The sequence below is a fragment of the Hyperolius riggenbachi genome, chromosome 8 (genome assembly GCF_040937935.1).
Source record: "Hyperolius riggenbachi isolate aHypRig1 chromosome 8, aHypRig1.pri, whole genome shotgun sequence".
NCBI lineage: Eukaryota > Metazoa > Chordata > Amphibia > Anura > Hyperoliidae > Hyperolius > Hyperolius riggenbachi.
In genome coordinates this window covers 51,940,840-52,012,928 of record NC_090653.1, presented here as the reverse complement: position 1 = coordinate 52,012,928, position 72,089 = coordinate 51,940,840, and the positions used below count along the sequence as shown (strand labels likewise).

At 46.4% G+C, this 72,089-nt stretch overlaps 1 protein-coding gene and 1 non-coding gene across 2 annotated transcripts; one reads left to right on the top strand and one right to left on the bottom strand.

Moving 5' to 3' along the window:
• Positions 1–28,237: 28,237 nt before the first annotated feature.
• NRM (nurim) lies at positions 28,238–53,382 on the bottom strand. Its single transcript, XM_068250412.1, has 4 exons — positions 53,118–53,382; positions 42,244–42,443; positions 38,074–38,250; positions 28,238–31,905 (listed from the first exon to the last, which is right to left on the bottom strand). Exons 1-4 carry the CDS (start codon positions 53,290–53,292, stop codon positions 31,603–31,605), a joined length of 855 nt encoding a protein of 284 aa, XP_068106513.1. The 5' UTR covers positions 53,293–53,382; the 3' UTR covers positions 28,238–31,602.
• A 185-nt stretch (positions 53,383–53,567) lies between these two features.
• TRNAK-CUU (transfer RNA lysine (anticodon CUU)) lies at positions 53,568–53,640 on the top strand. Its single transcript has one exon. It is a non-coding gene; the product is annotated as a tRNA-Lys (tRNA).
• The last annotated feature ends 18,449 nt before the right edge of the window (positions 53,641–72,089 follow it).

Sequence of the window (72,089 nt, the reverse complement as noted above, 5' to 3'; positions counted from 1 at the left end):
TGCAATTGGGCTCCCATTTTAGGGAGGTGTGGGTCGCTGTCCTGCCCTCCCGGGGATGTTTAGCCTAGGCCATTTAGCTATGTGGAATTATCCCAGAGTATTCTGGGAGACCAGATTCATTTAATACTGGCTTTGGCATTTTCAGTAAACAAACATTCTGCAGAGCTGCACCTGACAGGACTAAAGATGTCACCACCATTGATAAATGTCAGAATGTAATTCAGAGAGGAAATATTTTACAATGGGCAAACACTGACTAAATAATTTATAAAGTAATATTGTAAAAAATTAGCAATTTTATTTATTGCTATATTTACAGTACAGTTCCTCTTTAAAGGGGTTCTTTAGGGGGGAAAGGGTTGAAGATAAAAACAGACACTTACCTGCGGCTTCTATCAGCCCCCTGTAGCAGTAATGTCCCACGCCGTCGTCCTCTGATCAGCCGTTCACCGCCGCCCGTACCAGGCAAGTATTCGTCTAATAGGACGAATAATGCGCGCTCCCGGTAGCGTCATAGGAAGCTTACTGCGCAGGCACAGTATGAAGTTTTCTTGTACTGCGCCTGCGCAGTAAGCTTCCGATAACGCGTGCAGGAGCGAGCAGGCGCACGCCCATGGCCGCGCAGCTGGATGGCATGCTGCACTAGACCGGGGCCGGAGAACGGCAGATCGGAGGAGGACGGTGCGGGACATTACTGCCACATGGGGCTGATAGAAGCCCCAGGTAAGTGCCTGTTTTTATCTTCAACACCCGCCCCCCCTCCCCCCATAGAACCCCTTTAAAGGATACCAGAGCCCAACTACTCTGCTTAAAAAACTTGTTGCGCTGGTGAGAGGGAGTCAGTGTTCACTTAATGCTCCCTCTGTTAGTTTCTGTGTGCCTCCGTTCTCCCGGTTTCTGCCGACCCCACCGTCCAGTATTGAAATTCTCCCCTGTGAACGCGCAGGGAGCAGTAAGTGGACAATGACTCCCTCTAACCAGCACAACAAGTTTTTTTTTAAAGCAGAGTAGTTTGGCTCTGGTATCCTTTAAGGCCCCCCAACTTCCAGCCACGAGCGCTTTTCAGGTGCAGTTCAGATGCTGTCATAAGGCAGTGTTTCTACCCCCATAAGGGTATAAGAGGCGCCCTGGTGTAATAAAAGCATCTAAAAGCAGTTTAAAAACGGAAAATAAATTTGAGGTAGCTTACCTCAATGACGAAAAAATCTTTGTATTTTACGAAGGTTTTTATGAGTAGCACAGGCAACGCGTTTCACAGGTCAGAGCCCGCTTCCTCAGGCCAATAACAGTGCCTACATCAGTAAAAAAAAGGCTCCTTAGGCAATGTTTTTAAACTGCTTTTAGATGCTTTTATTACATTAGGGCGCCTCTTATACCCTTATTGTGCAATCATACCCCCTTACCTCACCCGTCTGAGGGGTGGGTACAGACCACACGTGGCTTCGACCACGGCGGATATCTGTCCCCTTTCTTTTACCAAGGAGAGCGACCGCATCCAGGTCCCTAGGGACCACCCCGAGTGGAGTCGGGTTTGTTGTCTCCACCTGCTTCCTGTGGTCGGTTGCCCCCCTGCAACCCACCTTTGTGAGTAGTGTCTTACTTTTATTACGTTCCATTGTTTTTGACATACACTATTGGGCTCCCACTTTTGTCTCCTGTATCTTTTCACTAGAGGGTGTTTTTGACACCCACATCCCACTATTTCTACCCCCATGCTTGTCATCTGATCGAGATAAAAAGGAGCAAATGTGCAAGTGATCACTACTTCCAAATCCATCTATAACCATTTCTTTACCACAGGCTTTTTTCCCCTTCAAAACCAGTGCAATTTACACATCACGCTCCTCCCCTTTATTCGCCAATAACTTTACCTCTACTTCACCAACCAAAATGATCTACAGTATAGATCGTTTTTTTCATCAGTAATAAAACTTTTGTTGGTTGGTACTTTTTGCGAAAAATTATTTTATTTTATATGTATTTTACAAAGGAAAAAAAAAAAAAAAAAAAAAAAAAAAAAAAAAAAAGAAGCGGAGCAACTTTGGGTCGGGAAAGTCGGGAAAAAAATGCACCGACTCCGACTCCTAAAGAATTTAAACTGTAATTAAAATAGAAAATATGATAACATTTTCTATTTCTCAGATAATAGTCATCATAAATAATTTATTTATATAGTAATAGCTGTGCTTAGTCCACAAAAATGAAATAAACCAATCAAAATTAGTTACTTGTGCTACTTCAATAAAGCAGTTCCCGTATTTTTAAAGTCAGATATACACATCTGATTGTGACTGTACAGTATATATGATGTGTACACAGGAATCTCTTATATATACTAAATAACATCTATGCTGTAAGAATAAAGCCTGATGTGTAGCTGTGTCACTAATAGAGATGGTCAATGAGATGGAAATAATTCTGCGTTGATGCTGATTTATGCAAATGTATGCACTCTCTTTGCTCATGAAATCAAATAATTTGATATGTTGTTAAAATTTGGTTTGGTGACTATGAATTAAAGGGTACCTGAGACGGATGAAAAGAAAAGTTTTATACATGCCTGGGCCTTCCTCCAGCCCCCTTCAGACCAATCAGTCCCTCGCTATCCAACTCCGCCACCTGGATCTTCTGCTACGAGTCCCGGTAATTCAGCCAGTCAGTGCTGTCCAGCCACGTGCCGCTCCTACAGCCAGGCTCATTCTGCAGCTGCACAATAGTGCTGCACAGGTGTAGTACGCTCCCGGCGGCGGAGTGTGTGCATGAGCACTACGCCAGACTGGCTCAAGTACCTGGACTCAGAGCAGAAGATCCAGGTGGCGGAGGAGGACAGCGAGGGACTGATTAGCCTGAAGGGGGTGGGTATGTATAAAATTTTAATTTCATCTGTCTTAGGTTTACTTTGTTACACAGTAGTACTATACTCTACATATGCACTCTCCATAGAGCTGCAGGGAATCCACTGAGAATGTTGTGCACATTGAACACAAAGGTGTTGTCTATGGGCCCGTTTCCACTAGAGCGAATCTGCATGCGTTTCCTGCATGCAGATTTGCATAAACAATACAAGTGGATGGGACTGTTTTCACTTCTGAGCGTTTTTCTGTGCAGAAAAAAATCTGCACGGCAGAGCCATCAGAATTCGCATACCGCTATGCGATTCGCATACAATGTATTTAATAGGAAATTCGCATGCGGTTTTGGTATGCAAATTTGAATACAATTTCGCATAAAAACAATGGAAAAGTACACAGGCACTGCCATCGTTAAATTCGCATACATAGTCATCCATGCAGAATTGTATGCAAATTTGCATGAAAATTTGCATACAACCGCATGCGAAATTCACATCTGCATGCAAATTTTTTCCGAGGCGATTCCCACCACACAAGTGGAAACGGGCCCTATCACCCATAAACCTGGTTCAGACTGTGCATGAAGAATGTGTAATAAAGGAAGAATTGCCTCATTCTCCTGCACGTCACTCTTACATGTACCCAGAGTCACTTTGCCTATATGGCAGCCTCCATATCCTTCTCACTTCAGTTGTCTTTTAAAATTCTTAAGCGTTGGCAGTAAAGAGACGAATTTCATGTTACATACTTTCAATCAACAAGATTGTAATATGCAAATTAGAGGAGTCGGAGTCGAGGAGTCGGGGTAATCCTAACCTGAGAAGTCGGTGGATTTTTGTACCGACTCCACAGCCCTGCATTTTATTACCCATTTGTCCCGATTATTACAACATTTAAAGTGTATCTGAGATGGTACACTGGGCTTTATTTATAGTTTCTTTTCCCACCGACGGTAACTACGCAGCTGGGAGTGTCCTACACATGCGCAGTACAAGATTCCTGTGTAATGCGCATGTGCAGAACGCTCCCAGTAACGGAAGCATGATCAAGGACGCCTGTGGCCAGAGCCACGCAGGTGCAGTTGCAATTGACTGGCCAGTCGCTGGAGAGAAAAAACTTAGCTGCTGCGGGAGACCAGAGGATCGTTCCAGGATGGCGTGAGCACAGGGCGGCTGCAGGGGGCTGGTAGAAGCCCCAGGTAAGTGAAACTTGTTTTTTAACTTTGATTTAGGTTCCATTTAAGAAGGCAGATTTATATATAGTAATATGTATTAATTATTCATAGTATACATAGGTGGAGGTTGTGGCTGGAGTATGATGGGGCATGAGGGTATTTTAAATTTTTATGCACTGCAAGAACACACTCTCTCACCTGGTAGTGTTACAAGGTACAGTATGATACAAAATACCAGCAATGGTACCAGTCGTATCCTATGGAATACTGTGGCACAGACTACCTATAGAAACGTGGGCTTACAGGCTAATAAACATAAGGAAATGATTGCATTAGAAGACAGTTATTCTTACTAAATGAAGCTGCAGGGATGGAAATGTCAAATGCTTAGCAAAAGCCACTTGCTGACTCACTGCTGAGTTATTCTATTACTGAGGCTATCCACAGATCAGGCCTAAAAGGCCGTTCATCTTCAGGAACAAATTTGTACATGCTCAGTCTCAACCACAGTGGTTTACTTAAATATTCCACTACCTCAAACATTTTTGTAAAAAACTTCAAGTGCTTTAAGTGAACCATCAAGTTTCTCAGCATTCAGAGACTTAAACTGGAGTTTAAACAAGTACAAGTATGTACATTCAATTTATGAGTTTTTATAATCATGTGGTCCAAAAAAAAGTTAGTTGATCCAGATAGGCTGCACTGTTACAGCTAGTTTTTACATCTTGAAGCGGGATTGTGACCATAAACATCTAATTTCAACAGCAACTGGTCTGAGTGTATTAAGTGATAAAGATGCTAATCCTGCATTCAAAACTTTTTCTGCTGTTATGGTTTGGAGTTATCACATACCTTATGAGTACTGGCCCTTTAATTGCCATTGCCAAACAGCTGCATGCTGGGGGGGGTCTTTATATCTATAATATATTCCTACTCTTCCCTTTATTTCCCCCCTCCTAATGACATAAGACAGAGCACTTCCTAGTATAGACCTCAGTGGGAGTGTCTGAAGACTCTGGGAGGAGGGCAGGTAACGAATACAGAATAAGCAAGAGGAGAAAAAAAGAGCGAGGGAGGAAATGATGTCAGGAAGTCAAAGGTGACCAAGATGGAAACTGTCTAGAATAGGATTTTCCTTTATAAAATATGCTCTTCCTTTATAAAATTCAAAGGGATTATAACGTGGACAGTGCAATACATCCGTTATGTAAGTAGAAGTAGTATTTATCTACTTATGTGGTTTTTATTTCTAGGTTATCATGGGTGTCACTTGTTCTTTAAAGAGACTCCGAGCAGAAGAATAAAATTAAAATCTGAACTAACCCTGGGGCTCTCTTCAGACTCCTGTAGCACGTGGGGTCCCGTTGGCATCCTCTGGGTCCCTCTGTGGTCCCGCAGGTGCACGATTTCTGCTGAAGTCATGTGCAACTGTGCATGTGCAGTCCGTCCACACACCCGGGACGATCACACACCCGTCGCCGTAAGCATCCTGCGCAGTTCAGTCTTTCAAGAACCACGCTTGCACAGGAATGCCTACGGCAAAAGTCGCAAGGTGACTGGCTGTATGCTTGTAATGAAAATTTATTACACTCCAATTCCGCTCTGCATATAGGAGTGGGCCCCCTGGATACCACAATGGAGAGTAACTACATTTTGTGACTTTGGAGTTGGGGGACAGATCTCTGCTGGGTGGTCCAGCACAATGTAGTTGCGCCTTGGGGTGGGGGGACAGATCTCTGCTGGGGGGTCCGGCACAATGTAGTTGCGCCCTGAGGTGTGGGGACAGATCTCTGCTGGGGGGTCTGGCACAATGTAGTTGCGCCCCGAGGTGGGGGGACAGATCTCTGCTGGGGGTCCAGCACAATGTAGTTATGCCCAGGGGTGGGGGGGTACAGATCTCTGCTGGTGGTCCGGCACAATGTAGTTGCGCTCCGAGGTGGGGGGACAGATCTCTGCTGGGGGTCCGGCACAATGTAGTTGCGCCCCAAGGTTGGGGGACAGATCTCTGCTGGGAGTCCGGCAAAATGTAGTTGCGCCCTGAGGTGGGGGGACAGATCTCTGCTGGGGGGTCCGGCACAATGTAGTTGCGCCCAGAGGTGGGGGGACAGATCTCTGCTGGGGGTCCGGCACAATGTAGTTGCGCCCCAAGGTTGGGGGACAGATCTCTGCTGGGAGTCCGGCACAATGTAGTTGCGCCCTGAGGTGGGGGGACAGATCTCTGCTGGGGGGTCCGGCACAATGTAGTTGCGCCCAGAGGTGGGGGGACAGATCTCTGCTGGGGGGCCCGGCACAATGTATTTATGCCCAGGGGTGGTGGGGGACAGATCTCTGCTGGGGGTCCGGCGCAATGTAGTTGTGCCCCGAGGTGGGGGGACAGATCTCTGCTGGGGGTCTGGCGCAATGTAGTTGTGCCCCGAGGTGGAGGGGCAGATCTCTGCAGGGGGTCCGGCACAATGTAGTTGCGCCCCGAGGTGGGGGGGACAGATCTCTGCTGGAGGGTCCGGCACAATGCAGTTGCGCCCCGAGGTGGGGGGGACAGATCTCTGCTGGAGGGTCCGGCACAATGCAGTTGCGCCCCGAGGTGGGGGGACAGATCTCTGCTGGGGGTCCGGCACAATGTAGTTACGCCCCGAGGTGGGGGGACAGATCTCTGCTGGAGGGTCCGGCACAATGCAGTTGTGCCCCGAGGTGGGGGGACAGATCTCTGCTGGGGGTCCGGCACAATGTAGTTACGCCCCGAGGTGGGGGGACAGATCTCTGCTGGAGGGTCCGGCACAATGCAGTTGCGCCCCGAGGTGGGGGGACAGATCTCTGCTGGGGGTCCGGCACAATGTAGTTACGCCCCGAGGTGGGGGGACAGATCTCTGCTGGGGGTCCGGCGCAATGTAGTTGTGCCCCGAGGTGGGGGGGACAGATCTCTGCTGGGGTCCGGCACAATGTAGTTGCGCCCCGAGGTAGGGGGACAGATCTCTGCTGGGGGTCCGGCACAATGTAGTTGCGCCCCGAGGTGAGGGGACAGATCTCTGCTGGAGGGTCCGGCACAATGCAGTTGCGCCCCGAGGTGGGGGGACAGATCTCTGCTGAGGGTCCGGCACAATGTAGTTACGCCCCGAGGTTGGGGGACAGATCTCTGCCGGGGGTCGGGCACAATGTAGTTACGCCCCGATGTGGGGGGACAGATCTCTGCTGGGTGGTCCGGCACAATGTAGTTGCGTCCAGGGGTGAGGGGACAGATCTCTGCTGGAGGGTTCAGTACAATGTAGTTGCGCCCAGGGGTGAGGGGACAGATCTCTGCTGGAGGGTTCAGTACAATGTAGTTGCGCCCAGGGGTGAGGGGACAGATCTCTGCTGGAGGGTTCAGTACAATGTAGTTGCGCCCAGGGGTGAGGGGACAGATCTCTGCTGGGGAGTCCGGCACAATGTAGTTACGCCCTGGGCAAGATCTCTGCTTGAATTGCAATGTGATGCCATTCTAGCTGAATCACAACACACACTACAGCAATTTTGGCATGATTCAGTTAAATTGAATGGAACTGAATCACACCAAAAACCACAGAGTATGTTTAATACATAAAGCTGGTGTTCATCATCTCTCTTTCTTGATCTCATCTGCTTTTATCTTGTTGAGGCAGCAAAATTGTGGATCTAATTCTTTTAGGACAATTGTGGACTTCCCCCCACCCTTTAATTTGGGCACAGTGTTCATTATTTACCTTTCCTATTGGTCAGAACAGCCCCAGTTAGGGGCAGTGGGGAGTGTTACTGAGATGGTAAGAATCCCACCTCCAAATTCCGTACCAAGGGTGAGCTGGAGGACTGCCAAAAGTGTTTCAATCACCCCAATGAGGAGCCACTTGAAATGGGTACTTTGCAAATATTTCACAGGAATTGCCGGTTTGCATACCGGAATGTATTTGAAGTGAAAACGGGCAGTGTAGCTTGTTCAATAAGTCAGTAAGTACAAAAATGAATGCCCTACTTGTTCCCCTGGATTCCCACAACTGAACTCTGCAATCTACGGCAGGCAGGCTAGACCAAAAGGTCTAACTAGATTTGTAATCAAATGTAAGGCTCTTCAGAATGGACCTCAGTGTTAATTTCATGAAAAAAACGTCAGCCATTTTTTGATGAGGAAAGGCCAAAAGTCAGGTTTACTCAAAATGTGGTTCTAAATTAATTTGTTCAGGTTGCTCGGGTAATGACCATTTCTCAAACCACATTCCTGGAAATGTTCCACTTCAGGGCCCCTTGTACACATGCGTGCTGCATTGTCCCGCGTTACTCTTCCCCGTCGCTAAGGTTATGCAAGTCTATGGAGACTTGAAAACTTCCTAAGATGCAGTGTGGTGCACTGGAGGTATCAAAGTCACTGCATTCCCAACGCCTTCCGCATGGATTTTGTAGCAATGCAAGTCAATGGGCGATGCAGCAAGTGTGATGGGAGCGCAGTGAACTGTGGCACGCATGCACAGACAGGAACCCCAGTGACTTACTTCCTGACCAGCAGGGAGTACGCCACTAACCGAGGGGCGGTGCTATGCATATGACCCTGTGTATGACAGAAATGCGTCACTTGGCGTCATGGGCCAACTGCCCCTGTCTGAAGTGCAGTGCTTGCACCACAATTAAAAAGGTGTGCTACTGGTCTCATACTTTTTATGGCCAGTGTTTTTTTTTTAGAAACCGTTTTGCAGACCCAAACTGTATCCTTATTGCTGATTTACTGAAGATCTGATTAGGCATACCTTTAAAAATATAATTTAACCACTACCCGCCACGTGCCGTTTTAAAACGCCCTGTTGGTCACCCCCTGCCTCCGCTGCTGTTCGCAATCGTGCGCCCCCACCGCGCTTACCTTCGGAACCCGCAGAGCCTTGATTGGGGAAAGGGAAGAAGTCTTCTCTAAACCAATCAAAGTGCCCGTGAGCAAACATCATGGATTCAACAAGAAGCCAGTGAGCTTTGCTCTTATAACACCCTCCGTGTCTCATTTTACACTTATTAAGTAAAAATAAATTAATACCTCCTTCCCCCATCCCCATAGTTACACCCCCCCCCCCCCCAAAAAAAAAGGATTGCATTAAATAAACAAAAAACACAAAATTGTTAGGTTGGAGACTCCACTTTTCTTATGAGAGGGTATATTTCGCATGAGAGGGTATATTACTGTTATGATGGCATATATGGGTTTGTAATTAGCGACAGACACTAAACTGCAAAAATGCACCTTTATTTCTAAATAAAAAATACTGTCGCCATACATTGTACTAGGGACATACTTAATGTTGTAATAACCGGGACAAATTGGCAAAAAAAATGTGGGTTTTATTCACAGTTCCATGTTTAATTTTAAAACTAATGGCCGAAAACTGAGAAATATTTTTTTTTCCTTTTCTTCCCCCTTATTACAGTTAAAATGCATTTAGAATAAAACAATTCTTAGTATAATGTACCACCCACAGAAAGCCTAATTGGTGGTGAAAAAAAAAACCAAGGTAACAAGGTAGGTTTTGTTGTGAAAAGTAGTGATAAAGTTATTGGTGAATAAGGTAGGAGAGCTGAAAGGTGAAAATTGCTCTGGTCTGTTAGGGTAAAAACCCATTGGGGGTGAAGTGGTTAAACAGATCAATAGTTTAGATGTCCAGTCCTGTCCTGCCTAATGCTGGGAATACAGGATGCGTTTTTTTCGGTCGATTTTCCGTCCGATCGATTTTCAATTTGTTTTTTTTTTACGCTTAATTCTCTTATTTCTTATCTATTTCCATTCACTTCTATGAGAAATTGATCAGAAAAACTATCGAAAATAAGATCCGACATGTCGGAAATTATCTATCGAACCTTCTATCTGCTGCAAAAACGTTTGGCGGTTTCCCAGCCTAAGGCCTCTTTGCCGCAAACAGCTGAATGGCATGCTTTTTGTCTGGCCAGCTGTATGTCACAAGTGCTGTTCAGGTGCAATTACATGCAGTTGAATGGAAGCATTTGGCAATACCTTGTGTATGAATTTTGACACATGGCGGTGTTACCCCACGACAAAAAAAATCTTATGTCATGTTTGAGCACGGCAACTACTGTGCTCAGATACAACTCCGGGGGGGCTGGGCATGGGCATGAGCTTGAAGCATGAGCTTGAAGACAATTTTAACAGATTATCTGTTAGTTTTATATTATACACGCAGGACTCCACAGAAAATTTCTGGTGAAATGCAAATTAATATCAAATGGGGTGCACTCAACAAGGTGGTAAACAATCACCAGAAATACGCATTGATTAGTACCTAGGTCGTACTTCTCAGAGGTACTTTAGCTGGGATCAGGGGTACTTGAATTTGTCATCCGTAAAATGAACCTCCGGACTAAAAATCTACTCAGCAGAACTGAAAAGGCTTGGTGTTTCTTTAACAGTTTCACAGCACCAGAACTTTGTTTTTCTTACCAAAGCATCATTTTTAGCTGCATTTTTAGCTAAGCTCCGCCCCTTCAAAGAAAACTGCCCGGGCTTTTTTCCCTTGGTGCTGTGCAAAGCATGATGGGATTTCCTATGTTGTTATTCACGTTGCCTAGCAACTAGGAGGGGTGATCAGCACACAGGACAGTTGGAACTGTCTCATGCTCCTTGTCACCATTTAAAAAGATGGCTGCCCTCATGAAATCAAACATTTTCCTGTTCTTTTAAAACAGGGTAGGTAAGAGATTATATCACCTATCTATTTTAATTAACATAACTAATGTAACTTAATGACAGTATGTTTGTTTAGGCTGAAGTTCCTCTTTAATCAAATTTTGAGGGTTTTTTTTTCAAAAGATAAATCAGATTTGTTTCATTTCAATGCAAATTATTGATGCCAAAGACTTATAATCTAATCTTTCCTTTGTCAGCTTTGTCAGGAATGTGCTGCTCTGCTTGTGATAGGCAGAAGTTATACACACCCTCTCCACACCCCTTGCAGGCTCTGTATGAGTCGCAGACTGAGCTTTTCTCAGCCTATCAAATGCTGGTTAGCAGCCATGTATTTTGTTTGTAAACACTGCCTAAAAAAGGCAATTACAAGCCAGGATTGCAGCAGGGAGTGGCAGAAACAGCAAAGAGGGGCCCAGGAGAACATAATGAATAAAATGGTACGCTTTTTATTGTAAGAATTTTAGAGTACAGGTTCTCTTTAACTTAAATTTTATTTCAGTTTACGCCGCGCCAAAATTATCGCGCAATGTTTTGAAATGTATGCACCTGAGATGACGTTACTCACAACAGGGGTGCTTGGCAAAACTCAGTTATTAGTAAAGGGGTACATGCTGAGAAACACTGGTTTAGTACATCTCAATAGTTTAGGTCCAGCTTTAACCACAAGTGTATACAAATTAGGAAGTAAACGTCACGCATGCCTCCACCCTTCCAGTGTCAGTAGTTTTATAGCGATGACTCACTCATTGCACTAGGCAGGAGCATGCAAGTCTGCGGATATAAAGAGCATATATTTTAGCTTGTTTAATGCTGGGAAAATATTGTACACTTTTTAATAGATTATGTGGTAAGATAAGTGCACATGTGAGAATTGTCACCTGTCTGGGATCGGGAAACGATCCCTTGGGGAACAATTCGGGGGCTGATGCTGTACAGACACATCGCTATCCTTCAGGCTAACTATGCATTCTATTTGTATGGGGGGGGGAGGAGTGGAGGGACAACAATTGGCAAACAACAGAGAGGTGGAAAGAGCAGAAATAACATTGCAATCTGTCTTGCTTGCGCACAGTTAAAGGACAACTGAAGTGAGAGGGATATGGAGGCTACTGTTTGTATTTCTTTTTTAAGCAATACCAGTTGTCTGGCAGTCCTGCTGATCCTCTGTCTCAAAGTCTTAGCCATAGCCCCTGAACAAGCATGTAGCAGATCGGGTGTTTGACATTATTGTCAGATCTGACAAGATTGCCTGTATGCTTGTTTCTGGTGTTAGACACTACTGCAGCCAAATAGATCATTAGGGCTACCAGGCAACTGGTATCGTTTAGAAGGAAATCAATATGGCAACCTCCATATTCTTCTCACTTCAGTTGTCCTTTAAAGGGATCCAATCAGCTTTTTTCCTGCAGTTTGTCCTCATTTCTAATAGCTCCCCTTATTTATCCAGGGGAAGGTGTAAAGGTAATCAAGTGTGACTTTTCTAAATTGTTTGAAGAACAGTGTCATCTTTCCACACACCCTGCTAATGAACGCTTTTGTTTGCTCATTGCTATTGCTAATTGTTAGCATGCATTTTAATGTGCTATTGAGATACCCTTGGGGTTAAAAATCCTACTCGGTTCACTTTAAGGATCCGGCAGGACGGATCCTCAGAACAATCTTTGACTGAAACTTTTGTTATGGCCATTTTCGGCCGATGGTTATTGCCTGTGTGTACATAACTTTAAATTTCAGAGGTTTTTTTGGGTTTTTTTTTATCAAAAATCTTCTAAAAATTGTGGCCACCCCATTGTTCATTCATCTAAACATTGATCAGGAAAAGGAATTCTGTGTGAGACTGGACCGACTGAAGCGCAAGGTGGGGAGAGAGGTTTTACAGACAGGAAGGACATGAGTGAGGCTCATAAGTTCTGCACTGCAGTTAGTGCAACGCTTGCAGGTTGGATTGAGATATAAGATGTGATGTTTAGCGGGCAACAGGCAAGTTGGTTAAAGATCAATATTAAGTGCATACTGATCCAATACCACATCTATAGAGCTATGTACCTAACATCTTCCACTCTCCACTTCCAACGACAATGAAGTTATTGCCACACCACACATCAGAGCAGTCACAGGTGCGTTTCTGTAACACAATAAGATACAATTCTTAAAATGCATTTAGACTATTATTATTAGTGTATTGATTTATAAAGCGCTGTGCAGAGTAAGAAATAAACACGGGGTACATAATGGTATACACAAAATATACACTGGTACATAATACAGGATTGGTACAGTGACAAATGTAATGCTTGGTACACACCATGACATTTTCCATCACATAGACGGGTCAAATTGATTTATTTCCAACAGGTCCGATCTGATTTACGATCGTTTGTCCGATTTTCTGATCACTAGTATAGAAAACTGATCAGGAACAGAATTGGAAATCAGACCAGACCTGTTGGAAATAATCAATTCCACCCATCTGACAGGAAAGTGCATGGTGTGTACCTAGCTACAGTGATCTGGAAACTTGGCTCTCCAGCTGTTAAAGTCCCACAATGCATTGCGTGAGTCTGACAGCCACAGTCATGATTCATAAAGGCAAATGCATTGTGGGACTTGTAGTACCTTAACTGCTGGAGAGCCAATTTTGCCAGATCACTGTAACATGATGAACACAATGTGCTTCAGTCGTGTCAGACAGCTGCTCTGCGCGAGCCCTGCGATAGGAGCACGATGGGGCTGCGCATGTGCAGAGCGGCCCCACAGGCACGACTGAAGCCCAATTACCGGGCAGGATTACAGAGCAACGGAGCCAGCGGGAAGGATGGTGAGGAAGGCTTCAGAGGTCATGGGGCTGGAGGAGGACACAGGTAAGTATCAATTCTTTTATTTATACCATCTCAGGTACACTTTAAAGATTTCAAAAGTTGGAGAGTGTCAGATGTGTGGTGAAATTACAGAGAAGGGGTGAGGCACATGAGAAATCTTGTATACATGCATGCGAGATGGTGATTCTAGAGGTGGACAGCTCATGGTCCTTTACAGATATGTGAGATTGTGGTTGGGTTGGTATCTGGAAACTAGTGAGGAGTTGTACAGGGGAGAGAGATTGTGGAGAGCTTTGTAGGTTAGGGTTAGGACTTTTTTTTTTTTTATCACATGGAGAGAGTGTAGTTATAATTTAAGGGTTCCATTGATAAAGTTCCAAATGTGAATTGCAAATTTGCATTTTAGACACTAAAAATGCTGATTTCAGCATCTGAAAAGTAGTGATTCATTTCTGTGGGGCTGCAGGGGAGCATGTGACCGGAAACCCCTTCCACCGGCCCGTGGTGAACTCTCAGCTAGTGGTGCTCGTCACGACCTCGTAACTCATGATCACAAGGTCGTAATCGGCAATCGTGATCGGCTCTTGATCGCAAATGCACTCGATTGCACTCATTACCAGACTTGTCATCACTAGTCTGTATTTGTGATTAGAAACTCGCCGACTTTATCGGTTAATAGCAAAGCTTTTTTCAAAAAGACCTTATAGTTTTTGATTAAATCGATTTTAACGTTTCAAAGGAAAAAAGTGTACATTTAAATGCGGTAAATGAATGTATTTACCGCATTTAAATGGATACTTTTTTCCTATGAAACTTTAAAATAGATTTTCTCAAAAATGATCAGGTCTTTTTGAAAAAAAATGTTTTTCCTCTGAATAGAACAATGCCTAATTGCTAGGCAGATAGATAATTTCAGATATGTTGGAAATTATCTATCTGGCAGGTAAATCTTACAGAAAATGGTATGGTGTGCACTAGGCATTAGGGCCAGGGTACATGCAGGTCAATCAGACAGAGACAAAAGCACTACAATCGCGCTGCATTTATACCCCAGTTGTAGTGCAGCTGCAGTTTTCTGAACATGCATTTGGTAAAAAAAAATCCAAAGCAACACCACCCTGGGTCAAACTTGTGTACATTAGCTCGAGTTATATAAATAATCTCCTGGAACGGGAGAATTTTTTTTTTTAAAGGGATACCTGTCTTAAGAAAAAAAAAAAAAGTTTAACTTATCTGGGGCTTCTACCGGCCCCCTGCAGACGTCCTGTGCCTACACTGGTTCAAAACGATCCTCCGATCCCCCGCTGTGGTTCACTTTCAATTACTCGGTCAGCGGGCCACTGCGCCTGTGTAGCCCTGGTCGTGCGCGTCCTCGCTCCTAACTCTGGTAGCGCCCTGTGCAGGCACAGTACGCTTCCGGCAATGTGAGCGGGAGCTAGGACGTGCGCCGTCAGCGGTAACAAAAGTGAGCCGCGGTGGGGGACCGGAGGATTGCTTTGTCCCGTCGTGGGCACAGGATGTCTGCAGGTGGCCGGTAGAAGCCCCAGGCAAGTACAATTTTCCTTTCAAAAGACAATACATGTGTCCTTTAAAGCGGTCTAACACCCAGCAGTACAACTTTGCTTTAAAAGATTGCTTACAGCTTAGAAACTATTATGCTAGATTTCTTTTAAAGCAGAAATTCACTGAATGGGTTAAACATTACATTTTAGTTTTGCATTTAGCTAGAAATCCCCATCCGTGCTGAGGTTTAGTTACAAATGTATCTTTGTTTGGAATGCAAATAGACCTCTGAAAAGCCTGTCTGGGAAGCCCTCTGTGCTCTCTGAGAAGAGTTTGTTTATTTACATTGTAAACAGATACATTTGTATCTAATAACCTCAGCACGGAGGAGGATTTCTAGCTAAATGCAACACTACAATGTCATGTTTAATCCATTCAGTGAATTTCTGTTAAAAAAAAAATCTGGCATAATAGTTTCTAAGCTGTAAGCAATCTTTTAAAGCAAAGTTGAAATGCTGGGTGTTAGACCACTTTAACCTATTTTGGTTCCTGGATGTAGTTTCTACGTCCAGGAACCATGCGCGCTACCGCGGCCGATCGCGCGTGCACTCCCGGCCGCGGATTCGGTAGCCACGGAATCAATGTATCGGGCTATGGTGCCCGATCACTGACTCCTCTCCCCCGCTGAAAAAGCGACAGCTTCTCTCGGAAGCTGTGCTTTTTCTGGCTGTCTCCTCCCCGATGCGTCACTCTAAGTGTGTGCTACGCTTAGAGTGACGTCATGTAAACAAACTCATGGCCGCCATCTTGTGGCCAAAAAGTAATACTACACCTGAAAAAAAAAAAATTAACACACATTTACATTATAAATCTATTGTTTACCTCCCTCCCTCCCAAAACTACCCAAATAAAATGTTTACTATAAAAAAAAAAAAACCATTACAATAAAAAAAAACATGTAAATATTTACCTAAGGGTCTAAACTTTTTAAATATCAATGTAAAGATGAAATATTTCTATATTTTTTTTATTTTAAACCTGTAAATAGTGATAGATGCAAAATGGAAAAAATGCACCTTTATTTCCAAATAAAATATTGTCGCCATACATTGTGATAGGGACATAATTTTAACGGTGTAATAACCGGGACATATGGGCAAATAGAATACGTGAGTTTTAATTATGGAGGCATGTATTATTTTAAAACTATAATGGCTGAAAACTGAGAAATAATGAATTTTTCCATTTTTTTCTTATTCTTCCTGTTAAAATGCATTTACAGTAAAGTGGCTCTTAGCAAAATGTACCCCCCAAAGAAAGCCTAATTGGTGGTGGAAAAAAAAGATATAGATCAGTGCATTGTGATAAGTAGTGATAAAGTTATAGGCTAATGAATGGGAGGTGAACATTTCTCACGTGAAAACGACGGAACGCGAATGGGTTAAGTAGCCCGTGTACTGAATGAAGCCGTGCCCTCCCAATGAGGTTTATCCTAGGCTGAATAGCTATGTGGATTTCTCCTCCTCCTCCGGGCATTCTGGGAGTCCAGGTATAGTTTGTAGAGGCTTCAGAACTCTCAGTGAAAAAAAAAAACACCTAACAGGGCTGCACCTGACAGAATTAAAGATGTCGCCACCTGTAGTACATGTCAGAATGTAAATTGGGGTGAGGAAAGTTTTTACAGAGGACAAACACTGGCTAAATAACATATAAATGGATATTATAAGAAGTAAGTAATTCTATTGTACAGCCTTCCCTGGCATCATTTCACAATCAATCTCTGTCCAATCGTTAAACAATGAGCAACATATAAAGCCCAGTTGAGCCAACCACTGCTCATTCGTGTGCAGACCCATCCTCCACTCTAACTCTTGCCCGCCCCTTAATGATTGAGTAACGATCATTATAGGTGACAAATCCAGTGTGTGTATGGGGTTTAATGCCTAATACACACGGTGCGATTTTCCGTGCGATAGATGGATCCGGTTGATAAAAATCCTTCATGTCCGATATTGCTTTCGATTGTTTCAACACTCGATTTGTCATAGCAATGAATGGAAAAAAGATAATAAAAATGAATGAAGATAAGAGACTCGAGCGCAGAATCGAGTGCAGGATCGTGTGGGAAAAACGATCGGGTTGGAAAATCGCATGGAAAATTTTACCATGTGTGCTCAGCATTAGACTCCAAGCACTTTTGGGCAGGGTACACTATAAATGACAGAAAAATACATCTAATCATATTCAAGATACTGTGTCTGGTCTACAAAACCTGCCCAACCTACATTTCCGATCTTACTCAGGTACACACCTAGCCGCTCATTTCGCTCCTCCAATGAACTTTGCCTGACTGCCCCCCGCATCACCCAATCCCATGCACGGCTCCAGGACTTATGAAGAGCTGCTCCAACACTATGGAACTCCCTATCTCCCCCCATTAGGGGTTCCCCTTCCTTCAACATCTTCAAGAAGGCCCTAAAAACTCACCTTTTCACTTTGGCCTGCCTACCCCCTCCCCCCCACCACACACTGGTGCTCTAAACCCTCAGCTGAACTCGGGTCCCCTACCTCTCCCTCTAGACTGTAAGCCTTCAGGCAGGGTCCTCCTATTGTCTCCTACCTGTTCATGCACCTCCATTACTGCACACCCATCCTATGGATTTGAGTGAACCTAACTTGCCTAATCTCCATGCTCCCATCCAGTGACGGACTACGCATTACCTTGTACTCATACTGTGCTGCGTGATCTGGTTTGCATGTATTCCTGTATTGTCTTATTGCTGTATGTCACTCCTAAATATTGTCTGTAACCTTAACTAACGTCCAGAGCTGCGTAATATGTTGGCGCATTATAAATACAACAAATAAAATAATAGATAACATTTGGCTAAGACCGTCATCTGGATCTTTTTCAGGTTAGAAATCTAGCTGGTGTACAGCCTTCCCTGGCATCATTTCACCATCAATCTCTGTCCAATCGTTAAACAATGAGCAACATATAAAGCCCAGTTGAGCTAGAGTTTAACTAACCACTGCTCATTCGTATGCAGACCCATCCTCCACCCTCCACTGTAAAACTCTTGCCCCCCCCCCCCCCCCCCCCCAACAATGGCATAATGATTGAGTAATGATTATTATGGGTGACAAATCCAGCGTGTGTATGGGGTTTTAGATTTCAAGCACTTTTGGGAAGGGTACTCTATAAATGACAGAAAAATGTATCTAATCTATCACCAAATTTTATACATCTAATTTGCACAAAGGGCAGCCTTTGTAGACACGTTGATATACTAAAAAAAACAGAAAAAAAAAACAGGACAGATGGGTCCTCCACTGGCTCAGCAGATAGAACATCTGAGGACACCTCTGTTTACGTCTCATTGGTTTTGCTATAAACTTTAATGGAACAGAAAATCCAAACAACGGACCACGGATAGCTATAAAAGCTTGTCCTGTCAAACAGGTCACTTTCTGCCCTCTGCAGGTGAGATGTAAAACTACTGCTCAGAGAAAATTTGTAACAAAACATCCCTTTGTATAATACTGTATAAGGCCCTGTTCACACTTTGGAATGCAAAATCACTTTTAAATTTTGCATTGCGCTATTCCACAATTTTTCATTTATTGTGATTAGTAATTTTCATTCCAGTGAATGAGAATAGTTACGCAATAGCAGGAACAATGCTGCATGTAGTGCGTTTGCCAATAATTGCAAATGCAGTCCAACAAATTCTGGAGCTTAATCTTCCTAAATCGGTTCAAAGAATCAAAAATCTTCCAAAAACCACAAGATCTGCAATAATGGCAATACCTCCACCTCACCCCACACAGGTGCAGACTCACCGGATAAAAAGACAGATACGACTGTCATCAAATGCATGTAGGGTGCTGTGGCTGGATGGTGTAATGGTTAAGGGCTCTGCCTCTGACGCAGGAGACCAGGGTTCGAATCTCGGCTCTGCCTGTTCAGTAAGCCAGCACCTATGCAGCAGGAGACCTTAGGCCAGTCTCCCTAACACTGCTACTGCCTATAGAGCGCGCCCTAGTGGCTGCAGTTCTGGCGCTTTTGAGTCTGCCAGGTGAAAAGCGTGATATGTTATTTGTCTTGTCTTGTGTAGTCATCTGGTCTAAATGGCTAGTTGCAACTCTGTCCACCAAAGGATGCAGGTTTTCCCAATGCATGTAAAAAAAGGCCTCAAATAGTGTGATACAGCTTTAAAAACATCAATTTATTCTACAAAAAGCAATAGCAGCAACACTCAGCTTTTAAATAGGTATGTCCAATCAAGGAGCACACAAAAAGAGCATATGTTTTGTGAAGCACACTTGCCGTTCCCTGCGCGCACAGGGAAATGTCAGCTGCGTCCTCTCTCCCTCATACTCTCCCATCCATCTCATTTGTCAGCTTTCGATACCGCCACCTAGCGGTGACCCCCCTGTCGGCGCTGGAATGGGGGAGTTGAAAAAGGACAGGTGAAACCTCTTTAGGACCCAGAGGCTTCCTTTTCCCGAGCCAAGTACCCCATAAGGCAATTTTTTTCTTAAACAGGTTCACAAGGTAAAATTGTGCTTTTTAGTATGAGGGCTTTTTGGCTTTCCAAGGACATGATTTTGGTCGCTTTTCCGAGCAAAAATATAGCTGCGTTACGTTCACACACACGTGATAACTGCTGTATGAATGATGTGGTAAAGGAGGTGGTGGTAAAAGGCTGGGTGAATATCTGTGTGAATGGGCCTAATAAACAGATTACAAGAACAATAACACACTTCGGAGCTTTCTTGTGTAACATTACAAGTCTATGACTGATTTTCTTGGCGGTTTGGCATTTTTGTGTAATCACGACTTCATCACGCTTGTCCACTTCCTCTTCCCTGCCCCACAGTCTGTCGGCTGCCCACATAGTTGGAAATCAGCAGGAAGCTGGTCTGGTTCCCTTTTAAAGAACTGCTTACAATGAAATAATTTTTTTCCACGCCTTCCTGGGTCACACAGCAAGCATTTAGTGGAAATAAAGCAAAAATATAAAACAGCCCCACTTAAATAGAGGCGGAGGTGGGCTCATACAATAAAAAAACCTAGGCTACCTGATCCAGGGTGCTGGGCAGATCAGGTAGCAGACATCCCCGCCGCTTGGTTGGCCTGCCAGGCCCCACTTTCATGACCTCTGGGTCACGACGCTGGAAGGAGATCTCTCTCCCTCCCTCCCAGTGTGCAGGTAGGCGGGGGAGTGGCCAGAGACCGAGAGCTGCCCAATGGCAGCTCTGGAAAGCCCGCAGGAATGCCCCTAGTGGGCGTTTAAGCAGGGAATCCCTCTCCTCCTATTACCCTCCAAGATAGTGACAAATATTGTCAGCAATTTCGGCATTTTTAGATTTTAGTATGCAAGAAGAGAGACCTCTTTTTTTCAGTAAGGAATGCGGCCAACTTGGGCAGCTACACAGGTCGCTAGATGGCAAGGCACACTATCGATAAGGCTGTTAATGGTTGTCTGAGGTAATCCTTGTCCAGCATCCACTGCGGTATGCACCAGTGGTCCTCTGCGCACATGAGGCCTGATCCAGGTAGTGACTGGCTAGTATACTGGTTAAGGGTTCTGCCTCTGACACAGGGGACCTTGTTTCAGATCTCTGCTCTTCCTATTCAGTAAGCCAGCACCTATTTAGTAAGTCGCCCTTGGGCTAGACTCCCTAACACTGCTACTGCCTATAGAGCTGCCCTAGTGGCTGCAGATCTAGCGCTTTGAGTCTACTAGGAGAAAAGTACAACATACCGTAAATGTTGTCTTGATGAGCCTCCATCACATGTACCGATACGCTGACAAGAGTACATGCAATATGCACCAAAGATTTCTGATCGTACATACCGCCCCAAACCATGATATCCTGGATAGTGGCTGGATAGTGTAATGGTTAAGGGCTCTGCCTCTGACACAGGAGACCAGGGTTCGAATCTTGGCTCTGCCTGTTCAGTAAGCCAGCACCTATTCAGTAAGAGACCTTGGGCAATACTCTCCAACACTGCTACTGCCTATAGAGCGCACCCTAGTGGCTGCAGCTCTGGCGCTTTGAGTCTGCCAGGAGAAAAGCGCGATATAAATGTTCTGTGTTTGTTTGTTTGTCCTGTCTGGGACAATGTCGGCAACACCATGCCAGATGTGCAGTCCTGTGTCAGGGCTTAAAGGCACAAGAGACGCTGGCCACTGTGCACAGAGCTGTACATCTTACAGCTTGTTGCAAATGGTTTGGCTGCACACAGATGCAACAGTTCATGGTGGCAGGATGTTTTGGATGTCATTTGTCACAGCAAACAGGTCTCGACTAGCCATCTGGACTTGTCTGTGCGCTGTCACGCTCCTGTTCACACCACTCCCTCTTTGGCGTGGTCTCTGATGTTCCTGCATCCATCATGTCGCGCATTGCTGGGTCGTACCCAACATAAATGACTATTGCACGCATGGACAAATTCAGATCAAGGCTTTGCTCACATCTAAAATCAAAATCGCAAACGCCTGTGTTTTGCCATTTTGTGAAACCCCCCCCCCTTCCCTGCACGCTACGATTTTGTGTACAGCGCTTTTCAACGAGCTTTTGCAGAGCTATTCCGTTTTGTCACTTCCTGGCATCAGTCAAGAAGTGAACTCTTTGACCCGGAAAAGAATAAAATGTATTTATTCTTTAAAGCAATTGCCGCACAAAGCGATTTTGTGAGCGTTTTGCTTTTACCTATACCTTCCATTGTAGCAAAAAGGCCATATAAATGGTACATGCAGCACTTTGCTGAGCAGAAAGCAGACATAACGCACTGATATTAACTATCCCATAAGGATTCATTGCACTAGCGATTTTAGGGAGTTTTTTTTTTTTTTTTAAATCGCCAGCGCTCAAAAAAAAAAAAAAAAAAAAAAAAAAAGTTAAATTAAATTTAAAAAACGCCATAGGTGTGAACATGCCCTTATGGGGCGAGTCATCTGCTTGTCTATCGCCCAAGACTGGTTGCCCCCTGACATGAAAAAGTAGCTGGGTGGGGCAAGATGAGAGAATACAGGGCCGGTGTTTCTGTGCACAAGTCTGCTTACAGCAGAGGAGGTGAGCGGATAACAGCCGGGTTCTCACCAAAACTAGCCGGGTGGAGCACCCGGCCAAAAGAGCCAGGGGAGAACACTGATGCGGCACTTCATGATGATACCATTTCACTTGTGAGAAGTGTGCATCAGTTATGCGAAGACTTCTTTATAACTCCTGCAATTCGCTCTGGCATGCTGGATACGAGCTTTTCTGTTAAATCCTGCCTGAGGGTGATCCAATCTTGCTTTGTTGATTGCAATTTGTTTTTTGTCCACTAGCTTTTCAAGAACTGACCACAGGTTGTCAATGGGATTAAAATGTGAAAACAGGACATTTGGCACAAGCGGCCATAGAACACAATCATAAATGCAGCGATTAGCAGCAGTGTGTGAAAATTTGGGCGCCCAAGATAGCGATTAGAGGCAATGATGGGCGCTCGAAGGTCACGAATAGCAGCAATCAAAAGAAACCCTTTGTTAATTTGCCCTGCACACCAGGGGGATTTCAGTAATGCTTTAGAAATCTTAGTTGTCTGACATGATTTAAATGTGAGCTGTACATTTCTGCCGTCCAGCAGCAAACCATTTCGTAATTTGTATCAAAATAAAAAAAACTAAAAAAAAAAAAAAAACACACTTAGCAAACTTTTCAATATTTTCCAGACCGTCTTTAGTTATTCTAATGCCTGGGAATTTTATATAGATGGTCAATGAGATGCCAATAATTCCAAGCTTATGCAAATTTATTCAGATTGGAAATGGACTAATCAAATGCAGGAGTTGTTAAAGAACGAGGGCCAGCCATTCTATCCCAGGAAAAAGAACAAAACACATATGTAGATAAATACTTGTTCTACTTACATAACATAGGAATTGTACTGTCCACATTTTTATTTCAGTGAATCTTATACAGTAAATAAAGAGAAAACTGTTCCAGGCATTATCCATCTTTACTGCCTGTGACAAAGCAGTAGGATCAGCCATACTATGCCAGGGAAAAAACACATATACAAGTAGATAAATACTTGATCTACTTATATAACACATGTATTGTACTGTCCATGTTTTGATTTCAGTGAATGTTATATAGTAAATGAAGAGAATTCTGTTCCAGGTGGGGGCCATGTCTTTTGCCCACAGTTTGAAGCTAAATACTGATTCCATTTCTTCCCTTAACTTTTTTCCCTTTTAACTAAAAGGATAATGGTCCCTGCTAAAACGCCGCTAATCCGCAGCAGAACAAAGGTTTTTTACTCCCCAAATCCTAGGACAAAAATCCATTATTTTATTGGTCGTGGATTTTGCTGCCCAGGGCGGCAGAGCTTAGGGCTTTAGCTCTGCCTCTCGTCGCATCAATCCCCGCGGATCTCCGCCTCTCCCTGTCCATCTCAGTGAAAGAAGACTGAGAGGGGCGGGGAGAGGCGGCGATCGGCGGAGATTGATGTGACGAGAGGCAGAGCTACAGCCCTAAGCTCTGCCTCAATCAGAAGCGCTCATTGGTATTTGCCCCGGGGATTGGGGGGAGGGGGGGGGAAATAGACCCTTGTTTGGCTGCAGGAATGCGGCATTTTAGCAGTCACCATTCTTCTGCAGCAGAATAAAAGGTAAAAACTATTTTTAAACTGGCTTTAGATTCTCTTTAAAGGGCCAGTGCTCCTAAGGTATGTGATAACTCAAAACTATAACAGCAGAAAGAATGCAGGATTAGCATCTTTATCACTTAATAAACTCAGACCAGTTCCTGTTTAAATTTGATTTTTATGGTGACAATCCCGGTTTAAGACAATCCTGATCTAATTTCCTCCCTTACTCCTTTGCCTGAAATGGTTTATGCAGAACTGCACTGTCACATCTAGTTTGCTTTGTAAACACGTTAGCAGAACACAAATCGGATTTCAGCAGCTTCTGCAGAGCGGTGAGGTGATCTATTTCCCTTATCAGCCTCGTCACACTGAACTACCCTCCGCAAATCCGCAAGGAGCAGAAATGTGGGAGGGTAAGAAGGGAAGATGAGGCTTTTTTTAAGCTTCCTGCTCCCTGGCAATGTACGAGAATAGAGCCAGGCTGACCAAGATTAGATTCATTACAGCACACAGATTGATTATATTGGAATGCTAGCAATGCAGGGTCAGGATGTACATTACATAATAAACAAAGCAGCAGGTAATAGGAATGTAATTTTATGGCCGACAATCCCGCTTTAATCTCAGGCCTTCAGGCAAACATTTTATGGGCAGAAAAAAAAAAAAAGCAGTTTTAAAGGCTAACTGGATCTAAAGTTTCCTTGATTTCTGCATCAGTACGATCACAGTGGCTACTCACGGCTGTGATTGCCTGGCGATGTAAAGTGTAGGACTGCAGTTATCCTTCTGGAGCCTCATAAATCAGGTTCAACGAGTGGAGTAACCTACTAGGAGGGGGCGAAAAATAAATAAAATGAATACAATAAAATATTGAAAAGACAGCAATACAATTAAAAACAAAAGGTTTAAAACTGAAACATAAGTTGGCCACACTATGGCCTCAATTCACTAAGCTTTATCAAACACTTTATCGAACGTTTGAGAATTTACCTCATGAGTAAAATCCAATTTTGAATTCACTAAAGTGTTATAGATTTATTGAACATTTTATCGATAAAACAATAGATAAATCTATAACACCTTAGTGAATTCAAAATTAGATTTTACGCATGAGGTAAATTATCAAACGTTCGATAAAGTGTTCAATAAAGCTTAGTGAATTGAGGCCAAGGTTTTTGATTTTTTTTTCTCTGAAGAAAAGTTTGTTTGGTTTTCTATTATGTTACCACAAAATTGATTGAAATCTACAGATTGAAATAAGAGTTTTATACTATTTTCTAAACAATCGAGCATTGTATTAAAAAGACCTAAAAATAAGAGTGATTTTAGTTGTAGCCTATGAGCCCACCTTACTAGTGATAGAAGTTAGATTTAAAAAAAAAAAAAAAAAAAAAAAAAAGTAACCAAGAAGAAAAAAATTAGGAAAATAAAGTATAAAAATGAATGAATAAACTGGTAAAGTAGAGATATATTTGAAAGTATCTGAACTATCACTTTAACATCCTATAAATCGTGACCCTCGTGTCTTACCATTTGTAATGACATTTTTTTAAAGGACACCTGAAGCGAAAATAAACGTTTGCATCTATCTTCCTTCTCCTAAAAATGACTAAGATATTCCAGTTTTGTTACATGTTTAAATCTACTTTTTAAGTTTTTACTGTTTCGTTTTTGCTCAATGACACATTCATTGAAGTATGCCAGAGCTAAAATCTATGAACTATTGACACTTTATCTCTTTCCTACTCGCAGAATCCATTTTCTGCTAGGAAAGGGTTTTATAGTTGGAATTTCTTATCAGTGAGGGTCACCCTGTAGTCACTTCCTGTCTGAGTCCGTTCACGTGACAGCGACTTACATACCTGATATTTAACACTTTCAGGCAGAGAAAGAAAAAAAAGGAACACAGCATAGTTATTTGTGTGCTTGGCACTGTACATACACATGTCTATCTCATGTCACATCGGGTATCCTTTAACCTTTTTGCCCTTTTTCACATAATAAAGAGCATGATTTGAAGCGGTTAATAAAAGGCTGCATCGAGTCTACTCTTCTTCCTGGCCGCCGCACGTTCTATGCTTGCAGACTGCAGACTCCCAATACATGTCATGTAACCTGGAGCTGGGTATGCAGCATAGAGCAAGTGGCTGCTGGGAAGGAGAGGAGACTGTATGCAGGGTTGGAGCAGGTAAATGTTACACCGCTCTGCTGTGCTCACACTGGAAGGTGGGTAGAGAACATAGGAAACAGGTGCCTTATTGTTTCGATCTCACACCAAGTGACTTTTTCTTGTTCCCAGTAATGAAAACATATCTATGTGGAAGAATGGTTTAACCTCCCTAGCGTTCTGGAAGAGCTGAGCTCGTCCAGAGACGCTGAAGGGTGCCGCTCAGGCCCCGCTGGGCCGATTTTAATAATTTTTTTTTAAAACACGCAGCAAGCACTTTGCTTGCTGCGTGTTGGAGACGATCGCCGCCGCTCGCCGCTATCCGTCGCGTAACGAGCGCCCCCCCAGACCCCGTGCGCTGCCTGGCCAATCAGTGCCAGGCAGCGCTGAGGGGTGAATCGGGTCTCCCTGTGACGTCACGACGTGCGTCGCCATGGCGACGGGGGAAGCCCTCCAGGAAATCCCGTTCAGAACGGGATTTCCGGACGGGCCATTGCGCCGGCAGCGATCGGAGGGGAGGGAGGGATGCCGCACAGTGGGGACAATCATGTAGCTAGCGCTAGGCTAGCTACATGAAAGATAAAAAAAAAAAAAAAAAAGAAGAAGTGCAAAAAACTTTCGGCCGCGGGAATCAGAACGCCAGGCAGGTTAAGCATCATATGAGGAGCTCACAAGGCTGGGCAAATACACAGAGCAAAATTTAAAGAAACCGGGGCCCATATGCAATTAAGTTTTCCTCCTGAGTTTTCTCCTAGGTGATTATTTTCATATTCTCTTTAAAATAACTTTCACCCATTTTACAATTGAAAAAGTACCCAAAAGTTTGTGAAAAAGTACAATCAAAATTATTTTGAGTATTTTCTTGCTTTCTGGTGATTTAAAGGAAACGTTTTTCTCCTAGGTGATATTTTCACACCTTATCAGTAAAATGCCTTTCAAGCCACCAGCCAGCAAGAAAATACTTCTGAAAGTACTTATTCACCAACTTTTGGCATTTTTTCAATAGCAAAGTGCTGCAAAGCTAAACAGAAGATTAAAAATGATCTCCTAGTAGAAAACTTGAGTGAAAAAGTGAATTGCATATGGGGCCCTGGGCTCAAAACTCACAGATGGTTGGTGCCACATATCCAACAGGCATGTGTGCCAACCTTCCTGGTGGTAATACCGAGCTACGCTCGGCCTAGCCGCCGGGATCTCTACGCAGAGTATAGTGCACAGCAGGCGTTTTTACTCACCTCCCGGGGATACAGATGTCAGTAGCAGTTCTCCTTCCTGTCCTCCGAGGCTCTGAATCCCTCTGGTGAGATTGCCGTCATTGATCTCACTACAGAGTTACAGTGCCACCAGGAGGACGGAAGTAAAATTGCAGCGCTGGAGCCCAGGGAGGTGAGTGAAAGAAGGGGCTGCTTCTGGCGTTCTGGTGGCACAATTATTTTCCTGATTTTAGGGTCCAGAAACCTTTTAAAAAGACCCTAAAATCCAGGGGGAAAAAAATCATACCGCCAGGGGGGGGAGGGGCTAACCCCTTCTGCCGCCATCAAGGCTAATCTCCTAGAGGGGTCCCTACTAGGGATGATCAATGAAATTCAAATAATTTGAATTGATACAGGACTGCACAAATTTTGTATGCAAATGTATGCAGCTTGAAAATGGACCAATCGAATTTTACCTCAGCAGAATTTGGTTCATTTTCAAGCGGCATATATTTGCATATAAAATTTGCAAAATGATGCATTAACTCAAAATTATTTGCATCTCATAGATCATCCCTAGTCCCCACACTAACAGTGGATGCATCCACATCCAACACATACAATGTGCGCATCTACAAGAATCCCTGTTAAAGAGACTAACAAATTTTCAGCCTTAGTTCTTGTATCCTATAAGTTCCTTTGCCTGTTCTAATGTGCTCTCGCTTACTGCAGCTTTTCCTAATTGCACAGAGGCTGTGTTATCTCTGTTAAATGATCTAATCTGTTTTCTTCTGTCAGCACAGTTGGGCTAAGGCTGGAATGTGTGGAATGTGCAGGGCTGCTTGTGATTGGATAGAAGCGATACACACACCCTCCAGGCCCCCTGCAGGCTCTGTATGACTCACACACTCTGCTTATGTGAGCCTATCACAAGCTGGTTAGTTTGTTTGTAAACACTGCCTAAAACTGGCAATTAAAAGCCAGGTTTGCAGCAGAGAGTGGCAGAAACAGCACAGAGGGGCCCAGGAGAACATAATGAATAGAATAGTATGCTTTCTGCTGTAAACATTTTAGAGTACAGATTCTCTTTAAGTAGCAATAGAAAATGTTATATTTTTGTACAAAGGTATTAAGTGAATACTGTTAATAGTGTAGTGTGAAAAAAAAAAAAAAAAAAAAAAAAAAAAAAACTCAAAATAGTTAACACAAACACTTTTTTTTAATAAAATACAGAATTTCTGCAGAATATAAAAAGCACTTAAAAAAGTGTAAAATAGCCAGCCATTTTCTATACTTTGTTTTAAGTGCATACGTACAGTATAACACCATAAAGAATAAGACTTCATAAAGTAATAATATACCACCCTAAAAAACAAACCAGTTTAGCATGGCACCGATGGGTCTGAATACTATAGCATGACAGAAGACACTCATTTTATGCAAGTATTGGATTTCTGAACACTCACCTTCACCAGATAGTGAACTGTAGGAGCCAGGTAGCTAATGTATTTGAAGGGCAACTGAAATGAGAGGAATATGGAGGCTGCCAAATGTATTTCCTTATAGACAATACCAGTTGCTTGGCTATCCGGCTGATGCTCTGCTTCTAATACCTTTAGCCATAGATCCTGAACAGGCATATACAGCGTATCTGTTCCTGACAATACTGTCAGATCTGACAAGATTACTGTATACACTCGAGTATAAGTCTAGAAATGTAGGTCTGATTCACTTCATAAAAGTATAGGGGTCGACTTAAACACAAGTCACGGGCAACAACTGAGCACACTGAGTAATGTGCGTACTATTAGTGACATTCCCATTTGCAGCAATTTCCCCAGTTGTAAGTTATACTTTGAGGAAAGGAAATGCCAAGAAAACACAGGTCTGAAAGTCCTGGCCACAACTATTAACAAGGAAAGGGGTGGGGAGAAATCCTGGGCTGCATAAAAGGGAGCGAATAATTGCAGCACTTGAGGGCCTGGAGGGAGGAGGTATTGGCAGCACTTAAGGGACAGGAGGGGCTAATTGCTGCAATACTCTATGCTGTGCAGTCATTAACCCCTCCTCGGCCCAAAGTGAAGCCATTAACTTATACTTGAGTCAAAAAATTTCAGCTTAAAGAGACTCTGAAGCGAAAATAAATCTCGCTTCAGAGCTCATAGTTAGCAGGGGCATACGTGCCCCTGCTAAAACGCCGCTATCCCGCGGCTAAATGGGGGTCCCTTCACCCCCAAACCCACCCCCGCAAGCCGTGGTCGTAGACTTGGTCGTTCCTGGAGGCAGGGCTAACGGCTGCAGCCCTGCCTCCAGTCGCGTCTATCAGTGCCGCCTCTCCCCCGCCCCTCTCAGTGAAGGAAGACTGAGAGGGGCGGGGGAGAGGCGGAGATACGCGCTGACAGACGCGCGTGGGGCAGGGCTGCAGCGGTTAGCCCTGCCCCAACCAGGAAGAGGGGATGCGCTGCACGGAGGGGGATTTGGGGGTGAAGGGACCCCCGTTTAGCGGCGCGATAGCGGCGGTTTAGCAGGGGCACGCATGCCCCTGCTATCTATGAGGTCTGAAGCGAGATTTATTCTCGCTTCAGACTCTTTAAGGTTTGAATATTGGAGTTGAGTTATATACAAGGTCGACTTGTATTCGACTATATACGGTAGATGAATGCTTGCTCCAGGTGTGATTCAGATTAAAAAAAAAAAAAAAAAAAAAAAAATGACCAGGGCTGCCAGGCAACTAGATTTTTTTTTTTAAAATATATAAATATGACAGGCTCCATATTCTCACCTCAGATGTCCTTTAAAAAAAAAAATCTATGACAAAAGCTGGGGATCAGCTGCAATTTTTTTTTTTTTAAATCTTAGGTCAGGAGTGCTTACAACCTTGTAAAGTATGCATAGAGCTACATTTTTACTTGAAATATCACGTAGGCTACTTCCACACTATGCATAAAGAATTGCAGTACAACAGTGATGAAAAGTCACATGCCACTATAGACGTGTGGTAAATCCACAGCATGCTGAACATTATTCCAGCAGTAAACACTGAACCGCTGATGTAGCACAACAGAGTAAAATCGGGCCTCACCCTAAGGCAAGGATGTCAAACTCCACCTCCTCAAGGGCCGAGGTCCTCACACATTTTTGTTACAGCTCACATTAAAGGGAACCAGAGATGTTGGGGGGGGGGGGGGGGGAAGCTTTTATGCATACCTGGGGCTTCCTCCAGCCCCATACGCACGGATCGCTCCCACGCCGCCGTCCTTTGCTGCCTGGATCCGCCGGTACCGGGTCCCGTCATTGCCGCGAGTCGGCCAGTCGGCCGGCAGACGCGGCCAATTGTCCGCATCACACGGGGCTCCCTCCATATAAGTACGCGTGAGGCTGCATACTGCGGAAGTGACGGGACCCAGTACCGCCGATACAGGAAGCGGAGGATGGCGGCGTGGGAGCGATCCAGGCTTATGGGACTGGAAGAAGCCCCAGGTATGTAAAAAGCTTGTTCTATTTTTTTTTTAACAAGGTTCCTCTCTGGTTCCCTTTAATCAATGGGACTGAATCAGCGTGTTAATCAAGTAGAACACGTCTCCATTTCTCAGTCCATCCCAAACACTGGCATGGACATGGCCCTCCAGGCCTGGAGTCAGCGAGCAGCAGTAAAAGCTTTGAACACCATGCACATGATTTTCAATCCACTTCAGGTTTGCTTTCCATTTTTCTGCTGGCTCCCACATCTCAGATGTTCTGGGTTAATATGCCAATACTTTGCAGCAAATATCACATTCTCTGGTCTCCTCCTCTGGTCTCATTTTAAAATCCAGAGTTATTGCCAGTGCACACCAAAAGCGCTAGCGTAATCGCAAACGCTCAGTGCTTTTTAAAGTGATTTTTTAAGGCGATTCTAGGCATAGTCTAATCAGCTCTAGCAATTTTTGGAGCGCTTGATGTAGCGTTTTTTGTTACAGTAGAGCTGGAACTGAACAACTTCTGCAACAAAAACGCTTGGAAAATCGCTCTGTTCAAAGATTTTCCACTTTCCTATACTTAACAGTGAGGATGAATCGCCTCAGAAATCAGAAAAAATGCTGCAGGACCCGCGTTTGCGTTTGGGAGAAAATCACATCGCTCTGGTGTGATCCATCCCATTCAAATAAATTAGCCAATAACTTTTTAAAGCGCTAGCATTTTTAAAAGCTCTCAGAAGCGCTCTTGGTGCGCACCAGCCCTTAGCGAACCCCACTAAATCTGGAGGAAATCCCCTTACAGTGGGGAAATTCACTCTATAATCAAAGCTAAGCTGCGATCCTCAGAAGTGCAATAAAACAAAATTATATCGCAGGATGCTGGCAAAGTGCAAATTCACCAAAAAAACAAAACAAATTTTTTTTTTAAAAAACACTTAAAAACTGCACCAAATTCCAATGTCAATATTCTGCTGAGGCACTTGTACACAGTCACCTAACTTGCTCCTGTTAGCCATTGCCCTGAATATTTCCTACGCGTCCGCTTATTGTTACTTCATTCTTGTTTCTCAAACACGGTTACAATAATTTAGTTCTCCGAGCCATTCCTTAGTCCTTTTTCCACCAGTCTCGATTCTCGATATTGGCTTCCTCTCGGGAGAAAAGGGCAAACTTCTTCTCAAGCTGAGAGCGGAGATAATTGTAGTCCTGAACATCCAGCCGATGGACCAGAGAAAGGTACAAGGTGAGGCAGGAGGCCAGGAGCAAGCGATCAGGAGGAAGGGAGGGCACCACCCATAGGATTACAAGCAATTCCAGATAGACGGGATGCCTAAGGTGGGCATACAGACGGGCGGCACGGGGAGACTTATGAGACAAGGGGTCGCCCATTCCAAGGCAGTGGTAATACACCTAAAAAGAAGAGTCAAGAGTGTTTAGGACTTTGCCAAAGTTACTGCAGTCACAGCAAATCCCTGCAGCTATCTGTACAAAGTGCAGCTTTCATTACACACTGGTTTCTGCAGGCATTTAAAGAATGAAGACCTGTATAATGCTGACATGGATTTACTACAGTTAAAATAATAAAACAGCCCTATAGTCCAGACTTTCTCAACCTTTCTACCCTGGAGGAACCCTGCAAATACCTTTTGATCTCGAGGAACCCCTGCATTTATTTTGCAGGAGGCGTGGTCTTTAAAAGTATGTGTGGCTGTTTATTTCAGGGCTGTGGAGTCGGAGTCGTGGAGTCGGGCAATTTTGGGTGCCTGGAGTCGGAGTCGGGAAAAAAATGCACCGACTCTGACTCCTAATGAATTTGTAACTGTAATTAAAATAGAAAATATGATAAAATGTTCTATTTCTCAGATAATAGTCATTAAAAATAATGTATATATACAGTAATAGCTGTGCTTAGTCCACAAAAATGAAATAAACCAATCAAAATTAGTTACTTGTGCTGCTTCAATAAAGCAGTCCCCGTATTTTTAAGGTCAGATATACATATCTGATTGTGACTGTATATATGATGTGTACAGAGGAATCTCTTATATATACTAAATAACATCTATGCTGTAAGAATAAGGCCTGATGTGTAGCTGTGTCACTAATAGAGATGGTCAATGAGATGGAAATAATTCTGCATTGATGCTGATTTATGCAAATGTACGCACTCTCTTTGCTGATGAAATCAAATAATTTGATATGTTGTTAAAATTTGGTTTGGTGACTACAAATTAAAGGGTAACTGAGACGGATGAAAAGTAAAGTTTTATACATACCTGGGGCTTCCTCCAGCCCCCTTCAGGCTAATCAGTCCCTCGCTGTCCTCCACCACCCGGATCTTCTGCTATGAGTCCTGGTAATTCAGCCAGTCAGCGCTGTCCGGCCGCATGCCGCTCCCACAGCCAGGAACATTCTGCACCTGCGCAATAGTGCTGCACAGGTGTAGTATGCTCCTGGCGGCGGAGTGTGTGCATGCGCACTACACCCGACTGGTTCAAGTACCTGGATTCATAGCAGAAGATCCAGGTGGTGGAGGAAGACAACGAAGGACTGATTATCCTGAAGGCGGCTGGAGGAAGCCCCAGGTATGTATAAAACTTTAATTTCATCTGTCTCAGGTTTACTTTGTTACACAGTAGTACTATACTCTACATATGCACTCCCCACAGAGCTGCAGGGAATCCACTGAGAATGCTGTGCACATTGAACACAGAGGTGTTGTCTGTTTACAATCTCCTCATTCCCCTGCAGAGTACCTGCACATCATTCTTACATGTACCCACACTTACATTGCCTAGGGCCTGATAGATGTTCTTTGTTCCGGTTTGTACCTTTTACAAGTACTCTTACCAAGGACTAGTTTTAGTCTAAAGGGAATAAATATAGTAGTCTACATATCCTTCTCACTTCAGTTGTCTTGTAAAATTCCTAAGCGTTGGCAGTTAAGAGACGAATTTCATGTTACATACTTTTAATCAACAAAATTGTAATATGCAAATTAGAGGAGTCGGAGTCGAGGAGTCGGTGGAATCCTAAACTGAGGAGTCGGAGTCGGTGGATTTTTGGACCGACTCCACAGCCCTGGTTTATTTCACTACCTCCTATTACACTGCCACTCATACGGTCTCCTGACCCCCAAATTAGTGCTTCTTGCTACAGTACCACGTATTATAATGTGCTCTATTACAGTGTTTCTCAACTTTTTTAAACCAAGTACCCCCTATTGCTTCTCCATCTCGGCAATGTACCCCCCGCAAATGTGTGCGCAAGCGCACATGCTTGGGTGAATGAAGGTGCTGGCTGAGGGTGCTGGATGTGGAGAGGTAGATGTGGGTGCTAGGTGGGGAGAACCTGGTGAGGGTGCTGGCTGAGGGTGATGGGTGGTGAGAGACAGGTGAGGGTGCTGGCAGAGTGTGGTGGGCAGTGACTGACAGGTGAGGATGCTAGCTGAGGCTGGCAGAGGGTGATGGGTGGTGCGGGACAGGCAAGGGTGCTGGCTGAGACTGGCAGAGTGAGCACACACAAAGTCAACACACACAGCGCACACACACACAGACAGACAGAGCGCGCGCGCACACACGCGCACACACACACACACACACACACACACACACACACACACACACACACACACACACACACACACACACACACACACACACACACACAGTACAGCACAAAAGAGCAGTACAAACAGTCAGCAAACATTACACAGTCAGCACACATAAGCAGAACACACACACACACACACACACACAAGCAATACATACAGTCATAAAGCATTACACACACAGCACACACAAGCAGTACACACACAGTCAGCACACACAAGCAATACATACAGTCATAAAACATTACACAGTCAGCACACATAAGCAGTACACACACAGTCAGCCCACACACACACACACAGTCAGCACACACACACACACACACACACACACAGTCAGCCCACACACACACACACACACACTACAAAAGAGCAGTACAAACAGTCAGCAAACATTACACAGTCAGCACACATAAGCAGAACACACACACACAGTCAGCACACACAAGCAATACATACAGTCATAAAACATTACACAGTCAGCACACATAAGCAGTACACACACACACAAACAAACACACACACACACACACACACACACACACACACACACGCAGAACACACACACACAAATAAGCAGCAGCTTCAACTCACGCTGCTCTGTCACTCTGTCTCCGTTATTGCAGCACGTGGTAATGTGCATCTCTCTCCTCTTCTCCTCCTCCACATTCCTGAGGTGGCGGCACTGGTGGACGAGCTCATTCTGCCTGGCAGGGTTTCTGCTATAGTTCCTCTCTCCTCTGATTGATTGAACTTTATGTTATCTAATCACTAAAGTATAGCACTGGACATTGCACAGAGCTGGAGGGGAGCTGTAAAAAGCAGCGCTGAGCAGGAGAAGATAAATAGATTTTTTGGCATGGGTAACAAGCCACTGTGCGTACCCCCTGCAGTGGTCTGGCATACCCCCAGGGGTACACGTACCGCATGTTGAGAAACCCTGCTCTATTATACTTCCCCCACAATCGGGGAAAATGCCAGAGAACCCCTGTAATATGCACTCAAGGAACCCTGGGGTTCCAGGGAACCCTGGTTAAGAAAGCCTGCTATAGACCAATGTCTCCACTATAAGGTGGATCATATATGAGGGGAGACTTATTAACCAAAAGAAAAGCCACAGAAAAAATTAATAACTCACTCAAAATCCAGGAGAACATTCAAACTCCATGCAGATAGGTCACTGGTTGCGATGCAAACCTAGGACTGTAGCGCTGCAATACACTATTATGTATATATATTATAATATAAGCTAGATCAGGGTTGTCAAACTCAAATACAAAATGGGCTGCAATTGAACACTGGGATCAAGTCGTGGGCCAACCTCAATGTCTAGATGCCCCCTCCCTCCTCTATATAGTTTCCTGGTGTCTAATGCATCCTCCCCTATACCACAGTTCCCTAACCCTATCCTCAAGGCCCACCAACAGTACATGTTTTGCAGAAAACCATAAACATGCACAGGTGGGGTAATTAGTGTTTCAGCAGAGCTGATTAACTACCTCTGTGGATTTCCACAAAACATGCACTGTTGGTGGGCCTTGAGGACAGGGTTGGGGAACACTGCCCTATACTGTTTCCCTGGTGTCTAGTGACCCTCCCTCCCCTATACAGCCCCCAGGTGACTAATGTCTCCTCCCTCCCCTATACAGTCCCCTGGTGTCTAGGACCCTCCATCCTTCCCTTAAGTCCCCTGGTGTCTAGTGACCCAGACCATCCCCCATACAGTTCCCTGGTGTCTAGCAGCCCCCCTCTCTTGCTTCCCTGGTGGTGTAGAGTGTGAGCCAGATTTGGCCCACGGGCAAGAGTCTGACATGTATGAGCTAGATGAAACAATTATCGGATCACAGTGATCGGATCGGCTGTGAAATCGCCGCGCACACCGCTGACAGAACGATCGATTTCCGACCGAAATCGATCGTTCCCGCCAATTTCCGTCGAGACGTCCGTGCGGAAGATTGTTCTCGGTCGCCGGCGGGTAGGGAGTGCATTGATAGCGGCGTTCGAATGCCCGACGACCGACGCTAGCGGCAATACATTACCTGCTCCGGCCGGCGCGACTCACCCTCTGTCCCCGCAGATTCTTCTCCCCGCTGGGTTCCGGACCGGCTGCTGCATTGAACTTCCGGTCCCGGCAGGAAGTTTAAACAGTAGAGCACCCTCTACTGTTTAAACTTCCCCCGGACGGGAAGTTCAGTGAAGACAACCCAGCCGGACCGGAGACCAGCGCGGAAAAGAAGCTGCGGGGACAGAGGGTGAGTCGCGCCAGCCGGAGCAGGTAATGTATGCGGGCGGGTGGGGGCAGCGGCAGCACCACCACCACAGATTGTGAACGGTTTCAGGCTGAAATCGATTCACAATCTGTTTGCAGTAAAGGCAGCCATACGATCCCTCTCTGATCAGATTCGATCAGAGAGGGATCTATCTGTTGGTCGAATCTGATGGCAAATCGACCAGTGTATGGCCACCTTTAACTTTAGGTTTGCCCGAGGTAAAATGTTTCCTTAACACTACATGCCTCATCACCATGGTGATAACTCCAGAAACGTTATTAAAGACAGGAGATAAGCTTAGTGAATTGAGGCCAATGTCTTATGAAAAAATCTGGCTGAATTCCTGGAAGAGGTTTTCGTGGGAAAATGCAAATCTCTGACTTACTCGTATCTAGCACTCATGCGCTCCCCAAAACTACATGCAGACTGCAGCTTTTTAAACAATCTGCAGTCAGGAAATGTTCAAAAAGGGAAAACCAGTAGTAGGCGTACCAATGTTTCACAACTGCAGTGCCTGCTCTGTGAGAATCAAAACAGTCCTGGGAAGACTAGAGCATAACAACCTAAAATCCAGGTTATTTCAAAAAGGTCCATCGTACATTACAAATGTAAATGTCAAACAGACTCCCAATCCCATGACAGCAGAGAAGAGAGTCCAGAGGTTGACAGCTGTGAACACAGATTCAGTCTGCCGGCACATCCACTCTCTGCAATTCCCCGCACGCATAAATAATCTGCATTCAAAGATGATCTGAATTCCAGCTTTAATCTGTTATCAAGATTTTACTTTACCAGTCCGGGGGTTAAAATGATCTTAAACGGAAAAAAAAAAGCCCTTTTACTTACCTGGATCTTCTTCAAGCCCCTCTGAAGTCTTCCTGGTCCCTTGCTGTAATCCAGGACTTTGCCGCTCCACCGGTGTCCCCCTCCAAAGCTGGTTGCGCGGACCCGTTTCCTGGAATGTTCTCCTGTAGCTGCGCATGTGCAGAACGCTCCCGACAGTTGGAGTGGGATAAAGAACATGTGCAGCGGGCAGCCGGATTATGGAGGGGGACAGAGGAGGAATGGCCCTGCACCCTCCGTCATCGATCGGACCACTATGTTCTACCTTCACTAAGAGCATGTTTATTGTTACGAGCTGTGACCCACATGCATGCACAATCAGCAGTGCTGACTCTTCTCTTTGCTCCTTACTCCATAGACTACCAACTACGGTCAGAGCATGCCGAGTCTGCTACATAGGTACCAAGAAGATGCACGCTACTCCCCCACCACTCATGCTGTACTAAACACTGTAGTGCCAACACAGCATACCATTTCATTCAGCAATTGTATCAATGAAAAAAAAAAAAAAAAAAAAAAAAGCTGCTACGCCAATTAACCAGTTCTTTAAAGTAAACCCGAGATATGAGAAAACGTTCTATTTTACTTACTTGGGGCTTCTTCCAGCCCCCCCATGGACTTACAGGTCCCTCATTTCCCTTCTGGGCTGTAAAATATAGCTCGTATCCCCGGTCTCATATTTACTTTAAGGAAACAAATCAATAATGCGAATGTTTAAAAATCCTTTTCGGCCAACCAGTTTTCACACAATAAGATCTAAATAATCAAAGAACTATAATCATTCAATAAAAATGGTGCGCTAATGGGCACATTCACACAGGGGACCATGTAACACACTTTCAGCTGTGCACACACCTGTTTAATGCCCATGAGTTCTGCGTAGTCAAAGATGAGAAGAACGCTGAATATCAGCAGCCATGATACGGTGTGGAGGAGAGCACAGATCACGGGGAACAGAGCACTCCATGGAGCAGTGGGCACATTCCACAGGTAGGGCCCCTGGGGGAAGGACTGCCAGTATCTCATAAGGATCTATACCGGAAATGGGAAAAAAAAATGTAAGTTAGATATATTAAATCCATCAGCCATCTGCATACAGCGCACACTACAGGGCTCATAAACGTTTCATCACAGAATTATATTGTGCCTAGCAAATATATTAAACTTTAAGCCAATTGTTTTGAGACCTTATTAAGAAAAGTTAATTTTGCCAGAAGGATAAAGGACAACTAAAGCGAGAGGGATAGGAAGGCTGCCATATTTATTTCATTTTAAGCAATACCAGTTGCCTGGCTGTCATGCTGACCCTCTGCCTCTAATACCTTTAGCCACAGACCCTGAACAAGCATGCAGCAGATCAGGTGTTTCTGACATTGTCAGATCTGACAAGATTAGCTGCATGCTTGTTTCTTGTGTTATTCAGACACTCCTGCAGCCACATAGATCAGCAGGGCTGCCGGGCAACTAGTATTGTTGTTTAAAAGGAAATAAATATGGCAGCCTCCATATTATCCTCACAACAGTTGTCCTATAAGTAGTTTAAGGTTTTTTTTTCAGATTTTTTGGGGTTAAATAAAATGCACACACTGTTCAGAATTGCATGGCACGGCTTGTTGGAACTTCTGGCTGAAGACATTTAAGTGGAGGATCCTGTCGATTACAAAGAGGACGGGGAACCCTAAAGACAAAAGGCACAGTCGGGGCACACTGGGAAAGGTAATCTAGTCCACCATGGGCTGGTTTCATTTTTTTTGTCCCCGGTTCAGGGTACTTTAAAGGGATGCTGTAGATGCTGTAGGGGGGGGGGCCTCGGGGGAAAATGAGTTGAAGTTACCCGGGGCTTCTAATGGCCCCCCACAGACATCCTGTGCCCGCGCAGCCACTCACCGATGCTCCGGCCCCACCTCCAGTTCACTTCTGGAATTTTCGACTTTAAAGTCAGAAAACCACTGCGCCTGCATTGCCGTGTCCTCGCTCCCGCTGATAGCACCAGGAGCATACTGCGCAGACCAAAGACCATACTGGGCTTGTGCAATACTCTCCTGGTGACATCAGCGGGAGCGAGGATGCAGCTGCGCAGGCGCAGTGGTTTTCAGACTTTAAAGTCTGAAATTCCAGAAGTGAACCGGAGGCGGGGCCGGAGCATCGGTGAGTGGCTCCGTGGGTACAGGATGTCTGCGGGGGGCCATTAGAAGCCCTGGGTAAGTTCAACTAATTTTCCCCCGACCCCCCTACAGGATCCCTTTAAATAGGTACCAATTTTTAACCTTATATCTACATATTGCTGTAAGTATGCATGTAAACTCCTCCTCCCAGTGAGGTTTAGCCTAGGCCACAGGTGTCGAGCTCCAGGCCTGGAGGGCCAGATTCATGCCAGAGTTTAGGATGGACTGAGAAAGAAAAGAATGTGGTCTACCTGAGGGACCACACCTTTCCTGATTCACCCCTTCAATTCATTTGAGCTGTATCAAAAATGTGTGAAGATCTCAGCCCTCGTAGGACCGGTTTCACATCCCTGGCCTAGGCTGTGATGTCACACAGCCTTCTGCTGCAATGCATTCTGAGAGATCAACTGATGTTGCTGCTAACTACACTAAACACCAATGATTCATCCGTAAGGATGCCAGCACTGCTGATAAATTCGATAATGTAAATCAAGGTAAGGTAAGATTTTACAATGGGCGAACAGTGACAAAGGCTGGAGAAACACAGGAGAGCGTTTTTCGGGTCGTTTTTTTAAAAAAATGCTCCCATTGACTTGCATTTTGAAGAAACCGCAATTGTGGCTATTTTGCCACAATTTTAAAGCAAGTCAATGGAAGCGTTCTTTAAATGAAGTTCCAAGATAAAAAAAAAAAAAAAAAAAAAAAAAAAAAGCTCGACTTACTCACGGATTCCTCCAGCCCCTGGCAGCTGATACGTCCCTCACCGCAGCTCCGCTCCCAGCCGGTGTCCCAGGGTCTTCTATGTTGCAGATGCTGATCTCATCAGGTCGGCTTCTACTGTGCCAGTGATCGCGCTCACTTGGTCTGGATCGCTCTGTGCAGGCACAGTACTTCTGCGACTGCACAGGACACCCCAAGGCATGTGAGCACGATCGCATGCAGCCTGAAGTTACCGTCCTGGCGAGGTCGGCATCTGCAACGAAGGGGATCCTGGGCTACCGGATCTGCGGCCAGGAATACAATACCATTTCTATAGCGCTTTTCTCCCATAGGACTCAAAGCGCTTAGGCTCTCTCAAATTCAGTAATTAGTAGGATGAAGTATTCACACAACAAAAGTTATATTTCTGCAAATGCCAGACTGAACAGGTGGGTTTTCAGTCTGGATTTAAACACGTCCAGGGATGGGGCTGTCCTGATCTGTTGAGGTAAGGAGTTCCAAAACGTAGGGGCAGCATGACAGAAGGCTCTGGGACCAAAAGTTTCCAAGTGGACTCTGGGTATGACTAGATTATTAGAACCTGTGGATCTGAGAATGCGGTGATTGCTACGCAGCTGTAACATATCTTTCATGTATCCAGGGCCTAGATTATTCAGGGATTTAAATGTCAGTAGGCCGATCTTGAATAGGACCCTCCATTCTATAGGTAGCCAGTGAAGGGAATGCAGGACTGGCGTTATGTGGCAGTGACGGGGTTGGTTGGTTAGCAGTCTGGCAGCAGTATTCTGTATCAGCTGTAGGCGGTACAAGACCTTTTTTGGAAGGCCAGTGTAGAGAGCATTGCAGTAGTCCAGTCGGGATGTGATGAAGGCGTGGACTAAGGTTGGCAGATCTTCTGGGGGTATGAGGTGCTTGATTTTTGCAATGTTCTTCAGGTGAAAATAGGATGATTTCACCACAGCAGAGATTTGAGTTCTGAAGTTTAAATCCCCATCAATTAGAACTCCCAGGCTACGCACATGATCAGAGCTGCGTAGATCCGTGCCTCCTATTCCCAGTGATGAAGACTGCAAGTTAAGTTATTTTGTTATCATGCTCTGCCCTCCAATCAGAAGGACTTCAGTTTTGTCTGCATTTAGTTTCAGCCAGTTGTCATTCATCCATTGCTGTAGTTCACGTAAGCAGGCGTTTATAGTTAGAGTTGGGTCTGTCACACCAGGCTTGAAGGAAAGATATAGTTGGGTGTCGTCTGCATAGCAGTGGTATGTCAGGCCATGTTTTTGGATTAGTTTTCCCAACGGTAGCATGTAAATCGTGAAAAGCAGGGGAGAGAGGATTGAGCCCTGAGGCACCCCATACTTAAGTGTTACAGGGGTGGACAGGAAGGGCCCCATAGACACTTTGTGGGTTCTGCCACTCAAGAAGGATTGGAACCACTGAAGTACTATGCCATCAATGCCGCAGTATTGATTGGCAGAATAGATCGGCTGCCAGGGGCTAGAGGAAGCCCCGGGTAAGTAGAACTTTTTTTTTTTTTTTTTTTTTTTTAACCTTGGATCTTCCCTTTAAAAAATGAAAATGACTCAAAAGACGCTTTCCGGTGCGACAGGGTCCTATATTTATAAATGAACATCATGAAACATAAGCAATGTTATTCATTAATTGCTCTAAACCCACAACGGAACTCTGGTCCCTACCTTTCGTGTCTCTACCTCTCCTTCTAGATTGTAAGCCTTTGGGCAGGGTCCTCCTCCTTTTGTGTCCTACCTGATCATGCACCTCCATTACTGTGCACCCATGCTATGCATCTGAGTGAACCTAACTTGCCTAATCTCCATGCTCCCATCCAGTGACTGACTAAGCATTACCTTGTACTCATACTGTGCTGTGTGATCTGATTTTCTTGTATTCCTGTATTGTCGTATTGCTGTATGTCACCCCTAAATATTGTCTGTAACCTAAATTAATGTCCAGCGCTGCGTAATATGTTGGCGCTTTACAAATACATTAAATAAAAAATAATAATAATAATTAAGTTATATTCAGTAGTTTCTCTTTAAAGTAGAAATAAACATTTACAATGCATGCCCAATTTTAGAATTAAAGTAATGATTTACAATTGTAGAAAGCGATACAATACCTGGAGGGAGACTGCAGTGCACAATATATAAAGGGATCGCTGAAGAACGCCAAACACGCGATGTACCCCATCCTTGAAAGGTGGCCAGGCCATGAGGCTGTGCTGGATAACAAACAGAAGAAGCAGGGCGAGATCTATCCCGAGAGAACGAAGAAACTGGGGATCGCCAATAACATCTCGCCAGAGCAGAGGAGATTCAACTGCAAAACACAGGGGCCAGGGGTTAGCAATTTACCATTGTTACAGAATTAGGCTCAGAATTGTTTTTTATGCAGCTCTATAGCCGTAAAAGTGTGGGCAGCCCTGCAGTTGAATCTTGTTATAGTAAACCTCTGGATATAATAAAACATAGTCCTCCGGTCCCAGAAAACGTGTCTGTATAAATATCAAATGTATGACCAATTCTGATATACTACTTTTCCTGGTCCCTTGGAGTGTACTTTAACGAGATTATATTGTATACACACACAGAGCAACTGCAAAGTTTATCAGTCAGAACTACAGGATAATACTGTACGGTCGACATTTTAAGGAGCATTAGGGCCTGTACACACTGCATAATTAAATCGCAAGGCCTTTTGAAAATTCTTAAAAGCAATGTGTTTTTAGAAAAACAAAGCGCAGTGGTTGCTGCGCTTCTTAAAGAGTAACTCCAGTGAAAATAATGTAATAAAAAAGTGCTTAATTTTTACAATTATGTATAAATGATATAGTCAGTGTTTGCTCATTGTAAAAGCTTTCCTCTCCCTGATTTACATTCTGACATTTATTACATGGTGACATTGTTACTGTGGGCAGGTTATGTAGCTGCTCCTAGCTGTTTTGGCTGTTAGAGACAGCTGTAAACAGCTAATTCCTGTCTGTGAACATTGTAACAAACTGCCAAAAGTACCGCGGTCCCAGAGGTTCTTGTGGGAGGGGTTTCAGCACAAAATCAGTCATACAGCGCTCCCTGATGGTCTGTTTGTGAAAAGCAATATATTTCTCATGTAAAAGGGAGTATCAGCTACTGATTGGGATAAAGTTCAATTCTTGGTTGGAGTTTCTCTTTAAGCGCAGGAAACAAATGCAACGCATGCGATTTTCATTGCGTTTTTAGGTAAACAATCAGGAAACCAGGAAAAGATAGCCTTAGCACAATCACATCACAAATGCACAAACATTGCAAGTAGGATTTTCATTAAAAACCACAATCGCATTGCACTGCGTTTGCGCTTGGCGATTTTAAGTGTGTACAGGCCCTGGAAACCACCAGAAGCCAAGTCCGAGTACTGGACATCTCTTGTGAACTGTTACCTCAGGAGAAACTACAAGTGGTAGCGCAGGCAATGTTCAGGAGACTGTATATTTTTGTGTTTTCCTTTCGCATTAAATGTTTTGTCTATGCTTACCATGCTAAAGTCTAGACCAGGCATGGGCAAACTTGGCCCTCCAGCTGTTAAAGAGAACCCGAGGTGGGTTTGAAGAATATTATCTGCATACAGAGGCTGGATCTGCCTATACAGCCCAGCCTCTGTTGCTATCCCAAACCCCCCTAAGGTCCCCCTGCACTCTGCAATCCCTCATAAATCACAGCCACGCTGCTGACAAACAGCTTGTCAGAGCTGGCTGTGTTTATCTCTATAGTGTCAGTCTGCTGCTCTCCCCGCCTCCTGCAGAACTCCAGTCCCCGCCTGCATCCCTTCCCTCCCTGCTGATTGGAGGGAAGGGACGGGGGCAGGGACCGGAGCTATGCAGGAGGCGGGGGAGCAGCTGAGACTGACACTACAGATGTAAACAGAACCTCACAGCACGGCTGTGATTTATGAGGGATTGCAGAGTGCAGGGGGACCTTAGTGGGGTTTGGGATAGCAACAGAGGCTGGGTTGTATAGGCAGATCCAGCCTCTGTATGCAGATAACATTCTTTAAACACACCTCGGGTTCTCTTTAAGGAACTACAAGTCCCACAATGCATTGCAGGAGTCTGACAGCCACAGCCATGACTCAAAGGCAAATGCATTATGGGACTTGTAGCTCCGTAACAGCTGGAGGGCCGAGTTTGCCCATGCCTGGTCTAGACAGTCCTTGGCCATCTAGCCTGTTCACAGTGGCTCCCAATCCATCAGCCAGAGATCCAGACTGGTGGTCGAGCCTATTGTTCTCCTAACCTCCCCACCTGCTCCATCTCAGTAAACCAACACCCCCCCCCCCACACACACACACCACCACCTGTACATGACCACTGCTGTGGAGTCGGTACAAAAATCATCCGACTCCAACTCCTCAGTTTATGAAAACACTGACTCCAGGTACCCTATATGGCTCTGACTCCTCGGTCTAATACTTACCAGGGGTTGGTAGAAAAATCATCCAACTCCTCATTTTATGAAACCATCGACTCCAGGTACCCAAAATTGGTACTCCAAAGCTTTGTACATGACTTGGGCCTGAAATGTGGCCCGTGGATTTTAAACTAACCCTGTCCAAAGTACTAGCTCAGCCTCCACTAGTTTGTAGAACTACAATAAAAAACAAACTACAAAGTCAAAGCTCAGATCACATCTCTTGCAATGACAAATATATTGGCGTTTGCTGGGCCAATTTCTGGTATTTGCTGGACCTACATCAGTTTCTGATCACTCAGTTGACACTAGGTATGCTGCCAGACCATTTTCTGCAATGGGTAACAGTAGACCAACAGATGCAGAACGAACACGCTGTCCTATGGATCTCTTAACTTGGAGGTTTTTTTTTTACTGGGTACAGGAATGTCCGCTGCAATACTGAAATGCAGTTTCCTGACCTGTACAATAATTAGCTAGTAACTGATGCGTTGCTATATCCAGATATATGGCACGATAGGCACATCATCAACAGTACACCGTAGCAGGTACAGGACATGCGCTACACTACCCACTCCCATCTGTACAGTTGTAGTGTGGCTTATACACAGAAGGATCCGCAGGCCAACAATGGTGGAAAATGCTGGTAATTCTTTATTCAGGAATTCCACAAGGCAAATGTAAAATCACAAGGTTCAACTGACGCGTGTCGGGCCTACAATCTGCCCTTAGTCATAGTTAAAAATGAACCTACAAGGGGAGGGCTTTATGTAGGTGGGGGAGAAAGGAACTCCACCCTATACCTCAATTAGCCCTCACCTTAAAGGGAACATAACATATTATCTTGAGAAAAGACATGGTAAATGTACAAGATTCATGAATGTACTCAATAGTAATTAATAACAACTAACAACAAGTATAAAAAAGGGTAATATGAAAATGTAAAAAACCATTGCTGGAGGAAGCATGTCATATGAAAGGCCAAGCTTAAAAGCCCACTTAGCAAAAAGGGCAAAAAACACACACAAGTTCACTTATATGAGGGGAGAATAAGGATGAAACAAAATACACATGGTTAACAATCATAAACAAGGTTCAAGTCCCAACGTGTGTTAAGACCCGTAGGGGTGCGAGTATCCATCCTATAAATCCAATAAGCTTCTCGCTTCAAAAGTAATTTGTGGACATCTCCACCCCTCCTGGGACTCACCACACGCTCCACCCCCTGAAAAATAAAAGAGGAAAGGTTGCCCTCATGAACATTTTTGAAATGTTTAGACACTGCCGACTTCTTGAAGGTCTTCCAATTAGTGCCACAGAAGTGTTCAGCAATACGGGCTCTCAAGTTGCGAGTGGTGCATCCCACATATTGTAAACGGCAGGAGGTGCAAGAAATGACATAGATAACGCACTTCGTGTCGCAATTTACATATTGTTTAATGGGGATGCTATTGCCAGTCGCAAAAGAGAGAATGGAAGAACCTTTCTTGTGGCAGTGACAATAATTACATGTTGGGAAACCGCACGGGTAAGAGCCCACCGTGGCGAGCCAGGTGGGGACCCGAGACAGGGAAGTAGATTGAAAATCACTTGGGGAAAGGATCGATCCCAAAGTGCGTGCCCTTCTAGCAGAGAAACGACATCCCTGCTGCAGAATAGCTCTGAGTTTGGGATCAGAATTCAGCACTGGAAGATATTTCCTCACAATATCCGTGATTTTATTAAATTCAAGGCTATACTCTGTAACAAAAGTGACTTTCCCATCCCGGTCCCCACCCAGGTTCCTGGTGGTCAAGAGTTCACTGCGTGGTCTCCTAGTACCTCTAGATCGTCCCCGGGCTAGCTGGTTCCTAGTATAACCTCTTCGCCTCAAACGGTCCTCCACTAGATTGCATTCATATTCCAATTCCTCAGGATTAGAGCAGTTGCGAGCTGCTCGAGTAAATTCTCCTGTGGGAATAGCACTGATGGTATGTCTAGGGTGACAAGAACTGGCAAGAAGTATAGAATTACCTGCTGTGGGCTTACGGAAGGTTTTGGTAGAGACTCGGTGGAGCTTGGTATCTCCAGTAAGGGTCAAATCTAAATAATCAATGCAAGTATCATGATGATTAATCGTGAAACTTAGATTTAATTCATTACAATTCACATATGCCAGAAAATCCCCGAGGAGGCCAGGAGGACCACCCCACACCAAAAGCAGGTCGTCTATAAATCTGCCATACCAAACTATGTGGGAGACGAAGGGGTTCTCATCCCCAAAGATGCGGAGCTCCTCCCACCAACCCATGTATAGGTTGGCAAGGGAGGGGGAAAACTTAGCCCCCATAGAAGCTCCGCATCTCTGGAGGTAGAACCCCGAATCAAACATAAAATAATTGTGTGTGAGGAGGTACTCCACGGCCCCCCCGAGGAAAGACTGCAAGGAAATGTCAAAGGTAGAATATTTCTCAAGGTGAAAATTTAAAGCCTTCAAGGCAAGACTGTGCGGGATGGAAGAGTACAGAGAGGCGACGTCTAAGGTCACCCAATGAAACCCATCCTCCCACACAAAATCAGCAAAACTGGACAGAACATGCCGGGTATCCTGTAAGTAACCTGGCAGTCTCAGAACAAGGGGCTGCAGATGTGAATCGACCCACTCGCCAAGGCGCTCGCCCACGGAGCCAATGCCGGCCACAATGGGGCGGCCCCGCGGGGGAACGCCCGGCTTGTGTATCTTCGGGAGGTGGTGGAACACGGGGACGACAGGGTGTAAAGGACATAAAAATTCGGACATATTCCTAGTAAGAACACCCATATCCTGTCCCCATTCCAACAGCCCCCGAAGATCCACCAGGAAATCTTGGGTAGGATCCCGAAGTAAGGGCCGATACACATCCGCATCCCCAAGTTGTCTCAGGGCCTCCGACCGGTAATCGGCGGCGTCCAGGACAACGACAGCTCCCCCCTTGTCCGCCGAGCGGATAACAATATCCGTATTCTCCCGTAGGGAGTTTAAAGCCTGCCGCTCGGAGGCAGAGAGATCCGACGGTGCCCTGGACGACCTCGACAAACCGGCAAGTTCGCCTTCTATGAGGTCCTGAAAGGTGTCTATCTCAGGGGACCTGGCATTAACTGGGTAAAAGGAGGGATTACAGATTCTAATAGGTGTCACTTGAGTTGTATTAACCCCCACTGTGCCCCTATCATCTAGGGCCTGAAGCACCAAAATGTTTCTAATGTCACGGAAGGAGGGAACATCCTCTATTTGATTCCGTGGCAAGGATACAGGTGCTAGGGATTCAACAACCTCAGAGGAATCATCAAAAAAATGTTTCTTTACCACCAGATTTCTCACAAACTTGTTGAGATCTAAAATAGTCCGAAATAAATCAAAATGGCTAGAGGGAGCAAAGGATAAGCCCCTAGACAACAGTTTGATCTGTTCCGAAGAGAGGGCGCAACTAGAAAGATTGATCACATTACAGGCAATAGGCTCTGAATTGGAAGCTACCTGGTTTTCCGGTTTTCTATGTTTGCGCCCTGCTCGTCTGACACGTTTCTTTTTTGTTTTCGTTTTTTGGTTTTGTTGAATTTCCGTTGCGTTCTGTAATAAGATGGTTGAGGAATGGGAACCCCTGACGTCTGGAGTAAGGGAGGGTCCACTGTCTGTAGAGCAGTGTTAGAAAAAATGGTAGATTGTAGGGTTCTACGATTTAAATCTGAAGCCTCTGAAGCATCCGACAAGGAGCCCGAGGTGTCCAAAGAACTGAAACTCACGTTTTTCTTGGGGGTGAACTTTTTCAGAATGGATCTGGGGGACCTGTGGAAAGACTCCCATCTCCCCCATTCATATACTACATTGCGACTATAGTCATTTGTGTCCCTGAGAAACTTGACTCGTTTCGTTTCCATGATGATAGTTTCAAGTCTATTAATATTATTTTTTAATTTTAAGTGTAGATCATCATGGAGGTTCAAGGAGTCAAACCTTTTCAGATCCTGATTAGTTTTGTCTATCTGCAGCTTGAGATCGGTTAACTTTTGTTCCTCATATGAGACTATCAATCTCATGAGCTGCAGAGAGCAATCAGTCAGGATCTGATTCCACTCAATAACAAATTTATCAGAGTAGATGGTGGTGGGAATTTTTTTGATTCGTAGACCTCTAGGTATAAGTGGGCTTTTAAGCTTGGCCTTTCATATGACATGCTTCCTCCAGCAATGGTTTTTTACATTTTCATATTACCCTTTTTTATACTTGTTGTTAGTTGTTATTAATTACTATTGAGTACATTCATGAATCTTGTACATTTACCATGTCTTTTCTCAAGATAATATGTTATGTTCCCTTTAAGGTGAGGGCTAATTGAGGTATAGGGTGGAGTTCCTTTCTCCCCCACCTACATAAAGCCCTCCCCTTGTAGGTTCATTTTTAACTATGACTAAGGGCAGATTGTAGGCCCGACACGCGTCAGTTGAACCTTGTGATTTTACATTTGCCTTGTGGAATTCCTGAATAAAGAATTACCAGCATTTTCCACCATTGTTGGCCTGCGGATCCTTCTGTGTACATTTCTGGATTGGCCTGGCTCCCCAGATCCTGCACCCACTGGTCGAATTGGTAGGGGGTAATGAGCGTTTTGATTTCTCATTCCATGTAGTGTGGCTTACCTCTATTTTCTCTATACACTACAGGTGGTAGCAGGAATAATGCATGGCCATTGTGCTTAGGTCAACTAACAAATGTAAATTCAAAACGCTGCGAGTTAAAATGGGTTCGGATGTAGCCGATAGTAGACTATCGGTAATGTTTCCGATATTGTACTAACCACCCATATTATCCTATCGCCATACTAACCTACCCCCTAACACGAACCTGAAGGTGGCCACTAACAGTCCAATTTCTAGCAAACAATCGTTCAAGCGATCAGAAATTCTGATCGGATTGGTTGTAAATAATCTCTATTGGTGGACACAATCGATTATGAACGACTGAATGTCGTCCGAATGAATTTTCGTCGAGCCAAAATTTGGATTTTTTTTGTTGGTTGATAGATAGGAAGCAAAGATTGGTTTGTTGATGGTGTAGTGAACGATGTATTACAATATTTCACTTCCAATCAGAATTTCTGATCGCTCGAACGATTTTTCGCTAGAAATTGGACCAGTGGCCAGCTTTACGCAGAGTTTAGCCAATCACTGGCACTACCCGACAGATACAGGTCCTGGCATGGGAAACAGGAGTAAGCCCGAAGGACAACGAGCAGCATCAGGGGACTCAGGAAGAGGATATCAAACCCACCATGGGCTTTATTCTCTCCCCCCCCCCCCACCCCTCCTGTATTTTAGATCCTTTTCAGACAGTAAGAGTGTAAAAAACAAAAAGTTAGATACTTACCTTACTACAGGGAAGCCTCTGGATGACTCAGCAGGATCGGTCTTGCCAAGTAGCTACATACTTGTAGCTACTCGGAATAAAAATTTAAATTAGCCCCAGCGCTGCCTGCAGGAGGGGGGTTAACCATGCTGCTGTAAAGCAATGCACTTTATTCGTGTCCCACGTCACTCCCATGCACGGGAATGACGTGGAACACGACAATCGCATCATCTAACAGCGGCGGCATGGGTACGTTAAACACTCCCCTCCTGCGGGAAATGCTGCACAGTAACATGGATCCGGCCGTTCGCTTTTCCTCCGTGCACGAGCGGCTCCATGATACTGTGCAGGGGCAGTCTGTCTACTTGACCTTACCAATTAAATTAGGCAGCGCTGCCTGCGGGGGTGGGGGGGTTGGTTAACTTACCCATACCTCTGCTGATAGATGATGCGTTTCATGATGTGTTCCACGTCACTCCCCGTGCATGGGAGCGATGTGGGAGGCGAACGGACCGCATCGCCTCACAGCAGCGGCATGGGTAAGCAGGGCTGTGGAGTCAGAGTTGGAGTCGAGGCAATTTTGGGCACCCGGAGTCGGAGTTGTGGTTTCAGAAACTGAGGAGTCGCATGATTTATGTACAAAATCCACAGCCCTGTTAAGTATTAGACTAAGGAGTCGGAGTCTGAGCAATTTTGGGTACCCGGAGTCTGAGTTTCATAAACTATGGAGTTGGAAGATATTTGTACCGACTTCACAGCCCTGTGGGTTAGTAACTCCCCCCCCCCCCCCTTTCCCGTGGGCAGCGCTGGCTAATTTACATTTTCATTCAGAATACGTAGCTAATTGGTAATAGCAACCCTACCGGAGTACATTTGAAATCGGCGCCGGTAGACTTGGGCGCAGGATACAGCGTTATATAGCTGATCCTGCTTCTGCACAAGTCCGGGCCGATTTAATTACTATTTCCCCTCCAGGCAGCCATGGATAGTGGGGGAATGAAATAATTCGGCTTCCAGCGATTGCTGGAGGCCAAATTATTATGTTTTAAGCAACCTCGGCTCTGTCTTCTGACGGAGCCGACGTTACTCACTGAGCGCTTCAATAGGAGTGATTCCTATTGAAGTCTATGGAGGCGCCGGCTGCGCCCAAATCTAGCAGCGCTGAAAAGCACTGCTCCAACCCTACCCAGAAGCTTCTCCGATTCCTCCAGTACCTTAATCTATGCTGGGACTCTATTCTCACGGCCATAGTCCTGTCAGTTCACAAAAGCAGCTGCACTACTCGGTCAAGCGAACAGACCACCCCTGCGCAGTATCACAGAGCCACTCATGCACGGAGGAAATGCTGTGTATGAGCAGCTCCGTGGTACCGCTCAGTGCGGCCACTCACACACAGATGGGAGCATGGCTGCGTGAACCTATTCGACAAGCCCTTGTCGAGTTGATTTGGAGGACTCCAGTGATGGAACGCCAAGTTTGAGGGGGGCAGGTAAACCTCTGTATATTCCATTATCCAGAGGCTTCCTTCTAAGGAGAGTATCTGACTTTTTCACGTCGAAGACGAACAGGTCCCCTTTACATACCTCCCAACTTTTTGAGATGAGAAAAAGGGACACTTAAGCCACACCCATGGTCACACCCCCAATCACACATACCATAAAAATTTCATAAGAAAAAAATGTTTTATAATTCAAACCACACTGGTGCTTCCTATCCTGGTTCATTTTACTTCATATTAATATTTTAAAAGGTACTTATCCGTTAGCCGGGCGCATCCAGCAGGTGGCGCTGTTGTTGCTAATTTCAATCACAAATCTGAATGTAAACGCCGGATGAGCCCGGCTAAACTGTATGTAATGCGCCCGGCTAACTGAATGTAAACGCCGTAGGTGGTAACAATATGTATATTAAAGAAGAGAGTTACCGGTAATTAAATGACAAATAAGTCGGCGGCAATGTGACAGATCAAGCCGCCGGCTTGCTTCGTGTCTCGCTCTCCTCCCCCCTTGCCCTCTCTCGTATAGAGCCCTGGGGGGGGGGGGGGGGGACACATGCGTGTCCCCCCAGAGTCGTTCGTCGCGGCAGGGAATCCTGCTTGTTTTATTGCGACGATCGACTCTGGGGGGACACGAGTCCCCTCCCCAGGGCTCTATACGAGAGAGGGCAAGGGGGGAGGAGAGCGAGACACGAAGCAAGCCGGTGTTCCAACTAACTAGCATACATTGACAAAACAGCATACGGTACTTATCCATTAGCCGGGCGCATCCTCTAGGTGGCGACAGAACTCCACCAGAGTTACATCTTTCCCTACTATCCATGGCGGCCTGGAGGGAGAATAGTAATTAGCGCCACCTGCCGGATGCGCCCGGCTAACGGATAAGTACCCAGCATACATTTAAAATGATACACCCCTTTTTAGTAGAATCAGTGTCCCCTTGCCCGCTCGCTGGGCTGCGGGCTCGGTCCTCGCTTCGCTTGGACAACTTTTTATTCTAACTCTATGTCCACTTGGATAGTGGAGATTGCACATTAGCACCCAGGCAGCTAACTGGGGTTGCAAAGGTTAATGCCGCTGATGGGCATTATGGGGTTAATGTATGACTTTGCACATGCTCAGTAGCATTTGTATGCCATTTTGTCGGGTATGCTAAAATGTTGGAACACCGGCGGCTTGATCTGTCACATTGCCACCGGCTTATTTGTCATTTAATTAACTCTTTTCTTTAACATGCATATTGTTACCACCTACGGCATTTACATTCAGTTAGCCGGGCGCATTACATACAGTTTAGCCGGGCGCATCCGGCGTTTACATTCACGGTTTTGTGATTGAAATTAGCAACAACAGCACCAATTGCCGGATGCGCCCGGCTAACGGATAAGTACCTTTTAAAATTAGTAATATTTAAATTTAAAGGATGGGAATAAAGTTTAGAGTCAAACATTTTTCAGTAGAGAAATATATATATTTACATAGAAAGAGGGACAAAAGTCCTAAAAGAGGGACAAATGAGGAGGACAGAGCTCTCAAAGAGAGACTGTCCCTCCAAAAGAGGGACAGTTGGGAGCTTTGCCTTTATTGCACACCCATAGCAATGACTGCGGTCCCCAGGACTTCCGGGATCACAAGCAGCGCGTGGGAACAACTCTCCTGACAGATTTATGAAGCTTCCCGCCATGTTTGCTCACCCGGCTGCCCTTCGCTGTTCCTCAGCAGAGCCCCGACTGACAGGAACCGCACAAACTCCGCTCCGGTGCCGAAGCCGGCGACGAAGCAGACGAGGGCGAGCAGACCCAGCGCCACACAGACCGGCATGGAGGGGGCCGGGGAAGTCGGCTCCATCACTGAGCTTCCCGCCGACATATTCGTACAGCTTCACAGTAGCCCGCAGCCCCTGCCTCAGCAGTCTCCAGAGATCACCACACCCCGCCTCTCACTCTTGGTGACGTCACACGCCTCCCCTCTGACCGGCAGGAAGATGCTCCAGCCTCTTTGCGAGTCACACAGCGGATTATACCAAACATCCAGAGGAAGGGGTGTAGTATGACAAAAAACAAAAAGCACCATTACTTACGGGCGGAGCGACGTCAAATGCTGCGTACCTACAAGTCCATGACTGAAAACTGAATATTTCAACAGCCCGGCTAGCTCAGTCGGTAGAGCATGAGACTCTTAATCTCAGGGTCGTGGGTTCGAGCCCCACGTTGGGCGCAAATTTTTTTCTTTTATAATGTTATTATATTTTTTTTTATTATTATTATGATTCAAATATGACTTTTGTATATGTTGTGTACAGAAATCCAGTACCTGTGGATTTGGTGCAAATCTCACAATTGGGAAATGCAATGTAATTATTCTTGTAGATCCTGAAGTGATTTAAAGGGAGGGATATGGCTGTTTCCTTTTAGGGCCCGCTTCCACTGGAGCGGTTTCTGCTCCGAATCTGCAGAGTTTCCCTGCACACAAATCGCACGGGAAAACTCTGCCATAGGAAACTATGGTGCCGCCAGCCGAATCACTTGCACTAGCGATTCGGCCGAAACGGCCCACAGTTTTCGCGCGGGAGGCTGCGAATCCCATAGCCGTGCATGGCACGGCTTCTGGGATTCGCCTGCGATCCCGCACACCCGGAAGTGCCGCCGTGTGTCTCACTGACGCGTGCAGCACAAGTGGAAACTGCCCCTTAAAGGGGTTCTGTGGGGGTTGTGGAAGAGAAAACCTGCCACTTACCTTGGGCTTCTATGAGCCCCATGCAGCGGCAATGTCCCACGACGTCCTGCTCCCATCCGCCGTTCCCCGCAGCCGGCACCGGGCTATTATTCGTCTGACATACAGACGAATAATGCGCGTTGCCGTGCCTCCGCTCGCGTCATCTGAGGCTTACTGCGCAGGCGCAGTACAACGGAGCCTTGTACTGCGCTTGCGCAGTAAGCTTCCGATAACGCAAGCGGAAGCGAGCGGGTGCGCGGCCACTCTAGCTCAGCCGCAGTTGGATCCCATGCCGCTTAGACCGGGGCCGGCGGCGGAGAACGGCAGATGGGAGGAGGACGGCGTGAGACATTACCGCTGCACGGGGCTGATAGAAGCCCAAGGTAAGTGTCCGTTTTTCTCTTCCACAACCCCCCACAGAACTCCTTTAAGCAATACCAGTTACCAAGCAGTCCTGCTGATCTCTTTGGCTGCAGTAGTGGCTGAATCACACACCTGCAACAAGCATGCAGCTAATCCAGTCTGACTACAGTCAGAGCACCTGATCTGCATGCTTAATCAGGGGCTGTGGTTGAAAGTATTAGACACAGGATCAGCAGGAGAGACAGGCAACTGGTATTATTTTAAAAGGAAAAATCCATATCCTTCTCAGTTTAGGTTCCCTTTAATGGGCTCTATTCATAAAAGGTTACCGCAAGTTTTCCGCTCAAAACAGCGGATTTTCCCGTCCATTTATCCAAGTGGGCATTCATAAAAGCTGTTCTCGCATGAAAATCTACAATCCCCCAGCAGAGCGAGAAATTTCCGCCTTCTACAGTGTTTTTCTAGATTTATCTAGAAAAAAGTAACAAAATGGCCATTCATAAAGATTAGAGGAAGCGGTATGTGGACGGGAAATACCGCTTCCTCTGATTTTGCGGATTACATACAAGTGAATGGGACAGACCTCCCAGAGAGAGCAGTGCACGGAGGGACTCTGCCGGCTGAAGTGTTTCCGCATGCCTTCCGACAGCTTACCGCCAGCCTTCAGCGGGAGATCTCCGCTCTTGCATCGCAGCTGGCAACATTTTTTTGAATGACCACCCAGAAGTCTAAAATACCGCTGCGGTATTTTCCCTCCAGGAGTTTTTTCGCCACAACTTTTTTATGAATAGAGCCCAATAACTGGTTTTAGCTGAGTGGTTATTGCTCTGTCAACATAATACTCTCATAGATATGAATCAGCGATGCACCAGTCTTTCTATAATTTAAAGGGAACCTGAGAGGAGTATAAAATAAGTATTTATACTTACCTGGGGCTTCCTCTAGCCCCATGTACTCGGTTCCCTCGCCGTCCTTCCGTGCCGTTCCATTTTTCAGCAATATTTTTCGGTAGGGAGCCTTCAGTCGCACCAGCTGGGCTGCACTGCGCATGCTTGTCAGGCCATTTTTTCTAAAATGGTCCACTGCAGCTACAACACAGCACACAAGTGATTCCCCCTTTTCTCCCCACCAACAGAGCTTTCTGTTGGTGGGGTCTGATCTCCTCCCACAGATGTTTATTCGGTACTTATCCGTTAGCCGGGCGCATCCTCTAGGTGGCGACAAAACTCCACCAGAGTTACATCTTTCCCTACTATCCATGTCGGCCTGGAGGGGGAATAGTAATTAGCGCCACCTGCCGGATGCGCCCGGCTAACGGATAAGTACCGTTTATTCTTTTACTAATATATATCTTATTTTTTTTTTGTAATAAGTATGTGTTAATAAGTATGTGTATATTTTCTTTTTATTTTGCCCACCCTCCGTCCCTCCCTCCCCTGGCCAGCCTATCACAGCGATCACTGCCGATCACTCTTGTGTCCCACAGGACGACAGCTGTGTTACACAGCTGTCCCCAGTACAGCGCTTCTGTAGATCAGTAGATCTCTAGCGCTGTACATGCTAATTAGACGGCGGCAATCACCGATGGGAGACTGAAGGCGGAGCTCCACCTACCAAGCAGGAGATGCGCGCATAGCGTGCGCGCGATCTCCTGCAAATGCGAGCCCCAGGACTTTACATCAGCGTGACGTGGTCAGGAAGAAGTTAAAGTGTATTTGTGTTTTGAACTTGTGAGGACTGGGCATGTGTGAGTAAGGTCTGCACATGCCTAGTAGATCGAAGCCACTGGACAGTTCTTTTCCTCCATGCCTGAGCATTTTGTTCTGCTGGAAATGCGCACACCTAACTCGCACATGCCCGGTCCAGATATGCTTGGACGCATTAGCGGGCAGAAGAAACCCATTTGACAAATATGGTGAAATGGATATAGAGTAGGGGTGTCAAATTTTGCCCGAATAGTAATTATATTTGGCCCTTTCGAGGGTAAATGTGTATTTGTATTGCAGCTGGCCCGGTGCTCCCCTTGTGTGTCCCAAGTATCTACAGAGCTGTGCAGCGGTAGTCATGTCTCACCTTCTCAATGATATATATTCACTGTTTATTCATTCATTGTTTTTAACCTATTCCCTCAAAGATTATGTTTGTACCGTGATTTGGGAAATTTTTGTGATGTTACAGATATTTGTCTGATCAAAAATAGAAAAATGACCAGCACTGGCCGTTTCTTAACCCTCCTGGCGGTTTATTAAAATCCGCCAGGGGGCAGCACAGCTGTTTTTTTTTTTTTTTTTTTTTTTTTAATATCATGTAGCGAGACAAGGTCCTGCTACATGATAGCCACTGCTCAGCGGCATCCCCCCAGCCCCTCCGATCGCTTCCGGCAATCGGAGATCAGGAGATCCCGTTCAAAGAACGGGATCTCCTGGAGGGCGTCCTCGACGTCGTGACATCAAAGGGGACTCCGATCCACCCCTCAGCGCTGCCTGGCACTGATTGGCCAGGCAGCGCACAGGGTCTTGGGGGGGCGGCTGCGGCGCGACGGATAGTGGCGGAGCGGCAGGGAGCGGCGACGATCGGATTGCACACGTGTAGCATGTAGCAAAAGAAAACATTATGCAAATTGGCCCAGCGGGGCCTGAGCGTTGCCTTCCGGTGGCATAGCCCGAGCGCAGCTCGGGCTTACCGCCAGGAGGGTTTTTTAAAGGATACCTGAGATGACATGTGACATGATGAGATAGACATGAGTATGTACAGTGCCTAGCACACAAATAACTATGCTGTGTTCCTTTTTCCTTTCTCTGCCTGAAAGAGTTAAATATCAGCTATGTAAGTGGCTGACTCAGTCCTGACTCAGACAGGAAGTCACTACAGTGTGACCCTCGCTGATAAGAAATTCCAACTATAAAACACTTTCCTAGCAGAAAATGGCTTCTGAGAGCAGGAAAGAGATAAAAAGAATCAATAGTTCATAGATTTTAGCTCTGGCATGCTTCAATTAATGTGTAATTGAGCAAAAACGATAAAACACTTAAAACTTAGATTTAAACATAAAATAAAACTGTGGAATATCTTAAAAAGTCATTTTTAGGGGAAGGAAGATAGATACAATCATGTATTTCATTAGGTTTTTTTCCGCCTCAAGTGTCCTTTAACCTCCCTGGCGGTACAATAAATCCACCAGGGGGCAGCGCAGCACTTTAAAAAAATGTTTTTTTTTTAAAGCATGTAGCTAGCTTAGCGCTAGCTACATGCTTCCCCCCTCCCTTTGCTATCCCTCCCACCCCTCCGATCACCGCCGGCGCTTTTACCCTGCAGGGAATCCCGTTCTGAACACGCAAAGTGCTAGCTGCGTGTAGCAAAAAAAATGTATGTAAATCGGCCCAGCAGGGCCTGAGCGGCACCCTCCGGTGGCTTACCCCGTGTCCAGCACGGGGTTACCGCTAAAGAGGTTACAAAAGCAGGTATTTATTCACAAGAACATGTGAACATAATGTAGCCAGAAACATCCGAAAGCCTCAAGGATGTAATTATAGCTCAATGGTATTCATAGCTCTTAGCTGCATAAAGATAGCTATTATTTGACAAAGAACGGTTTATCTGTTCGAAACGGTAACTGTCCGTTGTGTGGGCAGATCGGGCAGCAATGGAGGCATAACCCATATCTTGATGACATCTTCAGCCATCTTTATGCAGCTAAGAGCTATGAATACCATTGAGCTATAATTACATCCTTGAGGCTTTCGGATGTTTCTGGCTACATTTTGTTCACATGTTCTGGTGAATAAATACCTGCTTTTTTAAGAAACGGCCAGTGCTGGTCATTTTTCTATTTTTGAACTATGCTAAGTCTGTGCTAGCCACACGGACTAGACCTGGCATGACCAACTAAGCAAGAAAGGTGTGCTGTCTGAGAAGTACGAAGATATTGATCTGATTATATATTACATGGGGAGTCTTTTTCTTCATTTGAGTGATATACAGTATATTCACCATCTACAGCGGGCGCTTGCTCTACTTACTGGTACTCCTCTTGCACATCACATGATTACAGACCACAAGATGGATGGGTGGACATTGTTGAAGCCCTGAGGAGGTGAGACAAGCATAACTACTGCTGTGCCACTACTCTGAATATATTGAGTCTGGGGGTGCACAGGACAAGGGACCATTAGATCACCAGGGAAGCGATATGGTGGAGGGAGGGGTCAATAGACACCAGGGAATTGTATAGGGGAAGAAGGGGTGATCACTAGACACCAGGGAACTGTATAGGGGAGGGAGGGGGGATCACTAGATCACCAGGGATGCTATATTGGGGGTGGAGGGTGGGAAGCACTAGACCAGCAGGGAAGCCATATGGTGGAGGAAGGGGGTCACTAGACATCAGAAAACTGTATAGGGGAGCAATGGGGCACTCTAAGCACCAGGGAACAGTATAAAGGAGGGAGGTGACCATTAGACATCAATGTTGACCCGCGACTTGGTCCCAGTTTTCAGATTCAGCCCACTGTTTATTTGTGTTTGAACCTCCTGGTACAGAGGGACCCTGGGCTGGCTTTGGGAGGATCCGGGAAGCCTCTGGACCATCCACAGAAGAGTGTAATCTCACCTCTCCAGCTGATACGCTCCAGCCTCCCTTCCTGATGATGCCTTTTCTGCGCGCCCAGCAGGCATGTACATTCTTATGTAACATGGCAGCGGGTTACAGGACCAGAGATGCTGAAGGGAGCCATGGAAATAGAAGGGTGCTCTAAGGTACCCTGACCAGACGTCCCATTTTATCTTGGACACGTCCCAGGTTCAGGGTCCCCTGTCCCAGGCTGCAATGTGTCCCAGGTTATGTCCCACTTTTGGCCGCTGGGTGTCCCAGGCATGAGACTCTGTGGCCGCATGAGGTAATGTTTGCCTCATTTACCATTTGCGGAGTCAGAGTAATGGTTTTCTGCTGCATTTCATGGGTCAGAGATAAAGCTAGTTGCATTTCATGTGTCAGAGGTAACTGTAGTTGCATTTCATTTGTCAGAGGTTGCTGCAGTTATTATTTGATGGCCATAGAGACTGCATTTGCTTTTGGGGTTATTGTTGCAGCATTTGTCGTTTTGGGGGCTCAGAATTATTAAATGGTATGCTAATACTGTAGCATTAACAGTTTCTGCAGATTTTGCAGACAATCCAATCCCACTATAGTCATAGTCTGATGTCCTACAATATTATTATGTATTTATATAGCACTGGCATCTAAGGCAGCACTTTACAGAGAATGTAGTCATGTCCTTGGCAGAGCTAACAATCTAATCCCGCAAATAGTCAATATATACAGACAATTATTAAAATCACAGTTATTAAGACAGTAATAGCCAGTATAAAAAATAAAAGAAGGGAGAAAAATACTTAGTTCCGGGAAAGATGTCCTTTTTGTGGGAAAAACAGAGTTCTGGGTTTCAATCAAAGTTCAGAGTTCAGACCAGGTGGATGCCAGCATATCCTCAAGCTGGCACCGATGAGTTCAAGATGTTTTCAGGGTGGAGGACACTGAGTTTGGCTCCTCTGCCATTCTTTTGCCCCTGATTCAGTAGGAGGGAGTGAGGGCGGGGAGCCACACACCCCCTTAGAAGATGAGATGAGCCCTCCCCTTGTCCTGGGGACTAGAAATCATATCTACCCATATATGGGCTCTATCTCACAGAACCGTACAGGTCAGGGCAGATTTATTAACATTTTCAGGTCTGTCTCAATTTACCCAGCGCCCTGATACCAGACATGAGGGGTGGGACGGTGGGACCCCTGTGGTATCATCAGGGCACTTTCAAACTGCCTAACTGGCAGTCCTTACCTCAGAATGTTCTGAAACTTCCTCAGAACCAGCCCCGGGGCTCATGCTACACTTCCCCCACGTTTGGCGAAGCTGCCATCTCAGGAACCCCAGAAATATGACAGATCTGGGAAGTTATGGATTATGCTATGAGACTCAGGTTTATTCAGGATGTGTTCTAGCTGCTAACAGCTGACTTCCCTTTGATCTTTACCAGTGAGCAAGGTGTCAAGACCTCCCGGAGATTCGTAGCCTGCCTGGCTGCACCTAGGCATCCTGATCACCCTTTGGTTAATTAACATCTAAATGAGATCAGCTAGGTGTCACCTGGTTCCCAGACCAGAAAGGGAAATTGTGCCTTCCACAGGGAAGATGTTCAAGCTAATTAACACCTCCCCCCCCCCCCCCCAGGCTTCCACTCAGCTAAGACAGATCCCCCAGCTGTTCCTAGGCAGAGGGATACGACACATCAAATCTTGGTTCTATTGATCTGAAGCGCAATCGATGCAGGGAATCGAGTGCGATCGTTCTTTTCTTCACGGGCGGTTCCAGGACGCGCCTGCGGCCCCGCAACCGTCCGTGACAGCCCTCCCCCTTGTCTGCGGCTTAGCCACCCATCCGCAAGATGTGTGGCGGCGCCGCTAACCTGGCTGACGGGCCTCGAGTTGCCGGTACGGCGGGAAAACCTATTGGAGCCTGCGGCTCGGTTCCCCTGGACCGGTCGCGGTCTGCTACCCTCAGGGTTGACCCGACATGGACCGTTCTGGACAGGGCGTCTGCGCCACTGCAGTCGGACGTAGTGTCTGCCGGGACTGCTGACAACGGGCAGTGGGTTGGTTAGGTCAACAGCCAGCCCACGCAGGGTTCCCCTGCTAAGTGGCTGTGGACCTAAGGGAACCCCGCGGGAATCCCTGGACCTTCCCAGCTCCTGACAGACGGCACATGCCCTGCAGTAGTTTGCTACATCCCTGTTCATCCGGGGCCAATAAAACTGGTTCCGAATACCGGCAAGTGTCTTGCGGACACCCGAGTGCCCTGTCAGAGGATTACCATGTGCGGATTTCAGCACATGTCCCCTGAACGCACTCGGGACCACAAGCCATTTGGTATTCGCGTGGGATCTACCTGTAGGGGGCTGTACAGACTCACTGGACAGTCTCCCACCTTCCCAGTACACCTTGAAAGCGGCCCCGTCTGCGAGGGGCTCAGCGGCTTGCTGCCTGAGCATCTCCAGGCTTGGGTCGCTTTGTAGTGCTGCTGTGAGTACAGCGCTGTCAGTTTCAGCCAACTGGCTCATGTCACACGAGGCCAGCGGCTGAAAGGTCTCATCCCTGCGGTCAGAGGAGGGGGAGGAGGCCAGAACCCCCTCCACCTGTTCTGAGCTCGGGTTCTGAGCAGTGCAGCTGCGCGGTACTGCTAGCACAGGTACACTGTCAGAATGGCACAGACGGACATTACTCAAATCATCATTGCATGCAGTAATGACATTGACAGGTATAGACATTTTTTCATTACAGACAGGTTGTACAGTAAACTCAGGTACAGTTACAGCATCATCACAACAGACAGTCTGTACATCAAACTCAGGTGCCTTTGAAGCAGGCACTATTGAACCTGGTACCCTTGAACTGGGCACATTCAACCCACCTCCCCCTGGTGCTCCCCCAAGTGTATAAAGTACCTGGTGGTGGGTGGAGAGTCCGTCTCCTTCCGTGAGCGACAAGGCGGTCGTGGCAGGTTCATAGTAGGACACAAGCTTGCCCAAATCAGTCCCCAGCAACACAGGGACTGGGAGATCCTTCATAACCCCAACAACCCTTTCTTGGATTCCTCCTACTCCCCAATCCAGCTCCACTCTTGCGTGGGCTATGTGAAAAAGGGTGCCCTCTACTCCAGTAAGGGCAAGGGATCGGCTGGAGCTGATGCTCTCCTTTGGCACAAGGTGTGAGTGAACTAACGTGATGTCAGCTCCGGTGTCTCGAAATCCGGTGACAACTTTGCCGTTCACTCTAACAAGTTGCTGCTGGTCGGTTCGGTCGCGGATTTCCTTTCCGCGGGCAAACAGGACAAAATCTGATGATCCAGGCTGTGGTTCGCTGGCGGGTTGCCTCTGCTGTGGGTGAGGTACAGGGGATACAGATGATCCAGGGGCTGGTGGTGTCTGTCTCCGCTCCGGACAGTCGAATTTCATGTGTCCGGGCTGGCGGCAGTAGTGACAGGTGACCTCTCCAGGGGCTGCAGCCCTGGGTGCAGAAGCTGTGCTGGATGGCCTCTGTGGCTGACGGCTCACAGGGGCAGGAGGGTCTGCCGAGGTATTGGGCTGACCTCCTCTCCAGCTGGATGGGACAGTTCTGCGGGTATCAGCCACCCGGGTAGTTGCAAAAGTCTCAGCAAGGTCTGCAGCGACAGTGGCTGACGCAGGCTTGCGCTCCAACACAAATTGTCGTACATCAGCAGGGCAAATGTTCAGAAATTGTTCGAGGACTATCAAGTCCTCCAGGACGCCATAAGACCCTTTGGTGAGGCCTAGAGTCCACTGGCGGAGTGTGGTGAGCAAGCTGCTGACCACATCTCGGTACGAATCAGAAGACTTTTTCTGCCAGGCCCTGAACTTTTTGCGATAGGCTTCTGGCGTCAGCTGGTACTTAGTAATGATAGCGTCTTTTATAGCAGCATAATCATTATCCGTTTCCGCAGGCAATTCTGCGAAAGCATCAAGCGCTTTGTAGCGCAGCAAAGGTGTCAGATGTCTGGCCCACTGGTCTTGGGACAGACGATACTGACGGCAGGCTTTTTCAAAAGACCGCAAAAACAAGTCAATGTCTGTGTCCTTTTCAATATTAGCAAATTTAAATTTTGCACTTACGGGTGCTGCAGCTCCTTCAGCAGGGAGGCTGGGCGGTGAACTCCGGCTGGCCTGTTGCACTTTTGCCATGTTTAGCTCATGCTGTCGTTGGCGCTCCCGTTCTCGCTCAGCGGCATCCCTCTCCGCGTGGCGTTCAGCAGCAGCTTGCCGCTCCCGTTCCTCCCGCATTTGGCGCTCCTCACGCATGTACTGCAGGTACTTGTCCAGGTCAGTGTCCATCAGCTTTTGTAATGCATGCTGCATTAGCGGATCAGTACAAACGGACAGTCCAGTACTGGCCGGTTCCAGGCGAGTACTTTCCGAAACTCTGGGATTGGGGTCCATACTGACAGTCTCTGGCGTAACTGTTGCAACAGAGCCCGCAGGATGCTCAACCTCTGTACGCCTAGGATCTTCAGCCTCTGGTTCCCCTTGCCTTGAGTCAGATGGGGCAGCGTCTACCTCAGCAGACACATCCAGCTCCCGCGGTTGCTGGGTATCCCATTGAAACAAGTCATTTACCATGTCCTGTTTGTTCCTGCGGAGGGTGTCAATGCCCCGCAGCTGACAAAGATTTTCCAGGTCGGATACGGCCATGAGCTTGTAGTTCCCGGACATTTCCATGCCAAATAAAATAAAACTTTTGGGGAGGGGTACTGGCTACACAGTCTCTCTGTATATATAAAAAATATATTGCCTTCCAGCTACACCAACGAATTAGTTCGTTTCTCGATAGCGCTAGCGCTATCGCAGATACTTTCAGCACAACACAGGTCCCAACCGCTGCCTAACACTGTCACAGGAGCCCTAGTGGCTGACCGCACTTAGCCTTCTAAACGGTGCCAGCGCACAGATCGTGCGAACTCTGGTCGCAGTCAATGCGCAGGAACCGTTAAGAATTAGCCGCAGACAACTCAGAAGGGAGCCTGTGAGACACGGGTGATTACAACTTCACCCACTGGTTCAGAGTAAACTGCCACCACCGCGGTTACCATGGGACCGTGGAGCCCACTAACTGACTGACTAGTCCTGCGAATAAAACGGTTAAACACACAGTATTCTGTCTAGCCAACAACAAACAAACAGTAGCGTATCTTCAGAGACCCGGGATCAGTTCTGTGTGTGCTGATAAGCAGGGTAGCGGACAGTGAATGACTTGGAGAAAGTCGTTTATTCACGCAATATAAATAATTAATATATACAGACAATTATTAAAATCACAATTATTAAGACAGTAATAGCCAGTATAAAAAATAAAAGAAGGGAGAAAAATACTTAGTTCCGGGAAAGATGTCCTTTTTGTGGGAAAAACAGAGTTCTGGGTTTCAATCAAAGTTCAGAGTTCAGACCAGGTGGATGCCAGCATATCCTCAAGCTGGCACCGATGAGTTCAAGATGTTTTCAGGGTGGAGGACACTGAGTTTGGCTCCTCTGCCATTCTTATGCCCCTGATTCAGTAGGAGGGAGTGAGGGCGGGGAGCCACACACCCCCTTAGAAGATGAGATGAGCCCTCCCCTTGTCCTGGGGACTAGAAATCATATCTACCCATATATGGGCTCTATCTCACAGAACCGTACAGGTCAGGGCAGATTTATTAACATTTTCAGGTCTGTCTCGATTTACCCAGCGCCCTGATACCAGACATGAGGGGTGGGACCCCTGTGGTATCATCAGGGCACTTCCAAACTGCCTAACTGGCAGTCCTTACCTCAGAATGTTCTGAAACTTCCTCAGAACCAGCACCGGGGCTCATGCTACACTTCCCCCACGTTTGGCGAAGCTGCCATCTCAGGAACCCCAGAAATATGACAGATCTGGGAAGTTATGGATTATGCTATGAGACTCAGGTTTATTCAGGATGTGTTCTAGCTGCTAACAGCTGACTTCCCTTTGATCTTTACCAGTGAGCAAGGTGTCAAGACCTCCCGGAGATTCGTAGCCTGCCTGGCTGCACCTAGGCATCCTGATCACCCTTTGGTTAATTAACATCTAAATGAGATCAGCTAGGTGTCACCTGGTTCCCAGACCAGAAAGGGAAATTGTGCCTTCCACAGGGAAGATGTTCAAGCTAATTAACACCTCCCCCCCCCCCCCCAGGCTTCCACTCAGCTAAGACAGATCCCCCAGCTGTTCCTAGGCAGAGGGATACTACACATCAAATCTTGGTTCTATTGATCTGAAGCGCAATCGATGCAGGGAATCGAGTGCGATCGTTCTTTTCTTTACGGGCGGTTCCAGGACGCGCCTGCGGCCCCGCAACCGTCCGTAACAGCCCTCCCCCTTGTCTGCGGCTTAGCCACCCATCCGCAAGATGTGTGGCGGCGCCGCTAACCTGGCTGACGGGCCTCGAGTTGCCGGTACGGCGGGAAAACCTATTGGAGCTGTGGCTCGGTTCCCCTGGACCGGTCGCGGTCTGCTACCCTCAGGGTTGACCCGACATGGACCGTTCTGGACAGGGCGTTTGCGCCACTGCAGTCGGACGTGGTGTCTGCCGGGACTGCTGACAACGGGCAGTGGGTTGGTTAGGTCAACAGCCAGCCCACGCAGGGTTCCCCTGCTAAGTGGCTGTGGACCTAAGGGAACCCCGCGGGAATCCCTGGACCTTCCCAGCTCCTGACAGACGGCACATGCCCTGCAGTAGTTTGCTACATCCCTGTTCATCCGGGGCCAATAAAACTGGTTCCGAATACCGGCAAGTGTCTTGCGGACACCCGAGTGCCCTGTCAGAGGATTACCATGTGCGGATTTCAGCACATGTCCCCTGAACGCACTCGGGACCACAAGCCATTTGGTATTCGCGTGGGATCTACCTGTAGGGGGCTGTACAGACTCACTGGACAGTCTCCCACCTTCCCAGTACACCTTGAAAGCGGCCCCGTCTGCGAGGGGCTCAGCGGCTTGCTGCCTGAGCATCTCCAGGCTTGGGTCGCTTTGTAGTGCTGCTGTGAGTACAGCGCTGTCAGTTTCAGCCAACTGGCTCATGTCACACGAGGCCAGCGGCTGAAAGGTCTCATCCCTGCGGTCAGAGGAGGGGGAGGAGGCCAGAACCCCCTCCACCTGTTCTGAGCTCGGGTTCTGAGCAGTGCAGCTGCGCGGTACTGCTAGCACAGGTACACTGTCAGAATGGCACAGACGGACATTACTCAAATCATCATTGCATGCAGTAATGACATTGACAGGTATAGACATTTTTTCATTACAGACAGGTTGTACAGTAAACTCAGGTACAGTTACAGCATCATCACAACAGACAGTCTGTACATCAAACTCAGGTGCCTTTGAAGCAGGCACTATTGAACCTGGTACCCTTGAACTGGGCACATTCAACCCACCTCCCCCTGGTGCTCCCCCAAGTGTATAAAGTACCTGGTGGTGGGTGGAGAGTCCGTCTCCTTCCGTGAGCGACAAGGCGGTCGTGGCAGGTTCATAGTAGGACACAAGCTTGCCCAAATCAGTCCCCAGCAACACAGGGACTGGGAGATCCTTCATAACCCCAACAACCCTTTCTTGGATTCCTCCTACTCCCCAATCCAGCTCCACTCTTGCGTGGGCTATGTGAAAAAGGGTGCCCTCTACTCCAGTAAGGGCAAGGGATCGGCTGGAGCTGATGCTCTCCTTTGGCACAAGGTGTGAGTGAACTAACGTGATGTCAGCTCCGGTGTCTCGAAATCCGGTGACAACTTTGCCGTTCACTCTAACAAGTTGCTGCTGGTCGGTTCGGTCGCGGATTTCCTTTCCGCGGGCAAACAGGACAAAATCTGATGATCCAGGCTGTGGTTCGCTGGCGGGTTGCCTCTGCTGTGGGTGAGGTACAGGGGATACAGATGATCCAGGGGCTGGTGGTGTCTGTCTCCGCTCCGGACAGTCGAATTTCATGTGTCCGGGCTGGCGGCAGTAGTGACAGGTGACCTCTCCAGGGGCTGCAGCCCTGGGTGCAGAAGCTGTGCTGGATGGCCTCTGTGGCTGACGGCTCACAGGGGCAGGAGGGTCTGCCGAGGTATTGGGCTGACCTCCTCTCCAGCTGGATGGGACAGTTCTGCGGGTATCAGCCACCCGGGTAGTTGCAAAAGTCTCAGCAAGGTCTGCAGCGACAGTGGCTGACGCAGGCTTGCGCTCCAACACAAATTGTCGTACATCAGCAGGGCAAATGTTCAGAAATTGTTCGAGGACTATCAAGTCCTCCAGGACGCCATAAGACCCTTTGGTGAGGCCTAGAGTCCACTGGCGGAGTGTGGTGAGCAAGCTGCTGACCACATCTCGGTACGAATCAGAAGACTTTTTCTGCCAGGCCCTGAACTTTTTGCGATAGGCTTCTGGCGTCAGCTGGTACTTAGTAATGATAGCGTCTTTTATAGCAGCATAATCATTATCCGTTTCCGCAGGCAATTCTGCGAAAGCATCAAGCGCTTTGTAGCGCAGCAAAGGTGTCAGATGTCTGGCCCACTGGTCTTGGGACAGACGATACTGACGGCAGGCTTTTTCAAAAGACCGCAAAAACAAGTCAATGGCTGTGTCCTTTTCAATATTAGCAAATTTAAATTTTGCACTTACGGGTGCTGCAGCTCCTTCAGCAGGGAGGCTGGGCGGTGAACTCCGGCTGGCCTGTTGCACTTTTGCCATGTTTAGCTCATGCTGTCGTTGGCGCTCCCGTTCTCGCTCAGCGGCATCCCTCTCCGCGTGGCGTTCAGCAGCAGCAGCAGCTTGCCGCTCCCGTTCCTCCCGCATTTGGCGCTCCTCACGCATGTACTGCAGGTACTTGTCCAGGTCAGTGTCCATCAGCTTTTGTAATGCATGCTGCATTAGCGGATCAGTACAAACGGACAGTCCAGTACTGGCCGGTTCCAGGCGAGTACTTTCCGAAACTCTGGGATTGGGGTCCATACTGACAGTCTCTGGCGTAACTGTTGCAACAGAGCCCGCAGGATGCTCAACCTCTGTACGCCTAGGATCTTCAGCCTCTGGTTCCCCTTGCCTTGAGTCAGATGGGGCAGCGTCTACCTCAGCAGACACATCCAGCTCCCGCGGTTGCTGGGTATCCCATTGAAACAAGTCATTTACCATGTCCTGTTTGTTCCTGCGGAGGGTGTCAATGCCCCGCAGCTGACAAAGATTTTCCAGGTCGGATACGGCCATGAGCTTGTAGTTCCCGGACATTTCCATGCCAAATAAAATAAAACTTTTGGGGAGGGGTACTGGCTACACAGTCTCTCTGTATATATAAAAAATATATTGCCTTCCAGCTACACCAACGAATTAGTTCGTTTCTCGATAGCGCTAGCGCTATCGCAGATACTTTCAGCACAACACAGGTCCCAACCGCTGCCTAACACTGTCACAGGAGCCCTAGTGGCTGACCGCACTTAGCCTTCTAAACGGTGCCAGCGCACAGATCGTGCGAACTCTGGTCGCAGTCAATGCGCAGGAACCGTTAAGAATTAGCCGCAGACAACTCAGAAGGGAGCCTGTGAGACACGGGTGATTACAACTTCACCCACTGGTTCAGAGTAAACTGCCACCACCGCGGTTACCATGGGACCGTGGAGCCCACTAACTGACTGACTAGTCCTGCGAATAAAACGGTTAAACACACAGTATTCTGTCTAGCCAACAACAAACAAACAGTAGCGTATCTTCAGAGACCCGGGATCAGTTCTGTGTGTGCTGATAAGCAGGGTAGCGGACAGTGAATGACTTGGAGAAAGTCGTTTATTCACGCAATATAAATAATTAATATATACAGACAATTATTAAAATCACAATTATTAAGACAGTAATAGCCAGTATAAAAAATAAAAGAAGGGAGAAAAATACTTAGTTCCGGGAAAGATGTCCTTTTTGTGGGAAAAACAGAGTTCTGGGTTTCAATCAAAGTTCAGAGTTCAGACCAGGTGGATGCCAGCATATCCTCAAGCTGGCACCGATGAGTTCAAGATGTTTTCAGGGTGGAGGACACTGAGTTTGGCTCCTCTGCCATTCTTATGCCCCTGATTCAGTAGGAGGGAGTGAGGGCGGGGAGCCACACACCCCCTTAGAAGATGAGATGAGCCCTCCCCTTGTCCTGGGGACTAGAAATCATATCTACCCATATATGGGCTCTATCTCACAGAACCGTACAGGTCAGGGCAGATTTATTAACATTTTCAGGTCTGTCTCGATTTACCCAGCGCCCTGATACCAGACATGAGGGGTGGGACCCCTGTGGTATCATCAGGGCACTTCCAAACTGCCTAACTGGCAGTCCTTACCTCAGAATGTTCTGAAACTTCCTCAGAACCAGCACCGGGGCTCATGCTACACTTCCCCCACGTTTGGCGAAGCTGCCATCTCAGGAACCCCAGAAATATGACAGATCTGGGAAGTTATGGATTATGCTATGAGACTCAGGTTTATTCAGGATGTGTTCTAGCTGCTAACAGCTGACTTCCCTTTGATCTTTACCAGTGAGCAAGGTGTCAAGACCTCCCGGAGATTCGTAGCCTGCCTGGCTGCACCTAGGCATCCTGATCACCCTTTGGTTAATTAACATCTAAATGAGATCAGCTAGGTGTCACCTGGTTCCCAGACCAGAAAGGGAAATTGTGCCTTCCACAGGGAAGATGTTCAAGCTAATTAACACCTCCCCCCCCCCCCAGGCTTCCACTCAGCTAAGACAGATCCCCCAGCTGTTCCTAGGCAGAGGGATAGTACACATCAAATCTTGGTTCTATTGATCTGAAGCGCAATCGATGCAGGGAATCGAGTGTGATCGCTCTTTTCTTCACGGGCGGTTCCAGGACGCGCCTGCGGCCCCGCAACCGTCCGTGACAGCCCTCCCTCTTGTCTGCGGCTTAGCCACCCATCCGCAAGATGTGTGGCGGCGCCGCTAACCTGGCTGACGGGCCTCGAGTTGCCGGTATGGCGGGAAAACCTATTGGAGCCTGTGGCTCGGTTCCCCTGGACCGGTCGCGGTCTGCTACCCTCAGGAATTCCGCAAGCGCAATTGAAGCGCAACCACGAGAAGTACTCTAAGCTCAGTCTCTACTGCTAGAACATCCATCATTTATCATTCCCCCCCCTCCCCCCCCTGCTTTCGGACATTTTGGTCCTAGAATTATCTGACCAATTTTTTTTTTTTTTTTTCTTAGCACATTTTTGTGCATAAACAGCATCGGGTGGCTCAGGAGTGAATGGGGGTTGATTGTTGAATGTAGACTGAATATTGCATTCTTTGTCACAGAATTTATGGTGAATACTCCCAATGCGGTGTGAACTTTTACAACTTTTATAACAACCCAGTTAGCTGTATGCAATATATGCATTTGAATTACGTACTATGCGATTTTAAATATTTTGAACTTTTGAATAGTGATCTTTTTTTGATTGAATATTAATCCTAAACATACGCAGGGTATGTGTATGCATTATACGCACTCTAGCTATATGCGGTGCAACTTTTTATAGATTTTAAATTCTGTATTTTTAGCATTTGACCTTGTGCCTTGAAATCTATTCTGAATATACACAAGCCATAATCTATTAAAGCTTATATTATCCAACTACTACTCTCAGAGTTGTTCATACCTATCTAGACTCCATTTATAACACAACTGTATGCAATATATGGATTTGAATTACATGCTATGCGATTTTATATATTTTTTGTACCTTTGAATAGGGATTTTCTTGATTGAATATTAATCCTAAACACATACAGGGTACGTGTATGCAATATATGCACTCTAGCTATATGCTGTGAGACTTTTTACAGATTTCAAATTTTGTATTTTTAACATTTGACCTTGTGCTTTGAAATCTATCCTGAATATATACAGACCATAACAATCCATTAAAGCTTATATTATCCAACTACTACTCTCAGCGCTGTTCATACCTACATAGACTCCATTTATAACACAACCAGAGGTGGTTGGGAACCCCTGGCCAGTGAACAGCAGCGGGTGAAAAGAACCACACTATCCCCATCTGTACTCCCATATCACCTAAGCGCCTCTCCACCTTTTTAAAATACCCTCAGGGTTGACCCGACATGGACCGTTCTGGACAGGGCGTTTGCGCCACTGCAGTCGGACGTGGTGTCTGCCGGGACTGCTGACAACGGGCAGTGGGTTGGTTAGGTCAACAGCCAGCCCACGCAGGGTTCCCCTGCTAAGTGGCTGTGGACCTAAGGGAACCCCGCGGGAATCCCTGGACCTTCCCAGCTCCTGACAGACGGCACATGCCCTGCAGTAGTTTGCTACATCCCTGTTCATCCGGGGCCAATAAAACTGGTTCCGAATACCGGCAAGTGTCTTGCGGACACCCGAGTGCCCTGTCAGAGGATTACCATGTGCGGATTTCAGCACATGTCCCCTGAACGCACTCGGGACCACAAGCCATTTGGTATTCGCGTGGGATCTACCTGTAGGGGGCTGTACAGACTCACTGTACAGTCTCCCACCTTCCCAGTACACCTTGAAAGCGGCCCCGTCTGTGAGGGGCTCAGCGGCTTGCTGCCTGAGCATCTCCAGGCTTGGGTCGCTTTGTAGTGCTGCTGTGAGTACAGCGCTGTCAGTTTCAGCCAACTGGCTCATGTCACACGAGGCCAGCGGCTGAAAGGTCTCATCCCTGCGGTCAGAGGAGGGGGAGGAGGCCAGAACCCTCTCCACCTGTTCTGAGCTCGGGTTCTGAGCAGTGCAGCTGCGCGGTACTGCTAGCACAGGTACACTGTCAGAATGGCACAGACGGACATTACTCAAATCATCATTGCATGCAGTAATGACATTGACAGGTATAGACATTTTTTCATTACAGACAGGTTGTACAGTAAACTCAGGTACAGTTACAGCATCATCACAACAGACAGTCTGTACATCAAACTCAGGTGCCTTTGAAGCAGGCACTATTGAACCTGGTACCCTTGAACTGGGCACATTCAACCCACCTCCCCCTGG

Coding starts and splice junctions, on each gene's coding strand:
- NRM (XM_068250412.1), bottom strand. CDS start 53,292: ATGTCGGCGGGAAGCTCAGTGATGGAGCCGACTTCCCCGGCCCCCTCC. Junction 42,444..53,117: donor GAACAGCGAAGGGCAGCCGG/GTGAGCAAACAT, acceptor TGTGTTTTGCAG/TTGAATCTCCTCTGCTCTGG. Junction 31,906..38,073: donor AACTCATGGGCATTAAACAG/GTGTGTGCACAG, acceptor TCTTCTTTTTAG/GTGTATTACCACTGCCTTGG.